Here is a 72,089-nt window from a genome sequence, read left to right as displayed (position 1 = left end):
CTAATACCACTGAAGCATCTCTGTATCCTCCTCACAGTTCACATTCCCACCCAACTTTGTATCATCTGCAAATTTGGAGATAATACATGTTACAGTTACAGTAATTAATTTCTACAACAATGTTGTTGACTGCACGACCTGCTGGCTAAAACTGTTGAATCCAGGTTTCTCTGTCCGCCAACATCTTTAGAGAAAAGATGGGTAATGTGCAGAACCAGAAATTGAGGCAGAAAATAAAGCAGAATCCCGAGGGGGACATTGGTGGCTCCTATGGTGCTCAGAGAGGAGGTCCCCTGCAGACGATAGCCGCTCATGCTTGGCCCGACCCCTGGTGAACGGCTCCACAGTTGGAGTCGAGGAGTGGCTATTGCCTGGGGGGTATCCCTCCAAACACAATAGGGCAGCCTAGGGCTTCTATTTTCATTTCATTTTATTCTGTGTTTCACTTTCACCCCTTTCTGCTTTTGCGTTGCCCTCAGGATTTGAATTTGGTTTATTGAACTTTATTTTAAGTGCAGACTATCTTGCACTTTGGGGCCCTCTATCATTTGGGTGCCCTGTGTCATGGTACAGTGTGTTTCATTGTAAATCTGCGACTGCTGAAAAGTTTGTGAAATAAATATGCCATTTACTTAATCAACATGTACTCCAGAAAGTAACCTGACCCCTTTATTGATTGGCACTGCCATCTAGTGGTTGGAAGTGAAAACGACTGCTAACACGCTTCTCTGTTTTAAAAAATGTTTTAAAAATCTATTTAAAAAATAGCAGGGGATTTTAAATGAAACACAATACTGATATAATGTTTAATTTAATAATTTGCTTTACTTTTCTACATGCATTTCTATTTTGTATACATTACTGTTAAGAGTCCGGCCCTTTAATGTAAGAGGTATCATATATGACAAAGAACATTTTGAAGTGGAATGACAAGAAAATTGATATATTCCAGTTTTGCCTTGTTACCTTTTGAATCAAAGTGCAGAATACCGTTATGGAAATGTTTATAATGTTTTAATTTTCATGTACATATTAAATAAATCAGTTTCATTATTTTGGTCTGTTAGGACTGTTTCTTATTTCCATGATTTCTTGTGTTCGAACAAAAAAAGAGATGTCCATAGTCTTTAATCCACCACAGAATGCTACTGTTGTACTGTAGTTCTTGGCATTAGTTCCCTAGCATTTTTATTGCACCACAGTCTAGCACTGCTAACCTGAGCCAATTTCAGCAGTGTCAGTATAAATGAAAGTACTGTCCTTCCAAGAATTCATACACTGCAGCTTTTCTTTGCAATCTACCGGTCTTTCTGGTTTTTAGCTATACATTGAAAATAAAACAGCAAGTTGCTATTCGGCCTTTTCCACTCCCATTAATATCTTGAACTCCTATAGTAGAAATTGCAGATTGAAGAAAGATAGCAAATATTGCTCTGTGAATCTAGTGTTTTTCTGTCCTTTATAAATGCAAGTATAGGGCGGCAAGGTGACGCAGTGGTTAGCACTGCTTCCCACGTCGCTGAGGACCCGCTTTCGATCCCTGTCCCGGTTCACTGTCTGTGTGGAGTTTGCACATTCTCCCCGTGTCTGCGTGGGTTTCACCCCCATAACCCAAAGATGTGCAGGTTAGGTGGATTGGCCATGCTAAATTGCCCCTTAATTAGAAATAAAAATAACTGGATACTCTAAATTAAAACAAAATAAATGCAAGTATATTCCCTGCTTTCATTTTATGTTTTGCAAATGCTACATCAACACCAACAGTACAGAAGGAGTTAAAAAATAACAATCTACTTGACTCTTCTGAGTTATCCAATATTCTGAACCCCATGTTGTAGCCACCTAAATTAGCCAACTCCCAATTTAAAATGGCAAACGGCAAAGGCTGATGGGAAAGTCAGCCAACATAGACAGAAACCAGCAGCTGCAGGTTTGCTGTGTATTTACCTCTGAGAAGGCCAGACAACATCGATACCAGCGACCATCAGCATAACAAAGTAGCAGTCATCTGCATACTAATGAGCAATCCCCGGGAACAATAAGTAACATTTTGGTCACACAAAGGAAAGCCAGACTCCTCGGCGCCAGCAGGAGCCAACACAAAGGAGGTGAACAAGCACCTCGAGACCGCCCATCGGTCAGGGAACCGCTCCAGTATTGGAGAAAATCGAACCAAGCGATTGGGACAAAGTCCAATCACTTGGGACCAGGTACAGGGTCCGCCCCGAAAGGTGGGAAGCCCCTGGGGACTATAAGAGTTGAGCCCCAAGTTCAAATCGGTCTCTCTTCACCTCTGCGTCCTGCCCGGGTCACCCAGCAACACAAACTAACATTGACCGTGACCGGTGCAGTGACTCCCGAACAACGTAAGTCTTAATTCAACGCTCGCTACGAGATAGGCGCTCCTAGCTACCAATCTGTACCAACTTCGAATCCCGCAGACTCAGAACCCGAACGAAAGGCCATTTGTTCCCCTGACCTGGTGGGCCAGTCCGAAGTTAAATATAAGCCTGTTAGTTGTAGAAGTAGCTTAGACGTAGAATTTGTGCATGAGTAGTGATTACTGTGTATAATAAATGTGCTTTGATTTGAATCTTAATAATCGGTGTATTGGGTTATTGATCATTACTCGAACTTGAACCTCGTGGCGGTATCATAAAGATACCTGGCGACTCGAGAGCAAAGGTAATAAAACAGAGCAATTGAACCAAGGAGAAATCCAGCAACAATGTTAGCTCATATGGTAAGTAGCTTCCTCTCTCATGAAGGCCCACCTTCTCAACTTTGCCCCTCGCCTGAGGTGTGGTGATCCTCAGGTTAAATCAGCACCAGTTAGCACTCCCCCTCAAAGGGTAAAGCAGCCTATGTTCTGGGACTTTGGCAACTTTACTTTACATACCTTCCTGAAAAAAAGAACTTTCTGTTCTTAACTGCAAAGTATTGATTGATCACCACATTTTTTTCTTTTCCAATTCCGTTACGTGTGATGTTGCTTGCCAAATCCATGCTTCTTTTCCACAGTGGAATCTCTTGGAACATCACTGAAATAACTCCAATCAAATTCATATATAGAAACCTGACAGTGCAGAAGGATGTCATTTATCTTAGTCAGTGGGAGTTCACGAGTTGCCTCAGCCAGGCAGGTGTCAGACATTCGCAGTAGATCTCGGAGGAGCCATGCCACGTCCTCACAGCAAGTCAGCATCATTCACATGCATTGTATGAACCATGGGCAAGCGCACCCTTCCCATGGCAGGAGCAATATCAGGACTGTGGTTGTGCTACACCACATTGTGAGGAATGGCCATCCCCCATGATGGGACCTCAGTGCCCACCTTAGTCCTGGTCGTCATTGAAACAAGAACCTGTTGTGGCATCCCAAGCTCTCCTCTCCATTTGGGTCCTCCCCATCGCCCGATCTACCTCTACCTCCTCCAGGGGTTCTCCCTCGGTGCCCTCCTGAACGTCCTCCTCATCAGAAGAGATGTTCTGCTCGTCCATCTCCTCCCCTGCCAGCTCCTTGGCCTGTTGCTGTGCCAGGTTGTGAGGGTGCAGAACACCATAATGATGTGCAAAACTCTCTGGGGGCTACACATGAAGGCTCCACCTGACCGGTCCAGGCACTGGAACCACTTCTTCAGGGTGCTGATAATCTGCTCTACAAATGCACAAGTTGCAACATGAGCCTCATTGTAACATGTCTCTGCCACACTCTGTGGCCTCCGCAGAGGCATCAACTGCCACGGCCTGAGGGGATACCTTTTGTCTCTGAGGAGTCAACCTTGTAACTGCTGAGATCCCTGAAATACCTCCGGTATCTGAAATCAGTCAAGGATGTAGCTGTTGTGATGCTCCCCAGGAACTTGGCAGACACCGGCAGGCATGGTAGCAGACAGCCTCGATATTCAAGGAGTGGAAGACCTTGCTGTTTATGAAAGGATGCTAAGAGGAATGCAGAGCCGCATGCGTGCAATCTATGGCACACTGGACAGCTATGCGGGCAAAACCTAGCTCTGATCCTGGTCAAAATTAATGTAGTTATGCACCCTCACAAAAAGCACATCGGTGACCTCCCTGATGCACTTATGTGCAGAGGTCTGGGAGATGCCACAAACGTCACTGGTGGGGCCTTGAAAAGAGCCACTGGGTTTGAAATTTAGAGCAGTTCTGGGTGACAGGCAGTGGGTGGCCTCAGAGGTCATGTGATGCCAACATGCAGAACCTGGCAAAGGTGAGTGTCAGTGCCCTGGACATCTGGAGTCTCCTCCTGCACTGGTTCTCACTCATCCTCAGGGACGTCATCTGCCGTCAGTAGACTCCGAGCTACCCCTCCCTGGGGTGCAACGTTTAGCAGCTGACCAGGTACTGCCATCCCTTCAGGGATATTCTCCTGCTTCTGTGCGGCCACATGTTGACACTGGCGTTGTTTCTCCTGCCTCATGGTTAGTTGGATAATTGCCAACTTTACAGGCTCCATGATCATATCTGTGCAAGGGCTGAAATGGAAAAAAGAGAATGTGTGACCACTGAGGTTTCCTGCCCATTGCCCATCCAGCCCTTGTAGCCTCCTACTGATGGCCAGTGACTGCTGTGCTTGTCTTCTTACTTACTATCTTCCACACAGGCCAAGACTGCACCCGGACCTCAATCTACTCAGTATGACAGGTGGCCGTCTACCCCTGGTATGCTCTTTAACTCTCAGGTCTCTTGAAAGGTGAATTCATGAAGCCAATGAGTTAACTGCAGAGCCCTGTGTGCAGACCTCGGGGGGGAGGGGGGGGGGGGGCATAGCCTACGAGGGCAACAACACATGTTGGAACTGGGCGGCCTGATGCCTTCTGCAAACATTGGCCATTGTCTTGGTTGCACTACATCTGTGTGTTCTCTCAGCACATGATGAGGACAAGCCTTGGAATTCATGGAATGAGGAGCTCATCCTGGAAAGGGTTAACTCGTGAATGCCAATCAGAGGCACCAGCACACATTAGATCTAAGTAACTGGGCATAATTGGTTTCTCCATCAAGGTTAAGGAATGTTAATAAGCAAGGGAGGTTCCTCCATGGTCGCTGGTAGTCCACTGACCTAGAGCAATGCTCTGGGGCTCTAGGCTTGAAACCCACCATGGTAGATGGTTGAATTTGAATTTGGATTCAATAAGATCCTCCTGTGGCAGGCATACCGTGCCCCCCAATGCCTCTCACTACCCTTGTATTGTGGACACCCACCCAGCGCAGCTCTCCAGGCTTCCCCGCCCAGTGCCAAGGCCCTTGAGATTACACAGGACCTTCAGCTGTGAATTCCAGCCGCAGGTGGATGACGTCTGGCTTTATTGCCTTCTCATTGAAAATGTCCTTGCTCTCTTATGAGGGCCAGACTCCACCCCCTTTTCAAAGTCATGCCAATAGCAGCCCCCAAGACTGCCTTTCACCCCTTCCCTAGATAGGAACATTGTCTTTGCTCCCTGTGCTGCCCCAGTGCCAGCCCTGGTTCCAGCAACTTCCCCACAGGATCAGGATTCCCTCTCAGGTCTCCACTCAACCCTCCACCACACCGCCCGCACAACCTCACCCTCCCCTCCTCGGACCAGTGAATAACCCTCCAGACCAATACTCAACCACCCCACCCCCACCATGCCAGAGCTCTCTGGTGCCCTCTCTCCCATGGGCTCCCTGTTGGGTAGTGGCCAACTGCACGCTCACCTCTAAACTCCCCCTTGGAGGTGAGGTTGCCAAGTTCCTGTTTTTATAAACCTGTTGTAAACCGCGCCAGCATGACGTCACGCCGGTGAGGTTTGATTATGCAATCGGGGGGAGGTTAGGGCGGGACTGCCCGTTGGCATGGTAGCACAGTGGTTAGTACTATTGCTGCACAGCGCCAGGGTCCCAGGTTCGATTCCAGGCTTGGGTCACTAACTGTGCGGAATCTGCACGTTCTCCCTGTGTGTGCGTAGTTTCCTCCGGATGCTCCGGTTTCCTCCCATAAGTCCCGAAAGCCGTGCTTGTTAGATAATTTGGACATTCTGAATTCTCCCTCAGTGTACCTGAACAGGCGCCGGAACGTGGCAACTAGGGCTTTTCACAATAACTTCATTGCAGTGTTAATGTAAGCCTACTTGTGACAATAAAGATTATTATTATAATGATTTGTTAATGTATTGAAATGTTGTTCCGGACCTTCCTGGGTGGTTACCTCGTCACGTCACCGGTGAGGGGCAGGGAAAATACAAAATCATGATCTCAACAGCAAGATTCATGTTTTCTGAATCTCGTAATATTTTTTGCCTGCATCGCCTTTCATGCCCACAGCAGATGTGGGTGCAAAACTACGGCCAGGGTGTTGACTTGCTGTTGCCCGTTTTATTTCTCTTGCAAAGTCTGGGAATGAAATCCCTGTTCATCGCTCAGGGATTGCTTATAGATAGGTTTTAAAAATCTCTATTCCATCCTAGGTTCACTCCAGACAGGCTGTAACTTCAGAGTACAACACAATTTGTCTGGCAGTTTCTGGCAGACGGGGAAACAATCCAACTAGTGAGTTAAGGCTGTACTGAATTTTTGTACCATGTATCATTCTTTGCAAAATTCAGATCAATAATTCAATCTACATTTTTTCTGAGATGCTAACGGATGCCTGATTGACAAATCCTGGGGAGAGTGTCATTAGAATAAAGGGATAGATGCCATTTATGGTGCATTGTGGGGCAGCATAGTCAGAATGGTAATTAGCTACAGCAGGGTTTCTGCAAATGTTTCCAGCCACAGACCCCTAATGGCCTCTCAACAGCAGTGGGGAAACCCAAACATTCCCTTTTTTGCTGCGAGATAGGTGCGAACATAGAAATCAAATGTAAACAAGTCCTTTCTAGCCATATCTGTTCATATATCACCAATAAAACATTATTATTAAGAACTGAAGGCTGACCTGCCTGTCATCTTCAGTGTGAGGAGTGATGCTGCTTCTGTTGCTCACCCTGATGCCAGGGGTGACGTTGGAGAGCTGTATTCTCATTTCAGGTGTCGCCTTCAATCAGCTTCTGTTTTTGATTTGTGGCTGTGTTTTCGGAGAAAACACTTCCAAAATAATATGTTGAGGCAAAAGGAAGGAGTTCACAAACTTCTCTCACTGCCACATTAGAATGCTCGCACATTAAGCTGCTCCAAAAATTCATCAAGGTAGTACAGTGAAGTGTTGATTTAGTGTGGAGTCAGAAGTCATATCAATCAAGCTCTCGTAATCGTGAACTGATAAGTCAGCTGGCCTGGCTCTCAGCGCAAATCGGTTGTGGACCCACATATTGTGCCCATCTGACAGAGGTAAGTATTCCAACAAAGAAGAGATCAAACCTAGCAGGTGCTGTAAAATGTCACTGAAAATGTTCTTGTCAGGGGTGGAACTAACTGCAGTGAGAAAGTCATTCAATGTGGGCAAGCAGCCGAAGATCTTGGGTGGGATTCTCCGTTGGCTGTTGCCAGAATCGGGTAACGCGAGAATAGGTTATAATGTTGAAATCATGGCAGGCACCAGTTTGACGCCAAATCGCAAATCGTCGTTGCCTCAACAGCAGCATCAATGCGTTTCGGAACGCAAGTACAGTAAACAGCGTTTACATATCATTAGCAGGCCTGACCCGGTATGCTCTGGAGCCTCCACGATTCTTCGCCTCTGATGGGCCATATTCCCAAAGGCACGGTTCGCTTGTGCTTTTGTAAAACATGAGACTGGCGTCGTGGCTGATGAGTGATAGAGAGGAGATAAGACAGAGAAGCGCGACTGTGGGCTGCTGGTGTAGGCACTGGCCGGGCTGGCTGGGGTTGGGGGGGGCCTTGCGAGGGCCGAATGGCTGCAGTGACCCTCCATAGGACTGGGTCGATGTCCAGGCATGAACCGCCATTGTCACGGTCTTCAAGGAAGCCAACTTGCTGCGCGCACCACTGACCACCCACCTTATCCCCTGGTTCTGCAGAGTACACCGGTCGCATATGTGCCCCAACCCCCACCCTCCGCCATACTACCCGCCACCCCGGCTGCCACCTGCCGGCAGGGCATCACACAGCCCACACAAGAGCAACACCCTCTGCAGCTCCTATGGGGATGACGGGTGGGGTCCGCAGAGCATACCGCTGGCAAGAGCAGCGCCAGCTGACCATACTCCTGGCTTCAGGGATGGGTGCCTGGGCCAGATGCCCCCACAGTGCTAGGCAGGGGTGCGGGATGCAGGGAGAGATATATGGGGGCAGAGCTTGCAGTCCCAACTGGGGCACTGTAGCCCATTGGACCTGGTTGGGCATGGGGGTATGCACCATGCTAACATGTCAGCCTTTTACCCCCTGCAGACAATGGATATTGGAATTCAATTAACAATGGTAGCCTTCCTCCTAGTCGCTGCAGCCCTGGGGGGTGCCCTGCAGTTGTACAGCAGGCGCGGCTCGAAGAGGAGGTAGCTGCAGCAGCGGATCGTGCAGCAGTGGAGTGTGCCACAGAGGGACAGGAGGCAGTCGCCCAGGATGGAGAGCCAGCCACCCAAGAGGCCGAGGAAGAAGAGGTGCATGAGGCCTCTTGTGTATCGGCAGCGCCTGTCAATCGAGGACATGCCAGACTGTGCCTGCCGTCGAAGATTCCGGCTGAGCAAGGAGACAGTGTGACATATCTGCCAGATCATGGCACACCTGACACCACGGGGGTATGGGGGAGGACACCCACTCCCGGTGACTGTCAAGGTGACGGTCACCCTGAACGTTTACTCCACGGGGTCCTTCCAGTCGCCGAGTGCGGAGAAACAAAGAACAATACAGCACAGGAACAGGCCCTTCGACCCTCCAAGCCTGTACCGATCATGTTACCACCCTTGGCCAAAACCCTCAGCACTTCCTAGTGCCTTATCCCTCTATACCCTTCCTATCCATGTATTTGTCGAGGTGCCTTTTGAACGCCATTAATGTATCTGCTTCCACAACCTCCCCAGGCAGCGCGTTCCAGGCACCCACCACCCTCTGTGTAAAAAACCTGCCTCACACAATTCCTCTAAACTTTGTTCCACAGACCTTAAAACTATGCCCCTTAGTGACTGACCCTTCCACCTTGGGAAAGAGTGCCTGCCCATGCACTCTATCCATGCTCCTCATAACCTTGGAGACCTCTATCAGGTCGCCCCTTAACCTCCGTTGTTCAAATGAAAACAGTCCCAGTCTATTCAGCCTCTCTGCATAGCTAAAACTCTCCAGACCAGACAACATCCTGGTAAACCTCCTCTGCACCCTCTCCAAAGCCTCCCCATCTTTCTGGTAGTGTGGCAACGTGAACTGCGTGCAATATTACAAATGCGGCTTTATCAAGGTTCTATACAACTGTAGCATGACTTGCCAGTTTTTATACTCGATGCCCCGTCCAATGAAGGCAAGCATTCCATATGCTTTCTTGTCTACCTTGTCCACTTGTGTTGTCATTTTCTTTTTAAAAATAAATTTGGAGTACCCAATTATTTTTGTACAATTAAGGGGCAATTTAGTGTGGCCAATCTACCTAGCCTGCACATCTTTGGGTTGTTGGGTGAAACTGTTGCAGTAACGGGGAGAATGTGCAAACTCCACACAGACAGTGACCCGGGTCCAAGATTGAACCTGGATCCTCAGCGGCGTAGGCATCAGTGCTAACCATTGCAATACCCTTGTCGCCCCCGTGTTGCGACTTTCAAAGATCTGTGGACCGCAACGCCCAGATCTCTGACTTTCTATATTCCTGAGAGTTTTGCCATTTACGGTATATTTCCTTTCTGTGTTAGACCTACCAAAATGCATGACCTCACATTTGTCCGGATTAAACTCCATTTGCCATTTCTCTGCCCAAGTCTCCAATCTATCTGTCCTGCTGTATGCTCTGGCAATCCTCAACACTATCTGCCACTCCACCAACCTTGTTGTCATCCGCAAACTTACTAATCTCATCAGTTACATTTTCATCCAAATCGTTTATGTATACTACAAACAACAGAGGCGCTAGCACTGATCCCTGTGCAACACCACTAGTCACAACCTTCCATTCAGAAAAACACCCTTCCACTGCTACCCTATGCCTTTTGTGACCGAGCCAGTTCTGTATCCATCCTGCCATCTCACCTCTGATCCTATGTGGCTTCACATTTTGTACCAGTCTGCCATGAGGCACCTTGTCAAAGGCTTTACTGAAGTCCATGTAAACAACCACTGCCCTCCCCTCATCAATCATCTTTGTCATCCCCTCAAAAAGTGCGGTCAAGTTAGTGAGGAAAAATCTCCCCTTTACAAAACCATGCTGTCTATCACTAATGTCCATTTGTTTCCAAATGGGTATAAATTCTGCCCCTTAGAATTCTCTCCAATAATTTACCTACTACCGATGTGAGGCTCACCGGCTTGCAGTTTCCTGGATTATCCCTGCTACCTTTCTTAAACAACAGTACTACATTTGCTGTTCTTCAGTCCTCTGGGATCTCACCTGTAGCCAATGAGGATACAAAGATGTCAATCAAGGCCCCAGCAGTTGCCACCCTTGCTTCCCTCAATATTCTTGGGTAAATGGGCAGCTTGGTAGCACAAGTGGATAGCACTGTGGCTTCACAGCACCAGGGTCCCAGATTCGATTCCCTGCTGGGTCACTGTCTGCGTGGAGTCTGCACATTCTCCCAGTGTCTGCGTGGGTTTCTCCGGGTGCTCCAGTTTCCTCTCACAGTCCAAAGACGTGCATGTTAGGTGGATTGGCCATGATAAATTGCCCTTAGTGACCAAAAAGGTCAGGAGGGGTTATTGGGTTGCAGGGATAGGGTGGAAGTTGAGGGCTTAAGTGGGTCGGTGCAGACTCGATAGGCCGAATAGCCTCCTTCTGCACTGTATGTTTTATGTTCTATATGTTCTATGTAATTTGGACATTCTGAATTCTCCCTCTGTGTACCCGAACAGGCGCCGGAATGTGGCGACTAGAGGCTTTTCACAGTAACTTAATTGTAGTGTTAATGTAAGCTTACTTGTGACAATAAAGTCTTTAATTAATTATAAATCCCATCCGGCCCAGGAGACATATCTACCTTAATGTCTTTTAAAACATCCAATACCTCCTCCTTTTTGAAGTCAACATGACCCAAACTATCCACACACCCTACCCAAGAATCATCTTCCACAAAGTCCCTTTCTTTGGTGAACACTGATGCAAAGTACTCATTTAGTACCTCGCCCATTTCCTCTGGCTCAACACGTAGATTCCCCCCACTGTCCTTAAATAATCCAGTCATTTCCCTGGCCATCCTCTTGCTTTTTACATATGAATAAAAAGCTTTGGGATTCACCTTAATCCTACTTGCCAAGAACTTTTCATGACCCCTCCTAGCCCTCCTAATTTCCGACTTAAGTACCTTCCTACTGTTTTTATACGCCTTGAGAGTTTCGACAGTCCCCACCCTTCTAGACCGTACAAAAGTCTCCTTTTTCTTTTTGCCGAGGTTCACAATATCCCTCGTTATCCAAGGCTCCCTAAACTTCCCATACTTATCCTTCGTTCTCTCAGGAACGTGACTTCACTGAATCCTAATCAACTGGCGCTTGAAAACTCCCACAGGTCCGATGTTGATTTATACTCCACCAGCCGTACCCAGTCCAAATTCTTCAATTCCTGTATAATGTTATCATAATTTGCCATTCACCAGTTTAGCACCTTAACCCGAGGGTTACCCTCATCACTATCCAAAGTAACGTAAAACTTACGGAATTGTGGTCACAACTCCCAAAATGTTCCCCTACTGAAACCTCAACCACCTGTCCAGGTTCATTCCCCAATACCAGGTCCACTACTACCCCTTCCCTCACTATGCTATCTACATATTGCATCAAGAAGCCTTCCTGGATACATCTTACAAACTCTGCCCCATCAAGCCCCTAGCAATAAGTGAGTCCCAGTCAATATAGAGGAAGTTAAACATTTTTGTACCTATCCAAAATCTCTCCACTTAGCTACTCCTCTATCTATCGCTGGCAGTTGGAAGGCCTGTAATAAACCCCCAACATTGGGATTGCCCCATTCCTGTACCTGATCTCCACCCAGATTGCCTCATTGTATGAGCCCTCCGAGTTGTCCTCCCACAGTACAGCTGTAATATTTTCCTTAACCAGTAATGCTACACCCCCATCCCTTTTACATCCCCCTCTATCTCTCCTGAAGCATCTATATCCTCCAATATTCAGCTGCCAATCCTGCCCTTACTTTAGCCATGTTTCTGTGATAGCCACAACATCATGCTCCAAGTACTAATCAATGCTCTCAGTTCATCTGCCTTACTTGCTTTACTTCTGGCATTGAAACAAATACACATCAGACCATTGCGTTTGGGGAGGCAGGGTGATGTTGTTCTCTTATTTTTGGTCTCCATATCCCCTGTTGTGTTTGGCCCTTTGTACTTCACAAAGGAACTCACCAAACACTTTGACTTGTCCAAACCAGAATCTTTTATTGAGTCTCGTGTGGTAAGATAGCAATCTGATACAGAGCATATTATCATGGAGTCTGCTAACTACTCCTCTGGAACTTGCACCTAGCACTGACCATTCACATGTATGTCTCCTTACCCTCTCAAGATGGCCGGATGTGTCTCCCCTTCTATCGGAGTCACAGGTTACATGACCTTGGTCAAGAGATCACATGGTGTGACTATACCGCCATTTGCTGGTTGGAGGTTGCACACTTTCCCATAGGCATATCACCACATCTCCTTCAGTTATTACACTTTCTAAGCTAACGCTCTGGACCCCCAGGATGTCACAGACCTCGGTGCATAGGTGTATCCGCACCGTCACCAAGAACCTATACACCAAGATGGCACAATACATCGATTTCAATGTGGACCGAGCCCGCCAGGATGCCTGGGCAGCAGGGTTCGCCGACATCACCGACATGCCCCTGGTCCAGAGGTGATCGATGGGATGCATGTCACCCTATGAGCACCTGCAGATGACAGGCGCTCTACACAAACCGAAAGGGGTTTCACTTAGGATCACAGAATACTACAGTGCAGAAGAGGCCCTTTGACCCATCGAGTCTGCACCGACGCATGGAAGGCCCTGACCTGGGTAGCCACCTGGTTTGGCCACTTCCTGACTTAAAATGGAGGTCCGCAAAGACTACAGGGAAATTCAGCCAACACAGGCAAAAACTAGCAAGTGCAAAAATCCTGTGTATTAGAACTTGCAAAAGCCCAGACAGCACTGAAACTCACAGCCATCTGCATACTAATGAACGATCCCTGGGAACAATCAAAACATTTAAGGTGAATAAGGCCAAGTCAGACTCCTCGGCACCAGCAGGAGCCAAGACAAAGGAAGGCCAACGGACACTTAAGGACCGCCCAGCGATCAGGGAACAACTCCAGTATCGGAGAAATCGATCCAAGTGATCGGAACGTAGTCCAATCACTTGGAACCAGATATGGGGTCTGCCCCTGAACGGAGCGAAGCCCCTGGAGACTATAAAGTAAAGCCCCCAAGTTCAAATCGGTCTTCTTGGCAGGGTCACTCAGCAACTCGAATCAACCCTTGAGAGTGAACTGTCGAAACTGCCTCATCAACCAAGTAAGTCTCCAGTCAACGCACGCTACGAGATAGGCGCTCCTAGCTACCAGCCCATACCAGCTTTTGAATCCTGCAGACTCAGATCGAACGAAAGGCCATTTGTTCCCCTGACCTGGTGGGCCAATTCCAAAGCTAAGTATAGGCCTTTTAGTGATAGAGAATAGTCTAGAAAGTAGAGTTTATGCATGAGTAGTGAGTTACTGTGTATAATAAATGTGTTTTGATTTGAATCTTACTAATTGGTGTGTTGAGTCATTGATCAGTACTTGAACTTGAACCTCGTGGCGGTATCATAAAGATACCTGGCGACTCTAGAGCAAAGGTTATAGAAACAGAGCAAATTCAGTAAAGATACAAAGGGCAACATTTAAGAGTCAACCAAAAGTTAGCAACACCTGCCCACCTAATCCCACTTGCCAGCACTTGGCCCATAGCCTTGAATGTTAATGGCATGCCAAGTACTTATCCAGGTACTTTGTAAAGGATGCGAGGCATCCCGCCTCTACTACCCTCCCAGGCAGTGCATGCCAGACCTATCACTCTTGGGTAAAACATTTTTCCTCAAATCCCCCCTCAAACCACCCACCCTTCACTTTGAACTTTTGTCCCCTCGTAACTGACCCTTCAACTAAGGGGAACTGCTCCCTATCCACCATTTGCATGCCCCTCATAATCTTGTACACCTCAATCAGGTCACCCCTCAGTTTTCTCTGCTCCAGAGAAAACAACCCAAGCCTATCCAACCTCTCTTTATAACTTAAGTGGTCCATCCCAGGCAACATTCTGGTGAATTTTCTCTGCACTCCCTCCGTTGCAATTCCATCCTTCCTATAATGTGGTGACCAGAATTGCACACAGTACTCCAGCTATGACACAACAAAGTTCTATACAGCTCCATAATGACCTCCCTGCTTTTGTAACCTATACCCCGATTGATAAAAGTGAGTGTCCCAAATGCCTTTTTCACCACCCTATTAACTTGCTCTTTTGCCTTCAAAGATCTATAGACAAACACGATTAGGTCCCTTTGTTCTTTGAAACTTCCCAGTGTCACACCTTCATTGAATACTTCCTTGTTAAATTACTCCTTCCAAAGTGTATCACCTCACACTTTTCAGGGTCACATTCCATCTGCCACTTATCACCCATTTGACCATTCGTCTATATCTTCCTGTAATCCAACAATGAAGATCTTTTTGGTTCTACGATCTCAAATTTAATCAGAATCTTTTTCTCTTTGACCTCAACTGTTAAGTAGCAGGTACTCATTGTGGTAATCACATTGCCATTATAGTCCTTGCAACTGACAATCATTTTCATCAATTATTGGTTTTGTTTTTAATTTGGCCATGTCTGTCTGGTTAATGAGGTTAGCACGTGCTCCGGTATCCAATTTCACCTCTTTGTTAGTTCCATTTATTATTAAAGGAATCGTCCAATCATCATTATCTTGAATTATGGAAATCTGTGTTGACATTTCTGAATCTAAAGTCTGCTTTGCTTTCTGTTTCACCGTTTCAACAAAGAAATAATCTTCCTGCTCAAATACATCTTTCATGGTGTCAGGTTTGATCGCTTGATTAACATGTTTTTTAATGCTTATTTCTTGCACAGCTCTTCCCTTGTTCACTGTACTAACCTTTTTAAACTGCTGCAAATTTGTTCCCGATCTGCACTGAGATGCATAGTGGTTTAATTTCTGACACTTCACACAGGTTTTTCCAAACTCAGTGCATTTTTTTATCTGGTGGGCGTTGCCATAACATTGACACGTCATGATGCTCATGATGTCATGTGCAAAATGGCTGCCATCTGGAGCACGTTTCTTTTTTGGTGTACCACAACATTAATGGCGTTGGTCACGTTGTTAGTTTTCGCTCCACTTTCATTGACCAATATTTTAGAAAATCGATTTCTGGCAAGTTTGCTTGCTCGACACATACTGATTGGGCCTTTTAACATTAAATCAGACTTTCTCAATAATCTTTCCCGCAGTTTGTTGCTTTTTACTCCGTAGACTATCTGATCCCGCAGAAGTGAGTCTAAGAGAATCGAAAAATTCCGGCCGGTATTCCGGCCGGGTCAGTAAGGCCCTGTTGCAAAGCTGAAGGCAGGAGTGGGGGTGTTGATGCTCCAAAATCTGCTATATTATTACTGGGAGGTGAACGTTGAGAAGGTGAGACGATGGAGTCGCGAAGGGAGGTCGGACTTTGTCCGGTTGGAGGAGGACCCGTGTAAGGGGATGAGTTTGAGAGCCCTGGTGACAACCCTGTTGCCGTTTTCCCCAAGAAGCTACATGAGCAGCCCGGTGGTGGAATCTTGAATTCAGAATTGAAATCTGTTAAGGATGCACTTACTAGGGCACATGTCAGTATTGCCTCCACTATGTGGGAACCATAGGTTTGTACTGGAAGGATGGATGGGGTGTACGGGAGATGTCGAGAGGATGTGATAGTGAGAGGATGCGAGACCTATTTGTGGAAGGTAAGCTTACGGGGCTGGAGGAAGTGAGGGAAAGGTCTGAGTTGCCAAGGGGGAGCGAATTTCTATATTGGCAGGTGCGGGATTTTGCATGGAAGGAACTGCCCTCAGTTGCCAGAATATACGTTGTTGGAGAGGTGGCCAGGTCCGCCTCTGGAGCCTTGTTGAACACCCTCGCCTCCACCACCTTCGCGAACATATAATAATAATCTTTATTACTGTCACAAGTAGGCTTACATTAATACTGCAATTAAGTTACTGTGAAAATTCCCTAGTCAAGGGTATTTACACAGTAACTTTATTGCAGTGTTAACGTAAGCCTACTTGTGACAATAATAAAGATTATTATTGTTATTAGATGTTCGCAAAGTTGGTGGAGGCGAGGGTGTTCGACAAGGCTCCAGAGGTGGACCAGGCCCACAGGTCATTGAGGAAGAAGCTGACAGCTGGGGAGCCGCCACGTGTGGTGATTGTACATATACACAAGTTTGAAGGCAAAAGATTTTGGGATTGACCAGGGCAAGTCGGGACTGCAGCTGAGAAGGAAATCAGGTTCGGATATATCAGGACATTGATACCGACCTGGCCAAGAGATGGGTGGGGTTCAATAGGGCGAAGGCAGTGGGGTATTGGCGCAAGGTTGGAGTGCTGTGCCCGGCCAAACTTTGGGTTACCTTTAAGGACTGGGAATATTAGTTCTTGATGCTGGAGGAGACAAATGACTTTGTCAAGGAGTATGGGTTGGGGAGGGCTGAGTGAGGGATGGTTGTACCATTTGTATTTCTATTTTTCGAGAAATTTGTATTTTGCGCGTTCGCTGCACCCGTTAATATGTTGTGTACCTCGTTGTGCCATTTGTACCTTGTTGTACCTTTTGCACATGGATCTACTTTTCTACCTCCTGTACCCTTTGTACAGGTTATGAGCGGTTATGGTTGCGTTTATGCAGCTTCTTGGGCCTAATTGTTAATTTACTGGACAGACGTTGTTTTGGATGTGTGTTTCTTCTTTCTTTCTTGTGGCTACGGGGCATGGGGGAGGGGTCAGGGGTGGGTTGAGGAGGGGAGGCGGTGGTGCAAGTGGGATGGGGGGATGGGTAGGCTGGAAGGTGTATGTGGGGCCCTTTGGGCATACAGGTGGTAGTCGCCATGCTTGCAGGGAATACTAGTGAATGAAAGCGGGATGGGGGCTGCGATGGTTAGCTTGAATGGGGAGGAGAGGTAGGGGGCAGGAAGGGTTGGAGTGGGAGGATGGGTATGGTGGAGGGGGCTGGCGACACAGTTGGTATGGTGGATGAGTTTGGGAGAGGAGGGAGGGAGGGGGCAGCCAACGTAGATGTTCTGAGCTGTGTGATGATGGTGGATCTTAGTAGAGGGAGGGAGGCAGAAATCCCCGATTGTAACATGGAATGTGTCATGATATGCGGACACACGCATAATGATATACAGACAAGCAGCTCATGGACACAAAGAACAGGACATGACCAATAAGCAGGCAGGACACTCAGGGGTGGGATCTGACTATAAAAGACACGAGGCACTCACACTCCGCCTCTTTCCACTGATGAACATCTAGAGAGTCAGTCAAGGGTGTTGTTGCAATCTCACACCCCCACCACGTGGCTAAGAGCTAGTCTGGTTCAGTCAGACACAGTAACCACACTTAAGTTAGCAGCGAGTCGAACTCACAGAGAACTGTGCTAACTATGCTATTAGTTCAATAAACCTGATTGAACTAACTTCAAGGTCTGGAGTATCTTTCTGATCTAAGCTGCATCCAGTTGCAGCCAGTGTTAGACCAGTGTACCTAACACAACATGATACCAGGAGACTACTAATTTAAGGTGGCTTACCTCAGTCCGTTCCGTGAGGACCAGCAAATGTATCCCGGCATCATGGAGAAGATTCAGGCTCCTCACCAGCTCAGAACCTCCGGCAATCTCAGTGCCAACTGGCGGATATTCAAGCAAACGTTTCTGCTGTACATCGCAGCTTCAGACCTCGAGGGTGCGTCTGATGCAAGAAAGATCGCGCTTCTCCTCTCGACAGCGGGTGATCAAGCCATCAAACTCTTCAACTCGTTTAACTTCACCGAAGGCCAGGGCAAGACAAAGTTTCAGACCATCCTGGACAAGTTCGATAGTCACTGTGAAGTGGACACCAATGAAATCTTCGAGTACCACATATTCAGACAACGTCTTCAAGATAAAGATGAATCTTTCAGTGCCTTCTTAACTAGCCTCCGCCTGCTAGCGCTGTCCGGCAACTTTGGTGATATTGTTGACTCCATGATTAGAGACCAAATCGTGTTGGGAGTTCACTCTGATCCTCTGAGAGAGCAGCTCTTAAAAATCAAGCATATGACCCTGCCAGTCACGATTGAAACATGTACAGTGCATGAGCACGTATTCCCAATACAAATCAGCTGAAAATGAGAAACTTGCCTCCCACGAGGCAGAGTGTGCAGGCCATCTCTCGGATGCAGCGCCTCAGCATTGAAGACAGCGGCCATTTTGCGTGCTTTTCCCAGAGCCCCACGCATGCACGGTGCGAACGGGATAACAAAGTGGCCGACACCCACACTGCGCCGGTGCAAACGTCTGGCGACCGCACTGCGCATGTGCGACAACGTACACCGCGTCACGACGCCGACGTCATGACGTGCCCGAACTGCGGCAACGCCCATTTAAAGGGACACTGCCCTGCAAGAGGCAGGCGATGTTTAAACTGCGGGAAGCCTGGACACTATGCAGCCTTGTGCAGGTCGTCACCACCAGTCAGAGGCCAGCGCTCCCAATTCTGACAACGGCGCGTCCAGAATGTGCAACGGCGATTACAGGATTCTGATCCTGGCAGTACAACATGTTTTTGAAAACCCACCACTATTCTTAGACGTCCCCCTATACCAAAAAGGGCCGACATTCTAAATGGTGATCAGGGATTCTCACTCCCCGACTCCGATCCAAGCTTCAGTGGGTGCTATTCAGGTCAAACTATATTTTCAAGTTATCCCCCGGTATAATCCATACCTTCACCGATGATTTCATCTACTTACCACTTAGTAGCATCGATCCTGGGTCCCGCATTGCTAAGTAAGTAAAGTAGACTTTGGAATAACCACTATTTCAGGTTAAATTAAGTTATTTTATTATTATATTTTTTCTTTTAAAAGCTGCAATTACTGTCTTTACAGGAAGGTAAAAAGATCTTGCTTCTGGATCCTTCTGGTTGGTTGAAGGGGCCTTCAGGCCCAACTTGACAATCAATCTTCTTTAAAGTCTGGTCTTCTTTAGATGTATTCGCTGGTTAACTCGGTTGCTGTGTCCTATCCTTCCCATGTACAGAGCTGTGAGAGCTATCTCTGTGCTGACTCTGAGCTGACTCTGAGCTGACTCTGACTCCTCTTTAAAATTTAGTCTTCCTTAGATGTATTAGCTGTTTTAGCTCGGCTGCTTTGCCCTGTCTCTTTCCCATGGCCGAGCTGCCTGTAATCTGACTCTGCTTCTCCCCTATCTCTCTTTCTCTGAGTTCTGCTTCTGGTTCTGCTTCTGCCTGCTATCCCCTTTCTTCGGGTTTATATTCTCTTTCTAACAGTTAAGTTTTTATGACGTTATTGTAAAGTAACATTTTTCACTTTGATTGTAAAAAGTATCTTTGATCGAAACCTTCTAATCCAACTAAGTATTCTTTTTGACATGACTTCATCTCATAGATCTGATTACATTGTTTCCTTTGTGATGTTCAAAATGCTTTGGCTTCAAGAGGTGTTACTTTTAATTCCTGTCATTTCTATAGTTTTATTTTTCCAATTGTGTCCTCAGCTCAATTTTGACTTTGATTTTGGCTTTGAATTATGTTTCTCATAGTCTGATTGTCTCCAGTTTTCTTTAATTTACCTGGTATTAGCAAATTTTCACACCGAGAACCTCATCCTTTCTTTCCCAGCTCCTTACTAAGATAGTTACTGTCAATGAAGGTGTGAGCCATTGTTTTTGGCTTCATTCAAAATCCTGTTTGGCTTGTTTGCTAAGCCTGTTTGACCAAGGCTATCTGCATTTTACAATCCTGCTCTGGTAGCTGCTGTTAACCCTTTGTGGGATCTTTCCCTGTATCCTCTCATGTTTCTCTCAGATCAGACATTGCCAGACTTCCATGTTTCAAATGACACATCTTTCCATATTTTCAATAACAAACGGATCCAGAGGACGAGTGCCTGGAGTCCGCCTACCGAGTGGGCATCATTACTACACGTGAACATGCCACACCTAGCTCATCTCACATTCAGTCTATCCTCGCTGTGGATTCGGAGGACGAATGGCGTGCAGCAGCAGGGGATCATTTCCAGAGTAACCGAACTGACTGACTGGGTCAGCTCAATGGTGGTGGTTAAAAAACCCTCTGGAGACCTGCGCACCTGCATTGATCCCAAGGATCTCAACCAGAATATAATGTGTGAACACTACCCCATCCCGAAGCGGGATGAACTCACCAGTGAGATGGCACATGCACGGTTTTTCACGAAGTTAGATGTGTCACATGGATTCTGGCAAATCCAGCTGGATGAGTCCAGCAGAAGGCTCTGCCCCTTCGACACACCGTTTGGCAGGTATTGCTATAACCGTATGCCATTCGGCATCGTCTCGGCATCGGAGATATTTCATCGCATCATGGAGCAGCTGATGGAGGGCATGGAAGGGGTTCGTGTGTATGTGGACGACGTCATCATATGGTCCACAACCCCTGAGGAGCATGTTTCCTGTCTCCAGCAGGTATTCCGCCGTGTCTACGCCAATGGCCTGAAGCTGAACAGGGCCAAATGTTGCTTTGGCATGTCGACACTCAAGTTCCTAGGAGACCAGATCTCTCAGCAGGGCGTGTGCCCCGATGACACAGACAAGGTCAAGGCCATCGCAGACATGAAGGTCCCGGAAGACAAGAAGGCGGTATTGCGCTTCCTGGGCATGGTCAATTCTCTGGGCAAATTCATCCCAAACATGGCCTCACACACCACGGCCCTAAGAAACCGAGTGAAGAAGTCCACTGCCTTCGAGTGGAAAGCGGCCCATCAGGCAGAGTGGTTGGAGCTGAAAGCAAAGCTCACCACTGCACCCGTATTAGCATTTTTTGACCCAGACAGGGAAACGAAAATCTCGACAGATGCGAGCCAGGATGGCATCGGTTCGGTCCTGCTGCAACGCGATGACGCTTCATCCTGGGCACTGGTTGCCTACGCATCAAGGGCAATGACGTCCACTGAATAAAGGTATGCACAAATTGAGAAGGAATGCCTGGGCCTTCTCACTGGCATTCTCAAGTTTCACGACTATGTCTATGGCCTGCCGACATTCACAGTCGAGACGGATCACAGGCCCCTGGTCCACATTATCCACAAGGACCTTAATGACATGACGCCTCAGTTGCGGCGCATCCTCCTCAAACTCAGAAGGTACGACTTTGACCTGTTCTACACGCCTGGCAAGGAGCTCATCATTGCCGATACACTGTCCCGCTCCATCACCGTGCTTAGTGAACCACTGAACGTCATCCGGCAAATTGAGTCACAGGTTGAGTCACAGGTGCAGCTGTGTGCTAGCACCCTCCCGGCATCTGATGAGAAGGTGGTTTGTATCCGTGAGGAGACAGCCAAAGACCCCCTCTTGCAGCGTGGTATGCAACACCTCGCCAATGGTTGGCAAAAAGGGCAGTGCCCTCAATTTTTCAATGTAAAGGACGACCTGATGGTGGTTGATGGTATCCTCCTCAAACTGGACCGGATTGTAATTCCACACAGTCTCCAGAGCTTGGTGCTCCGTCAAATCCATGAGGGACACCTGGGTGTGGAAAAGTGCAGACGCAGAGCCAGGCAGGCTGACTACTGGCCCGGGATCAGCCAGGACATCGCGAACATGGTCCTTAACTGTGCGACCTGTCAACGCTTCCAGCCAGCGCAGAGTAAGGAGACACTTCAGCAGCATGAAATCGAAATCTCTCCGTGGTCCAAGGTTGGCACCGACCTCGTTCATGCAAATGGTCCTGATTACGTGTTAATCATTGATTATTTTTTCAATTACCCTGAAGTCGTGAAGCTCTCAGACCTCACATCTCGGACCGTCATCAAGGCCTGTAAGGAGACGTTCTCCAGGCATGGTATCCCACTCACTGTCATGAGTGACAATGGCCCATGCTTCAGCAGCCATGAATGGTCTCTGTTTGCCCAGTCGTATCAGTTCAAACACGTCACTTCCAGCCCACACTATCCGCAGTCAAACGGAAAAGTTGAGAAAGGGGTGCACATAGTGAAGCAGCTCATCTGCAAGGCCGCGGATTCTGCTCCTGATACTCACCTTGCGCTGCTTGCGTACAGGGCGATCCCACTGTCCACTGGCATGTCACTGGCTCAACTCCTGATGAACAGGGACCTGCGAACGACACTTCCAGCCATACACGTGCCCAACCTCCCGGTGCTGCAGAAGGTGCAGCAACTCTGAGACCGGCAAAAACAGGGCTATGATGCTCATGTCACCGATTTGCCCGTGTTATCCCCGCCAGACACTGTTCGGGTCAAGATCCCTGGTGGAGGCTGGTCAGCTCCAGCTGTCGTTGTTCGACAGGCTGCCCCCCCCGCTCGTATGTTGTGCGTCTGGCTGAAGGTTCTGTTATGCGACGAAACAGACGGGCACTGCGCAAAGTTGCCTGCCCGCAACCACATTCTTCTCCGTTTCCTTCTGTTGTTTTGCCACCTCCTGATACCTCGACTCACGAGGCCACCAGTCAGGCTTCAATCCCGCCCATCAAGGCGCTGTCGTCCCCCACCACCACCTCTCCGGCGGTCGACCAGGATCAGACGCAAGCCACAGAGACTGGACTTATGAACATTTGTTCTGTTTACTATGTTCTGTGTTCTCGCATTAGACAGCTTTTTTCACATGTACATATGTTCACATCCACTGCATGTATATATGTTAATATTGGTCTATTCTTGTAAATACGTTCACATATGTCATCCAAACATAAAAAATAGGGGAGATGTCATGATATGCAGACACACACATAATGATATACAGACAAGCAGCTAATCGCCACAGAGAACTGGACATGGCCAGTAAGCAGGCAGGACACTCAGGGGTGGGATCTGACTATAAAAGACACGAGGCACTCACACTCCGCCTCTTTCCACTGATGAACATCTAGAGAGTCAGTCAAGGGTGCTGTTGCAATCTAACACTCTCACCACGTGGCTAAGAGCTAGTCTGGTTCAGTCAGACAGAATAACCACACTTAAGTTAGCAGAGAGTCGAACCCACAGAGAACTGCGCTAACTGCTATTAGTTCAATAAACCTGATTGAACTAACTTCAAGGTCTGGAGTATCTTTTTGATCTATGCTGCATCCAGTTGCAGCCAGTGTTATACCAGTGTACCTAACATGACAGAATGTACATGTATTAAATGGGCCAGTCATTAAATGATTCCAGGCATTTGCATACCTAAAGAGTTTGAAGGTGATTTTCCTGCAGGAGACACATTTATGGGTGAGAGATCAGATGTAGCTAATGAAGGATAGAGTGGTTTGATTCTCAGTCGAGGGGGGTCACGATTCTGTTCAGCAAGAAGGTGTTTGCAGTGGCCAGGGTGGTGCGGGATGCGGGGAGGGGTGGCGGGGGGGGGGGGGGCAAGTTTGTGAGTGGGATATTAGCTGGGGCACCGGTGGCGCTGGTGAATGTGTATGCGCCCAACTGGAATGACGTGGATTTCACAAAGAAGCTGTTAGGGTCGCTCCTGGATTTAGATTCTCATCAATTGATCATGGGTGCGGACTTTAATTGTGTACTGGAGCCCAGGACGGAGAGATCGACTCCTAAATCCATGGGAATGTTGGGGATAGCGAGGGAGTTCAGAGTGATGATGGATCAGATGAGGGTGCTGGACTGGGGAGGTTTTGACACCCGGGGGAGAGGGAATACTCCTCACACGACCACCGGGTGTACTCCCGTCACAATTATTTTGTTGTTGACGGGGGAGGGGGGAGTGGTAGCAGAATATCCGGGAATAGTGTCTTGGATTACGCGCCATTACTCAGATGTTAGGCTTAGACTGGGTGGGGGGGGAGGGTGCAGAGACCAGGGTGGAGGCTAGATTTGGTGCTGTTGGTGGACAAGGAATTCTGTAGTCAGGTGACATTGGCAATTAAGAACTACATTGATCTAAATCAAAATAGGGAGATGTCTACAGCCACATTCTGGGATGCACTGAAGGCGATGGTTCCGGAGGGGGGATTTATTTTGTTTATGGCTCACAGAGATAGGGTTGACAAGGAGGTGAGGCAGAGGCCGTTGGAAGGCATTGTGGAGGTGGATCGAAGGTACTCGGTGGCCCCGACTAGGGAGTTGCTGGTGGAGGGGAAGAAAGAATTGCTTCTATTGCATTTATATCTTTTCTTGAAGAGACCAAAACTGTACACAGTTCACCAGATAAATTACTGCGGGTGCTGGAATCTGAAATCAAAAGAGAAAATGCTGGAAAATCTCAGCAGGTCTGGCAGCACCTGTAAGGAGGGAAAAGGGCTAATGGTTCGAGTCCAGATGACTCTTTGTCAAAGCTGTACTCCAGATGAGGTCTCACCAACACTGTGTACAAATGTAACAAAGCACCCTTAATTTTATATTCCACTCCCCTTGCAATAAATGACAATACTCCATTTTCCTTCCTAATCACTTGTAACTTTTAATGATTCCTGTATAAGGGAATCCAGATCCCTCTCTACCTCCAGAGTTCTACAATCTATGTCCATTTATTTATTTATATAGTGTCATGAGAATGTCACTTTAAGAAATGGTTAGCTGCTCATGTTACTGCAGTGATGTCAGAGTGTGGGTGGAGCTGAGCTCTGGTTCTGCTTTTTAGTTTCACTTTGAGAAAAGCTTGGGTGTGTCTGTCTTTTTGGTTTTGTTTTGCAGTATGTTGCAGCTGGCACTTTCAGATACACAACTGTTGTCACATTCAGATCTAGAACTTCAACAACATCCTTGTCAAATTTATCATTACATACCACCTACTCGGTCGGAACTAGCAATTTAGAAAATATTTGCTGAACAAATAGCAGGACTATCTGGAAGTAAAAAAAGGAGAGAGTGCTGTTTTGTCATAGAGATTGGAGAAATGATCATCCGAATCACGGCATTCAAACACTTCTAAAATTTCTGATTCTCTTTTTTTAATCGGACCAATCCTTTAAAAGTCTTGCATCATTTGGTAGAGCAACAGAAACAGCACGTGTTTCTCCAGAGTTAGTTTGTTCCACAATTCGGACAATAAAGAAAAGGCTGGAATTTTGGATCAATCTTGATGTGGCGCTGAGAGGTGGGACGGCTGGGAAAATGGGACTGGAAAACATTGGGATATGTGCCTAACATCTTTCCATCGATATGCCATTTTGCTATTTGAAGCACCCCAAGAGTGCAACATGATGTATGTAGAAAACCTGAATATTACGGCACTTGTGTGACAGCCATCCAAAATGTTTGTAATGTTCTTTCAGGTATTTTACCAATAAAGTAAATTTTTGCAACAAAAAACAGAATAAATTTGCCAGCAGTGAGAGGTGTGGCAGATCGGCTGCTAGCCTGCAGACCAATTAAGTCACTTAAATTACTAATTCAGGGCCATTTCTTGCCACCACAGACATTTTGCCTGCTTTTAGGGGTTGGGGGGGGGGCTTTTTGCGGAGAGACCTTTTAAAATAATTAATCTACGGTTGTGGACATCGGCGGTTTTGCTAGCATTTATTACCCATCCCTCGTTGCCCTTCAGAAGGCGGTGGTGAGTTGCCTTCTTCCGCTGCAGTCCCTGAGGTGTAAGTACACCCACAGTGTTAGACCACAAGACCATAAGACATAGGAGCGGAAGTAAGGCCATTCGGCCCATCGAGTCCACTCCACCATTCAATCATGGCAGATTCGGAAGGGAATTCCAGGATTTTGACTCAGCCAATGAAGCCGGGATGGTGAGAGAGCCTCCAGGTGGTGGGGTTCCAAGGTATCTGCTGCTCTTTCCTTTCTAGATGGTAGTGGTCATGGATTTGGAAGGTGCTGCCTAAGGAACCTTGGCGAGTTCCTGCAGTGTATCTTGTAGATGTACATATGGCTGCCACTGTTTGTCGGTGGTGGAAGGTTTGAATATTTGTGGAAGGGGTAGCAATCAAGTGGGCTGCTTTGTCCTGGATGGTGTTGAGCTCCTTGAGTATTTTTGAAGCTGCACTCATCCAGGGAAGTAGAGAGTATTCCAATACACTCCTGACCTGTGTCTTGTAGATGGTGGACAGGCGTTGGTGAGTCAGGAGTTACGTTACTCACCATAGGATTCCTAGCCTTTGACCTGTTCTGGTAGCCACAGTATTAATACGGCTAGTCCAGTTCAGTTTCTGATCAATGGTCACCTGCAGGATGTTGTTTGTGGGGGAATTCAGGGATGGTAATGCCACTGAATGTCATGGGGCAATGGCTAGATCCTCTTTTGGAGGAGATTGTCATTGCCTGCCACTTGTGTGGTGGGAATGCAACTTACCGCTTGTCAGCCTAGGTCTGGATATTCTCCAGGTCTTGCTGCATTTGGACATGGACTGCTTCATTATCTGAGGAGTCGCGAATGGTGCTGAACATTGTGCAGTCATCCGCAAACATCCCCATTTCTGACCTTATGATGGAAGTGAGGTCATTGATAAAGCAGCAGAAGATGATTGGGCCGAGGACACTCACTGAGGAACTCCTGCAGAGATGTCCTGGAGCTGAGATGATTGTCCTCCAAACATCACAACCATCTTCCTTTGTGCCAGATATGACTCCAACCAGTGGAGAGTTTTCCCCCTGATTCCCATTAACTCCAGTTTTGCTAGGGCTCGTTGATGCCATACTTGCTCTAATGCTGCCTTGATATTAAGGGCAGTCACTCTCACCTCACGTCTGGCATTCAGTTCTTTTGCCATGTTTGAACCAAGGCTGTAATGAGGTCAGGAGCTGAGTGACCCTGGCAGAACCCAAACTGCGTATCTGTGATCAGGTTATTGCTGAGTAAGTGTTGCTTGATAGCACTGTTGATTACACTTTCCATCACTTTTCTGATCAGTAGACTGATTGGCTGGATTGAATTTGTTCTGTTGTTAGTGTGCAGGACACACCTAGGCAATTTTCCACATTGCCGAGTCGATGCCAGCATTGTAGCTGTCCAGGAACAGCTTGGCTAGGGGTGCACAAGTTCTGGAGCACAAGTCTTCAGTACTACTGCCGGGGTATTGTCAGGGCCCATAGCCTTTGCAGTATCCAGTGCATTCAGCCGTTTCTTTATATCGCGTGGAGTGCATCATATTGGCAGAAGACTAACATCTGTGATGTTGGGGACCTCTGGAGGAGACCGGGATGGATCATCCACTCGGCACTTCCGGCTGAAGATTGTTGCGAATGCTTCAGTCTAGTCTTTTGCATGGATATGCTGGCCTTCTCCACCATTGAGAATGGGAAGAGTTGTGGAGCCCCCTCCTCCATTGAGTTTTTAATTGTCTGCCACCATTCACAGATCGATGTGGCAGGAAGGCAGAGCTTAGATCTGCTGAGTTCATTGTGGAATCACTTAGCTCTGTCTATTGTTGGTGATGCTGTTTGGCACAAGTAGTCTTGTGTTGTAGCATCACCAGGTTGACGCCTCATTTTTAGGTATACCTGGTGTTGCTCCTGGCAAGCCGTCATGTACTCTTCATTGAGCCATCCTTTTATGTGTGCTCCATGACATGGCCGCCCCTGCAGTAATGGTGCTGCCTGTGCCAGATGTTCGCACCCCCAATCCCCAGTGTGGGATAGTGGAGTATGGCGTCCACTATGCAGAGCAGTGAATGACAGACCCCAAATTTAATGATACTCCTGTTAATCTGCACTTGTGTCAAACCCTAAATTTGCAGTCAGACGCCAGCCAGGTCGACGGCAAATGCTGGCAGTTGACCATCAGAAACCCTGCAAACCTTGGGTCAATTGGCCTTTATCTTAAAATATGTGGCCTGTTAATGTGGAGTTTAGAAACCAACGGAGGGCGCAGTTGGTATGCCTCATTTGACCATTAAAAAACATGATTTTATTGTCCGAATAAACCACAGCTCTGAAAAAACGTCTCTTCCAACAAATTAGCCAAAATGTTGAAAGGAGTGGTCTGATAAAAACGGAAGAGAAACCAGAAATCTTGGGGGTGTTCGAACATTTCTCGAACCTGTCGAATGAAACAACACTTTGGCCGCACAGCTGAATAATTGAACTAAGAGTTTCATCACTTTTCATGTGGCACATTATAATCGTGTATTTCAAGAAAAATGTCACGCTTTTCTTCGATCATATGGATCAGGAAGATTACTTTTGGGATGAAGCAGCATTAAAGGGAAGACGCCCCAAATGTAACAGTTAGAGTAGTTTATACCTGAAATGGTTTCTAGTTCCATTCCGTCCGCTTTGTTATTAATTGTTTTTGAAGTGCAGCGCGTTCCATTCAAGTATTCAAATCACAAGCATTAGCTCCGAGGACAAAGGACCTTTGACAGCTCCTGTGGAGAAGCAGCATGGAGCAATCCAGCCAGGCCAAGGGCTGTCACCCTGAGCTTGTCAAGTGGTGAGATGTCAAATAACTGGACCAGGACACACATATTCGGAAATAACTAAGTTACGCCATGTTAACTCAGCAGTTTTGTCTGTTTAAGGGATTCCGGTTCTAAATATACAAAATGAACAAAAAAAAACGTTTTGAGCTGTCGAGATTTATTACAAATTATAGCAAGCCATTCAACTGTAATTTATTGGTGTCTTCAACACCGTAAATATTTTAAAGACGGCTTAAATATTTCGTTATGAATGAGCAGTTGTAGAGGAAGCTGGTGTCAATACCAGAATCTCCCCACCGATTCAAATTCCACCGCTTATAAAGTCAAAAATATTAAAGAACGCCGAACAACGAAGTTAACAAACTATAGACACACTGTGGAAGAATATCTTGGTAAAGAGAGAGGGTGAGACGAGCTGTTATAACCTAACGAAAACAGTCGCATTCCAACAGAGCAAACCTGTCACATACTGATGCATTTAAAATAAAACGTAAAGGTTACATGTTTTATTCGGCGTATTCTGTCTCATTTTAGTTTGGGGCCGACAATTTATCGCTCAAATGCCTGCTGTGAAAGGTAACTGCACAGATAGACGATTTGTGTCCAAATTTAAGGTGTTGAGAACTATTGTTTCAACCCCCCCAGAGGACAGCAGCTGCTGCCATCCCTTGCTCCATCTTTTACCGAGCTGATTCCCTTTCCCAATTTACCAGGATACACATTTCTAAGAAGCTGTATCGGTTTCCGAGTGGGTATTGGTAGACACTAAAACAGTAAATAAAACTTTCATTATTTGCTCTCAGCGTCCCATAACACTTCGCTTGGGGCCCCTGAGTAATGTGATATATTTAATGAATATTTCGTAGAGGGTTGGCGGTGGTAACTTTTATCGATGCAGAATTCAGAAAAACAGTCGAGAGGAAGGTGGCAGGCTCTGACTGCTATTTAATTATTCCAATATCACCTTAAAATAGGCGGAAGCGCCGCTTCTTTCAGCGCCGATCTAAAACCAACATATATATAATCCAGACCCTTTTCACTTCGTTCCCCATTTAAAACAAGGTGCAAATTCTATTAAACCCACTGATTCTTTATGATGATTTTAGATGTTTGACTTTTGCCCCCCCTCTTCTCCCCCACCTCCCCTCCCCCTCTTCCACTCCTCCCCCCTCTTCCCCACCCCCTAACCCCCTTCCTCTCCCCCTCCCCTCTCCCCTTCCCCCTCGCCTCCCTCCTCCTCCTCTCCTCCCCCCTCTTTCAGTCAAGATGTTATCACTGTGCAAAGTGTCATACAACATTGTGGTGCTGTTATCCGTCTAAACGCTATTTAATTATTTTACTTTTACTGCAATTAAAATACCAGAATATCAAACTTCATTTATGTTGTATTCCTTTTTTTTCAGGCTACTTGAACATTTTTATGTTTGCGAAGGCTGGAGCATTCCCCGTGGTCTCATTTACCAGTTTTATCTGGAATATTGTAACCATAATAGATTAAATCCGATAAATGCAGCTACCTTTGGAAAGGTATGATACACACTGTTTGCTAAGGGATGATAAGGGAGGATAGGGGGGCAGCACGGTAGCATGGTGGTTAGCACAATTGCTTCACAGCTCCAGGGTCCCAGGTTCGATTCCCCGTTGGGTCACTGTCTGTGCGGAGTTTGCACGTTCTCCCCGTGTGTGCATGGGATTCCTCCAGGTGCTCTGGTTTCCTCCCACAGTCCAAAGATGTGCAGGTTAGGTGGATTGGCGATGCTAAATTGCCCTTAGTGTCCAAAATTGCCCTTAGTGCTGGGTGGGGTTACTGGGTTATGGGGATGGGGTGGAGGTGTGGACTTGGGTAGGGTGCTCTTTCCAAGAGCCGGTGCAGACTCGATGGGCCGAATGGCCTCCTTCTGCACTGTAAATTCTATGTAAAAAAAAAAACTGATAATTGTATAATAATCTATCTGTAGTGCAAGAAAGCTGGGCTTCAATATCCTGACAAGTAGATGTTGAGAAACTAGGCTATTCTTAAACTCTAGGCATGAACTTTTCTAGGAGTTAATGTTTACTACCAACATAGGTCTCAAAATGGAGTATTCCTAATTGGCTGACCAGAAAAATTAATCAATTCATATTAGCACTGCTGCTTCACAGCACCAGGGTCCCAGGTTCGATTCCCAGCTTGGGTCACTGTCTGTGCGGAGCCTGCACATTCTCCCGTGTCTGCTTGGGTTCCTCCGGGTGCTCAGGTGTCCTCCCACAAGTCCCGAAAGACGTGCTGTTAGGTGAATTGGACATTCTGAATTCTTCCTCTGTGTACCCGAACAGACGCCAGAATGTGGCGACTAGGGGATTTTCACAGTAACTTCATTGCAGTGTTAATGTAAGCCTACTTGCGACAATAAAGATGATTATTATATTATAGAAATAAACCTAATTTACAAGCCCTCAATTAGGTTACCTTCAAATAAAAACTTGAGGCAAAAGCCAGACCATAAGTCAATTATGAAATAATATTTATTGATTAATGAACCACAACTAAAAGTTGAGTATATGGACATATATAAAGTAAATAGGTATCTAATCATCAAGTATCAAATTATTAATGGACAGAGTTACTTCACAAAGTTAGTAGCAAATGTTATACAGACAATTCAGTGTCCACTATAAATTAGATCTAATGGATGCTGAGAATCAGCTATAGCAATGAGCAGAACTTGAGATTATTAATTTTGTTACAACCAGCCGCAGGTGAGGGACCCCAAACGTTGTTGATCCGGGAAAGACCACCTAATTTGTCACCATCTGGCTGGGATCCCCCACCAAATTATTAAATTTTTCAGCTCAGTAGGGTGTAAAATGTTTATGCTGCTGCAAAATTTAGTTCACCCAGCAAAACCAGGAGACAAGTCCTGCATTCAATTAATGAAAATCTTAGAGGGGCTTTTCTCTCCTAGCACGTTATTGATTTCCAAAAAGTTTTGGTTTCACCGCCATAGTCAGGAAGAAAGTGAAAGCATTTTACAGTTGTAGCAACTTTAAGAAGATTGTCAAAATATTACGAATTTGGTGCAGCACTTGATGATACTCTTTGTGATAGGCTGGTTTGTGGACTCTGCAGTGAAGCTATTCAGAGGAAGCTGCTTACTGTAAATGATTTAACTCTAAAGTGAGTGGCCACACAAAGGGTGGCTCCTGCTTGAAGGCATTGGTTTTGGCTCCTTCTACCTGAAGTTTGAAGAAGTTCGGTGGAAAGGTTGCGCGGAGAGTGGAGGGGACTAGATCTCCCCCTGCTGGACGTGTCTGCGGGTTACCAAACTCGAAAGAAGACAGTGAGAGGCCTGGCTAAGGAGTTGGAGAAGACGTATGGCGAAGAATCAAGGCGGTGGGGGAAGGGTAATCGTCAATTGGAAAGCTGCCAATGCAGCAGTTGATGAGCTTCATTAAGGACGAATTTCAGCAGCAGTGTAAATAAATACAAAGTGACTGGTCAAAGGCAATTGAGGGGGCAGTGGCACCTCTTCGTGGGATTTTGGAATGGGTGGAGAAGAGCCTGGAGGTGCAGGAGCGACGGTACAGGAGGTGGAGAAGGTGGTATCTGACCAGAGTGACTGGATTGTGACACTGGAAGTGGACAATGTATACCGGGGTGCGAGAGTGGGTGATCCTGGGAGACATGTTGTAAGAAGCTGCGAGTAATGGTGGAGGATCAGGAAAACAGGTCCCAGGCGGCAAAATCTGTGGATCGTGGGCTTACCAGAAGGAGTGGAGTGTAGCCATCTGGGATGGCCACTTCCCGATTACAAAATGGACACTTTGCAAAGATTGCAGGGAAAATGGACAATGCTGAGAAAACAAACAGGTTCAGAGCTTGTCTGTATATTGGAGCCGCAGTTCCCAGACAAGACCAAAACTGTAGGCCCATTAGCATACTAATGGCCCATCTCCGGGAACAAAGAGTAACATTTGAGTAACCGATACTAAGGCAGACACCCCGGCGCCAGAGGAGACCGAAACAAAGCAGGCCAACGGCCACCTAGGACACACCCAGCCATGAGGACACCCACCACTTTCTTGGATGAAATCAATAGAAATGATCAAGAAATGGCCCAATTAATTGGGGCCAAGTTCAAGGCCCGCCCAAAAGAGCGCGAAGCCCCTTTGGGTATAAGAAGGAGACCCAAGAGAGAATTGCTCTCTTGGACTCGGCTCTCACAGCAGAGAGACCCGTCCACTAGCTGCACCAGAAGCAAGTAAGTCCAAGGTCAACGCACGCTACCAGACGGACGACCTTAGCTGTTCCCCTGTACCAGTTCCACCCCAGCAGCCTCAGAACCAAACAACGGCCATTGTTCCTCTGACTGAGTGGGCACCCGAAGCTAAGTATAGGCTTTAGCAGTAGTGATAGTTTAGTCTGTAGTATTTGTGCATGAGTAGATTTAACTATGTGTATAAATAAATAAGCAGTGACTTTGACCTAACTGGTGTACCGAGACTTTGATCAGTATTCGGTTTTGAATCTTGGGGCGGTATCGAAAGATACCTGGTGACTCTAGAGCAAATGTAATTAGAATTAAGGAAGGTGACCATATTGACCGCCATATTCAGTGCCAACCAAAGAGAGCAACAGGAGGGCACGAGTGCAACAGGCTATGTCACAAGGATGCTGGCCAGGTTGGTGGATGAGAAGGTGCTGGACAAGGCCCCGGAGGTGGATTGGGCCCATAGGTCCCTGAAGCAGAGGCCAAGAGCATATACACAAGTTCCAGGACAAGGAAAAGATTCTGAGGTGGGCCAGGGCGCAGTGGGATTGCGATTGGGAAGGTAACCACATCCAGATTTATCAGGATATTGGTGCGGAGATGGCCAAGAGACGGGTGAGGTTCAACAAGGCCAAGGCAGTGTTTTACCGGTGGCAGATTTGGTTTGGAGTGATGTACCCGGCCAAACTTTGAGTCACTTTCAAGGACCAGAAATATTTCTTTGGGACACCGGCAGAGGCAAATTACTTTATTAAGGAACATAAGCTGGGAGAGGGCTGAAGGGGGAATGTGTGTGGAAGTACTGTCTCTGTTGTATTTAGTCATCTGATTCTGTTAACCAATTGGAAAAGGTTGTTATGGGGGGGGGGGGGGGGGGGTTCGAGTTCCAAAGTGGGATGGTGTGGGAGAGGTTCGAGCTCCCAAGTAGGAGTGAGTTTAGATATTGGCAGCTGAGGGACTTTGTGCACAAGGGGTTGCCTCTGTTCCTTCAGGTGCCAGAGTATGTGCTTTTGGAGAAAATGTAGCTCCTGGATAAGTTGGGGAGGGGAGAGGATGGTAGGATTGGGGATATGTCATGTGAATGTCCCTTTAAGAAAAGTGTACTTTCTCAAATGGCTGCAGTGTTGTCATTGTGTGGGTGGAGCTGGAAGCTCTTTTTGGCTCTGTGTTTTAGTTTTGCTTTCAGTTGGAGTGCTGCATTCAAACCAAGAAGATGTGTATTAATCTCTCTCTTTGCAATCTAAAGAATGTCTCCAGATCACTTGATGATTTCAAAGTGATACCTGTTTCTGTAAGGAATGCAAAGCTACTGTCTTTGTTAAAAAGAGTTTTTTGACTTATGGATGTTGTTAGGAAAGTTATCTATAGAGTATTGTATCTGTGGGGATTATCAGTGTTGGTAGTTGATAAGATGTTTACTGTGTGTTTTTAAAATGTTAACTGGATTCATAGAATAAACATTGTTTTGTTTTAAAAATACTTTAGATCTCTGTTACATCACACCTGTAAAGTGGGCCCTTGTGCTCCCCATAACCAAAATCTATTAAAAGTTGTGGGTCAGGTGAACTCCATGATATACTTTGGTGTTCTCTAAATTCTGGCCCATAACAGGGGAAGCAGGCCACGGCCTTAGTGAAAAAGGTCAAGGGGAAGTGGGAGGAGGAGTTGGGAAGGGAGATAGGATGGGGGCTTTGGTGTGATGTAATGCGCTGAGTGAACTCTACCTCCTCCTGCATAAGGATGAGTCTTATACAATTTAAGGTGGTGCACAGGCTCCACATGACACAGGCCCGGATGAGTGGGTTTTTTCTGGAGGTAGTGGACGGGTGTGAGAGGTATGGGAGGGGGATGGCGAACCATGCCCGTATGTACTAAAGAGTGAGGAATTGGAAAACATTTGGGAGGCGGTGTTCGGGAACTTATCGAGGATTGTAGGGGTTGAGGTGAAGCCGGATCCTATGGTGGCGATCTTTGGGGTGTCGGAGCTGCCGGACTGCTGGAGAGGAAGGGGGCCAATGTTGTGGCCTTCGCCTCTCTGATTGCCCAGCGACGGATACTTTTGAATTGGAGGTCAGCCATGCCGTTGGGGTTGAGGCTTGACTGGGAGACCTGTACGGGTTTCTCGGGCTGGAGAAAATCAAATTTGCCCGAAGGGGATCTGAGGAGGGCTTTGAGGTAAGTTGGAGGCCGTTCATGGCTATATTCGAGGAGATGTTTGTCGTGGGGGAGGTGGAGGGGCAGTTAATGGGGAACAAACGTACAAAGTGTATTCTATGTTGAATGTTACGGTTGTGTTATTATGTTGAATATATTTGGAATAAAATATCTTTAAAAAAAACATAAATTGCTAAGAGGGAGAAAAACGCTAAAAAGCAAATATTCAACCAGGGAGAGAGAAGGTTTGCTAGGAGCTACACCTGCACAGAGAAATGGGTACCTGCTATGATCCTAGCAAAGACAGGTCCAATATCATGTGCCATGCAGACGGATGATGAAAGTGTTTGGCTAAGTCATGCTGATCAGCAACTTGCTTCACAAAGTGACTTCACAGAAACTTCTCAAGAGGTCCTTGCAATATCAAGAGAGCTATACATCGCAACAGATGCCAGGGAGGAGTTCAGATTCTGTTTATGAAGACTTTTGAATGCCTATAGTGTCAGACACTGTAATAACTACCCTGGAAGCATTATCTACAGAAAGGAATAAGGACACTTCCAAGGTCTCAAGCCGCCAAGTTTTCCAGAACGCCAAATTCTATCAAAAATGAATGGCCGTCCACCACAGAGACTGTCTTATTGAATTGTATAATTGCATAGCAATAATGCTTAAGTGGATCTGTTGTATAAATGTTACTCGTTGTTGTTGCGCTAATGAAGTAACGGGGAGGAGTGTTTTGTATCTGGGAATACATCCCTGCTGGTTATGTATCACGTGATGTGTAGTGACATCAGCAAAGTGCGCGGGCTTTGAGCAGATTACCGTTTTCATTGTATGAGCAATACCCTTAAAAAACCTCTCATCATGTTTTACATTAATCCAGAGCTTGGACACTGCCATACCTTTTGTCTTTGCGGCAACAAAGAAATATAACACTACAACACTACACCACATGGACTACATGGTGTTTTCAGTGAAGAAAACACCTCACCACCACCTTCTCAAGGTCAAGTAGGGATAAGCAATAAATACTGGCCTAGCCAGCAATGCCCACATCCCATGAATGAATAACAAAAGAGATGAGTTTAATGTATTAGACATTGGAACTCACAGATAAATAGCACTTAAAAATGAACTGAACAACGAGATGGAAAAAAACACACACACAAAGAAACACAATAAAGAGATATAATGGGCGAGATTGACTGGTCACCTTACACCCATAAAGGACTGGCACTGCAACCTGGCACACCAGGTTTATGAGCAGTTCCACCTGGGTTTCAGCCTGGCATTGCCAAGGTGCCCATGTGGCATTGCCAGCTGACTGGGTGCCAGGCTGCTACTGCCAAAATGCCACGCTGGCATTTTGTGCGCGGTGGGAATTGGGCTCAAGGTGCCCTGAGTGGGTGCGGGATATTGCAGGGAGGCCTGAGGATCCCCTTATAGCGAATTGGGGCTTGGGGGGGGGGGGTTCAGTGGTCGCGTAGGGAGCTCGAGATGGCATCTTGATCTCTCCATACACTGAGGAGTTCCGGTGAGTGGGTCTCCTCAGTGCAGGGAACGGGGCTAAATGCGGCCTCGGTCGTGCGTTCCCCGTTGAGGCCCCCGATCTACCCGGATGCGCATTAGATAACGCGATGTTTCTTGGCGCTCCGAGCGCCACGCAATACCTGGCTAATTGCGCATTGTTGCTAACTTTGGTTGGCTCTTAATTTGTTGCTCGTTGTGTCTTTACTTAATTTGCTCTGTTTCTATAACCTTTGCTCTAGAGTCGCCAGGTATCTTTAGGATACCGCCACGAGGTTCAATTTCAAGTGCTGATCAATAACTCGACACACCAATTCGTAAGATTCAACTCAAAACACATTTATTATACACAGTAAATCACTACTCATGCATAAAACTCTACTTACTAGACTATCTAACACTAAAAGGCCTATACTTAGCTTCGGAACTGGCCCACCAGGTCAGGGGAACAAATGGCCTTTCGTTCGATTCTGAGTCTGCAGGATTCAAAAGTTGGTATGGACTGGTAGCTAGGAGCGCCTATCTCGTAGCGTGCGTTGACTGGAGACTTACTTGGTTGATGCGGCGGCTAGGCAGGTCACTGTCAAGGGTTGTTTCGCGCTGCTGAGTGACCCTGCCAAGAAGGACGAATTGAACTTGGGGATTCTACTTTATAGTCCCCAGGGGATTCGCGCCGTTCGGGGCGGACGCCGTATCTGATTCCAAGTGATTGGACGAGGTTCCGATCACTTGGATCGATTTCTCCAATACTGGAGCTGTTCCCTGATCGCTGGGCGGTCCCTAAGTGTCCGTTGGCTTTCCTTTGTCTTGGCTCCTGCTGGCGCCGAGGAGTCTGGCTTGGCCTTATTTACCTTAAATGTTTCAATTGTTCCCGGGGATCGCTCATTAATATGCAGATGGCTGTTGGTTTCAGTGCTGTCTGGGTTTCTGCAAGTTCTAATACACAGGAAACTTTACACCTGCTAGTTTTTCCTGGCTTGACTGAATTTCCCTGCATTCTTTGCGGATCTCCATTTTAAGTCGGGAAGTGGCCAACCCAGGTGGCTACAGCATGTTACGGGACTCTGTCCCCATTCGGGTAGATCACACCTAATATTAAAAATAAACTTAGAAAGGAGGCACAAGCATCTAATTAAACTTGTTTATTACTGTTTGTTTCTCAATATCTTCAATTATAGAAATTGATCCAAATTATTTAATTGCTATTTATTTGACAGCATATAGAGAATAATTAAATCAAATTCACACATAGTACATTAATGTTCTTTGAATCGTGAGAATTAATTTAGGGTGAGATCTACCGGCTGTGTAACGTTCGACCGGAAGCGCAAGGTGGCCAGTAGATGCCGGGTGAAGCCTCGCGCGGGCTGCCCGGCAAACAGTACACCTCGCAAGATCTACCGAGATCTCGTGAGGTGTCAAGATCAGGATCCTGTTCACAATGGGCGTGACCAAGCCATGCTCACTTAAGTAGGTCTTAAACCTACCAACGCCTACTCACCCGGGATCTACTGGTCTCCAGGTATCTAACGGCCTACCCAGGGAGTCCCCAGCCGGGCGCCGTTCGGTACTGGTCCACACAAACATGGACCAGGCAGAGCAGCACCCGGGGGGTCTCCCAAGCCACAGAAAGCTCCAGAGTGATCAGAGATAGAACAAAGTGCTGCTGGAATGTGGGCACTTGCCACTGCCACCCTGGGACTGCAAAAATACCACTGGCAAGTTGGCAGGAGCACTTCCAGGGTGCCAGGATGGCAGTGCAAGGGTACCCAGGTGCCAGCGTGGTACTGCCAAGAGTCAGGGCCCGAGGGCAGCCGAGACCATGAAATGGGGGTATGAAAGATGGGGGGGGGGTGCAGGGCAGGTAAGAAAGGGCCTCTGGGAGGTTGGGGAGTAAAGCTGGGGGTCCTGGAAGGGGAGGGCCTGTAAGGGGTGTAGGGGGAGCCTGGGGAGGAGGATCCCAGGGACCACATTGCATGGTGCCCTCACTTTGCGGGGGGGGGGGGGTAATCCCCATATGTGTGGGGGGATGACATTGCCAATGAGCGGGGGATGTGGGGGTCCCACAAGCTCACTGAGAGATCGGGGCATCCTTTCAAAATGGTGGCCCGATCTCTAAGGAGCTGGTCTGGCTGAAATAATTCTCAAGTGTGGGCTAAACCTGTTAGAAACTCCCCAGTGCCCAAAAAGGTGACTAGGTGTTGTGGTGATATATCTGTGAATAGTATTGTATGCAGCTATCAATGCGACCTCTAACCAGCTGGCGGTGTCAGACCTTGGTCACGTGACATGGGAGACTCATCAGCGGTAGTAAGGCATACACCAGGACAGTCGCACATCGGCTAGTTCCAGAGCAACCTAGTCTGTGTAGTATTCTGTATATTAACCTTCCAATTCTTCATCAATAAATCATTATTATTAAGTCACTAGCAGTTCTGTGAGCATCATTGCAACGGCAAGACAACAGAACACAACATGGTACCAGGCGCAGTGAATATTTATAAGTAACAGTAGAAAAGACAAAGTAAAACCGTCCGAAGAATGAAAAAAGCGAAGACCCAACGCAATAAATGATGGTGAAGCTCGAGATGGAAGGTTTAAAGTCACCCTGCCAGCTTCGGGTAATGTAGATGAAAATTGGCGCGTTGCTCAAGCAGCATTTTAAGCTCTATGTTTCAGCCCTTGGCCTGCACGCACAGACTGATGAGAAGCGCATTGCATTGCTGTTCACAGTGGCAGGTCCACAAGCAATCAAAATCTACAGTACCTTCGCTTTTGAGAATGAAGAGGAAAGTAAGAGACATGATCAAGTGATAGAGTACTTTGATCAGCATTGCTCTCCGAACAAAAATTAGATATTTGAAAGATACATTTTTTGTACGCGTACCCAGAAACCAGGCAAATCTTTTGATAGTTTTGTCACTGACTTGAGTCTGAAGGCCCAGTCCTGCAATTTCAGTAATCTAAAATCTTCGATGTTCCATGACCAAATAGTATTTGACAAGCTCTGTGAGAGATTGCTGTGGGAAGAAGACCTGAAATTGGAAAGTGCGATTAAGATTTGCCATGCGAGTAAGTTGGCTGCACAGCAAATAAATACACTCAGCTTGAAACATTTTGGTGCCAACATGGAAGAAGATGCCAGTTCCATCAGCATTGTGACGCAGTTCAATAAGAAACGTGGTCTCAGTGTGGGTGGCCATTTTAAGCGACTGGGTCGGCCATCTTATGCCAGAAATGTGGCAACCAACATGGCCCACGGCAATGACCAGCATATGGAAAAGTCTGTTCCAGGTGTGGCTGTACAAATCACTTTGCGAAACAATGTTTTTCGCGTCCTTCAGTGGACCAAATCAGAGCAATTAATGCAGTCGAGGAGATGCCCCTAGAAGAGCAGTTCTTCATTGATCTCATTTCAGATGAAGACCAGAGCAGTCTGACCGAAATAAGTGAAAAAGTCCTTCTGAATAGTCGTGAACGGCTGTATGGTCCAGACAGCGAGTGGCCAGACGGTTACTGCAACTCTCAACGAGATATGAGAAGCAAGTGAAGGTCCAGGCGAAAGATGACAAATCTGATGAGGTGCTGGAAGAGTCAATGGGAATTCCAGATTTCTGGTTATCAGTCTTCAGGAAGGTGTATATATCCAGTGGTATGATACAGGAGCATGATGAACCTATATTAAAGCATCTACAAAATGTGACCGTCAAATGTTCGGAGCGTACACAGCCAATGAGCTTCACACTGGAGATTAAGTTTGAGCCAAATGAATATTTTATAAATGAGGTGATTACGAAAGCATACCAGCTGGACCTGCGGCCTGACGAGCGTGAATTCTCAGTCTGTGATGAACCAGAAATCATGGGATGCACAGAGTGCCAGATCGACTGGAAGAAAGGAGAAAAGGTCACATTGAAAGCCATTAAAATGAAGCCGAAGCATAACGGCCGGAGCACTCGCAAAACGGTTACAAAAACGGTACCAAATGACTCAATCTTTAATTTCTTCAGTCCTCCAGAAGCTCCGCAGCATGGAATGTTAAATAAACTTTCGGCAGCTAGACTCACTGCTGACTTTGAAATTGGTCGCCTCCTGCATGAACACATAATTCCAGGTGCAATGTCATATTTTACAGGAGAAGTGTTTGCTGATGATAGTGACTCCGGGGTGAGTACCTTGATAATATTTACGAAGACTGTGAAGACAATGAAGAAAGCAACGGTTTGGAGGATGAGCCGGAGCAGAACAAATATGGAACGCTATTAAGGTTGTTTCGCGGGAGAGATGGAAAACTCAGTGAGGGAGCTTGTGCAGCGCAACGCCGGTGGTTTGGCGGGAATGACAAGGTGATTACAAGGGACACCCAGCCTGCGCCGGACACCGAGAAGTGAGTACACTCTGAGATGGCGCACGTGGAGGTGGAAAGTAAGATTGCAGTAGCAGATATCTCCGAGAAAAACAATGTAGATCTAAACAAACTAAAAACAGAGGACATAGTACCCATTCTGGAGAAACTAGCACCAGAAGCACATGGGAATCATTACAGCCCTATGAAAAGGTTCCGGTAGTAGGGCAGCACGGTGGTGCAGTGGTTAGCTCTGCTGCCTCACGACGCTGAGGTCCCAATTTCGATCCCAGCTCTGGGTCACTGTCCGTGTGGAGTTTGCACATTCTCCCCGTGTTTGCGTGGGTTTCGCCCCCACAACCCAAAGATGTGCAGGCTCGGTCAATTTGCTAAATTGCCCCTTAATTGGAAAAGAATATACTGGGTATTCTAAATTTATTTAAAAAAAGAAAAGGTTCCGGTAGTGGACTCCCCAATACTCGAGGCCACTCCACCGAAGGATGAGTTAGAGGAGCAAATGACGGCATCAGTATGCAGTTCCACGGCATTGGATGATACATATATACTATCACAAGATGAGGATGAGTCACTACCTGGTCTCTCTTGAAAAGGTGATTTGGGCATATTAATCTCAAGTGACGAGGAGCCATCACTTGGGGCTCAAGCCCAAGATGTAGGGACAGCAGCCAACGCTGGGGATGCCAATTTGACCCAGATACCAGAGTGTGAGGCTCTGAAGCTGGTCGTTGAAGGTGCTGACTTAACCACCTCCGCACAGTCCCTCGGAAGCAAGCCAACACGAGATGCCTCTGCAGACGACCCACAAACTACTGCTTCCATGGTGCAGGTCAGTGGCAAGATGGGTGCTACCTGAGCCAAAAAAAGGAACAGAAGTGGTCACAAAATCGCTCTCAAGAAAGTCGAGGGGAGTGGTCATAGAATCAGTCACAAAATTGCACTCAAAACAAAAAAGAGGAAAAGGGGAGTGGGGGATACCGTGAGTCCCACTGAGGACACCAAGCAAGAAGACATCGGCAATGTGGCTGACAGGCTGGAGACCACACAACAATGCAACAGCAAAGACCATCGCGAGAGCCCACAACAACACAGCAGCAAAAAATATCACGCAAAGAAACGGAAGATGCTGAAGATGCAGGAATGGCCGACAAGGCTACTGGGCTTCAAGGTGCATCGCCTCAAAAGGCTAAGGCACAAAAGACCGGCACGGAAACCAATCTTCCAGAAAGTTGACAAGACCTCAGACGATCAGCCGGGTGATCCATCGGAGATGCACAATGAACTGTACACAAAGGACACATTTAGCAAACATATCATGTAAATTAAAGCTCAGGTAAACCTGTACATACACATGCCACATGTGTTAAAAGATAATACATATAATGTTTCTGTATATGACCAAGAATGTTTCTGTGTATAAATGTTAACATCTCCAAAGGAAGGGGGATGTGGTGATATGTCTGTGAATAGTATAGTATTGTACACAGCTAGCAACGCGACCTCCAACCAACTGGTGGTGTCAGACCTTAGTCACATGATGTGGGAGACTCATCAGTTGGTAGTAAGGCATACGCCAGGACAGTAGCACATCGCGTAGTTCCAGAGCAACCTAGTCTGTATAGTATTCTGTATGTTAATCTTCCACGTGTTCATCAATAAATCATTCTAGTTAAGTCACCAGCAGTTCTGTGAGCATCATTGCAATGGCAAGACAACAGAACACAACAAATGTGGTTAGGTAGTGGTGGGGAACCCGTCGGCAGCAAAACCCGCCACAAATGACACTTAGAAACGTTTCCGTTAGATTGCATCCTTAATCATTAGATGTGATCACCATTCCAATTTATATTCACAAAGACAATATCAGATAATATTATTACAGTCGAGCAGTGATGCAAACTTTTATTTCCACTGGTATAGCTACATAAATGTTCGTAGCTTATTAAAAAAACTAAATGGGATATTGTACTTTGTATGGGTCTTAAAATTTATGTTTAAATTTCATAAGCTACGTACTCTTTTTTGTTTAAACAGTTTAAAAAAAATTTAGAGTACCCAATTTTTTTTTCAATTAAGGGTCAATTTAGCGTGGCCAATTCACCAACCCTGCACATCTTTGGGTTGTGGGGGTGAAACCCACGCAAACAGGGGAGAATGTGCAAACTTCACACGGACAGTGACCCAGAGCCCGGATCAAACCTCGGACCACGGCGCCGTGAGGCAGCAATGCTACCCATTGTGCCACTGTGCTGCTCCGTTTAAATTGTTTTTATGTGGATGTTGGATGTTATAACTGACTTTTGAATGGCAGTATTAATTACTTTATGTTTTCAATGCATATTCCATTCGAGAAAGTTGTTTTATTTAAATCTAATGTGAACTGTTTATTTTCTACTGACTTAGATTAAACATCAAAAAATTAGGAGGTGTGGTTTTGTTATAATTGTTAATTTTCTACTTTCCTTTAAAGCTTGTTCGTTCAGTGTTTAGTGATCTGAGAACGAGGCGACTGGGTACGAGAGGGTGTGGAAGGTAATGTCTTCACTTTCTTGATCATCATCTGGATTTAATACTGTAAATTTTCACTTTTACCGAATCTTGAAATCAATGGGATGAAGTTGTATGGGTTCCACAACATACAGCTGATCTTCTACAACTCATGACTGCCCAGGTAGAGAAGGCGAAAAAATCCCCACAGGCATATTGGGAATGTATGTGTTCAGAGTATGAAATTTTATACTTCAGCTGTGCAACATCCTAAATGTGCTACTGATGAAGGAGTAAAGTAGATCTCAGCTTGGACAAACACTACAACTGTTTTCTTTAGATTAATGCACAATGGAGAAATGGTCAAAAATAGTACAGGAAAGACAAAATCATCTTTATTCATTTTTTTCTCAAACCTGCTATTTGAAAATTCATGTTAAAATTCAGCAGCTTGGGTGCTTAATTAAATCACCATCGCCCCACAAACTGGGAATCAGAGTACACAACTAGCCTGCACCCATTGACTGCAATGCAGGCAGCACACCAACTTTGTGCAGCCCGCCGTTTAAATGATTTCAGTGTTTAGCTAATGCTAATTGCACTGTTGACCAGGTGTTGATTGGCTGGATGACTGAGCAAGGGGCCAATATCATGGCTATCAGCAATTAAAGCCAGCCTTCACCTTTTAAAGGGGAAGTGCATTGTGGCTGGGGCAGGTGTTGTCATTTACACAGGAAGTGAAACATTGGCTGTCAGGGACCAAGCCCAAGGACATGGGCGCGGTGCTGCTAGACATTCAGTAGCATCACAGAAGTGGTCAATGTCACTTGTGAATACATCTTCAAATACCATATCATACCAACTGCACTATGAGCCTCAGCCACTGCTCAACCCATCATTGTCCCATCACTCACCTATCACCAATTTCTCTCAATCAAGAATTATACTCACATGCTCCACTGTACCATCAGGCACTTAACCACTGTTGCCAGACGCATATCTGTAGCTTATAGCTTACAGACACTGCCAGCTACTCATCCATGAGAGCCATATTGGCCAAACAGATTGCACAACAATTATTGGCATAGATTCCTCTATATTGCAGGTCAAGGTAGTGCAACATTGGATGCAGCAAGAACAAACAAGCGTATAGATGTGCTTGCATATCCTGAACTCTTTGGGAGAGATGTTATTGGTCCATTACTGGGGCACTCGCTGCTAACTCCGTTGCTAGAAGAGGGGCTAAAACCAATTATGATGGTATCCTCAAACCTGATCCTCCTCACATCCCACCTCCTCCTCCTCATTCCACACTCTGTTCTAAATTACAAGCTGCAGATGGTGTAAGCATGCACCTTTTTACTTTCACCCTTCCCTCTTACCATTTCACCCTTGTGCTGTTTTCAGATACCCAAGAACTGCAATCTGGCCACAAAGTGGAGCAACAGTCACGAATACACACTGTTACTTTATTTCATGCATGCTGTCATCAGCTCAGATACTAACTTTTTTAAAAAACTCTTTTTATTGGCTTTTCTCATATTTATAAACAGTTGCTGTGTATATACATTACATTTTTCTTGCCCGCACTAATTTACTTTATTTTACAGAGGTTTGTTTTGTCCTTCATTTAACTTACTCTATGTACATTTTGTTGCCCCCTGGATCGGTCTATGATTCCCCCCCCCCCCCCCTACCCCCTCCTTCCTCCCCTTCCTCCCCCCTTCCACCCGCCCCCATTGGCTTCAGCACCCTTCCTCTTCTCTTGTGGTTTCCCCACCTTCCCCCCCCCCCCTCGGGTTGCGCAGTCCTATGGTTCCCCATCTATCTTTTTTTTCCCCCTTAGCTTACTCCTCACTGCTGGCCTCGAACAGGTTTTGCAACAGGCCAATGAACTGCCCCCAGGTGTGCAGGAAGCCTTCCTCTGACCCTCGGATGGCGTACTTAATCTTCTTCGGGTGGAGAAATTCCAAGAGGTCAGCGAGCCAGTCTGCAGCTTTGGGTGGTGCTGCCGATCGCCAGCCGAGCAGGATTCTCCGGCATGTGATTAGGGAAGCGAAAGCAAGGGCGTTGGCCCCCTTCCCCATGTGTAACTCTGACTGCTCCAATACCCTGAAGATTTCCACGATTGGGCATGACTTCACCCTTCCCCGCACAACCTTGGACATTGTCTCAGAGAAGGCTGTCCAGAACCCAGCAAACTTGGGGCAAGCCCAAAACATGTGGGTGTGTTTGGCCGGGCCCCTCTGGCACCACTCACATTTGTCCTCCACCTCCGGGAAGAACCTGCTCATTCGGGTTCTGGTCGGGTGCGCTCTGTGCACCACTTTGAGCTGCATTAGGCTTAGCCTTGCGCAGGAGGAACTGGAGTTCGCCTTGCTCGGTACTTCACTCCAGAGTCCCCATCCCACCTCTGTCCCTAGTTCGTCCTTCCACTTTTGTCTGGTCTCACCCAGAGCTCTGTCCAGTAGCTGTCCGTATATTTTCCCACATGGCCCCCCTTCTCGTTACTTGTGCCTATCAGGTCCTCTAGTGTGTTTTCTGGGGCCCTGGGGTACCTACTGTCTCTTTGCGGAGGAAGTGTTTTATTTGGAGGTGTCTCAATTCCTGTCCTTTTGCTCATTTCCACTTCCTCGTCAGTTCGTCCAGTGTCGCCAGTCTGTGCCCTACGTAGAAGTCCCTGACCATCAATGTGCCCCCGTCCCGCCTCCATCTTTTGAAGGTGGTATCTAGCATGGTTGGGGGAATCTGTGATTGCCGCAGATGGGGGCCATGAGCTCAGATACTAACTTTGAGTGTAATTTAGAGAATAACATAGAGGTAAACCGTCAGGCATGAGTGGCTTCCAGGCAGGGCAGAGGACAAGGTTAGCACAGGTGTGATAAATCAGATGAGGAACATATCAGCCATGATAGAATGGCGGAGCAGGCTCGATGGGCCGAATGGCCTAATTCTGCTCCTATATCTTATGATTATGTTGTGCAAGGTCAGGCTCTTCTCATGCAAGGTCAGCTTGCTGCCATGCAAGGCCAGACTGCATTCCTCATGGCTATGGATTCCAGTGTAAATGGGTTTGCAGAGAATCACAGCAGTCTATAAATCTGACTTCTAACAGACTACTATGATTGCCGAGGCCCTAATCTGAAGGAGTTGCAATGGCTCCATGGAGGTCAAACCTATTCTCCTCTTTCAGGATAACAGCATTCATCCTCCCACCTTTGCTACTGTGCCAGTGACCTTGCTGTCACCCATGCTGAGGTGGTTCAGTCAGCAGCCAGGTTTCTAGAGCTGCAGAAGGCTGTCCTCCAAGGCCACCTTTGCCGCAGAAGGCTGTGGTGGCCAATTCACTGAGTGTTTATAAGACAGAGATAGATAGGCTCTTGATTAATAAGGGGATCAGGGATTATGGAGAGAAGGCAGGAGAATGGGGATTAGAAAACATCAGCCATGATTGAATGGCGGAGCAGACTCAATGGGCCGAGTGGCCTAATTCTGCTCCTATGTCTTGTGTGTTATGTCTCATCTGCAATCTCCTTTACTGAAACTCCACAGCCTTCCACCAGCCATGCTGCAGCCGCTGCAGTAGGGCTATATAATAATAATTGCTTATTGTCACAAGTAGGCTTCAATGAAGTTACTGTGAAAAGCGCCTAGTCGCCACATTCCAGCGCCTGTTCGGGGAGGCCGGTACGGGAATTTAGCCCACGTTGCTGGCATTGTTCTGCATTGCAAGCCAGCTATTTAGCCCACTGTGCTAAACCAGCCCCTGGCAGCACTAGGCCAAGCAAAGGCATACAGAGGACAGCCACTGAGGGAATGCAATGGGTAATTACTTTTGTACGTAGTGTAGTATAATGTCATTTATAAATTTAGTATGGAGAGTTTATTTTGTAGCGGCTTTTATTTTTGCATTGTGATCAAGGGGACTCTGGAACCATAAGTAACAGAGGGAAAGTAATGTGTGGGACTATTGGAAATAGGATACTGAGTTGGAGCTACTGGTGTCGCACCTAGATGAGCACACCAGCGTTCTGCTCTATCACATTTTATGTGGCAGCTCATTATTTCTATGTGAATAGGTAGCACACTAGACTCATGGTGTCATGGTGGCTGAAAAGCAGCTGTCATAAAACTCTGCCACAGAATTATTTACTTATTTTGATTTTGTCTGGCATGGTAGCACAGTGGGGTGGCACGGTAGCACAGTGGTTAGCACTGGTGCTTCACAGCTCCAGGGTCCCAGGTTCGATTCCCGGCTTGGGTCACTGTCTGTGCGGAGTCTGCACGTTCTCCCCGTGTCTGCGTGCGTTTCATCCGGGTGCTCCGGTTTCCTCCCACAGTCCAAAGATGTGAAGGTTAGGTGGATTGGCCATGATAAATTGCCTTTAGTGTCCAAAAAGGTTAGGTGGGGTTACGGGGATGGGGTGAAGGTGTGGGCTTAAGTGGGACGCTCTTTCCAAAGGCTGGTGCAGATTCGATGGGCCGAGTGGCCTCCTTCTGCAATGTAAATTCCATGATTCTATAACTTTAAACTATTTATTTGGAATTTTGAGTAAACACTGTCCTGTATCCTATATACCTTATATAAAACACAACAATATATTTTAAAAGCAGTACAGCATGTTATTTCAAATTTTTTGAGTAAAATGGTGTTGTTTTAAGAAAATTATCGTTTTTATAGATATCACTATGAAGGTATACGTGTGAGACCACATTCTCACCTATATGGTCGATACTCATCTCTCATGACCAATAAACAATTTGAAAGGTAAAATAATGCTCATTTATTAAGTGGATAACTAGATATATGTTTGCATGAATTTAGATATTAAGAAAATCATTTGTGCATTTAATGAGGGCTTCAAATTGGTAAGTTATATTTCTTTCATCTCTGATAAATCCATGTTCTATATCAAAATTTACTTTATCTATTGAGTGGGTTGAAATCTCAGCTAAGTGAAAAGAGAGAACAACGACTTTTGAAATGACAAAATTACAACTTCTAAGATGGGCAAACAATTGTACCTCATAAATGACAGAGTCAGGCTGTCTAGTAGTCCACTAAAGACAACCAACTTTGATTACTGTGAATGACCCATCTCCAAAACATCTAGACATCACCTGTATATTCAACCTGGTGTGAAACAAAACATAGATTCAATCACTTTGGACGATGAACCCTGGCAGAGAAGGGAACTCCTCCAGCCATAATCTAATAATTTCTAAACAATGGACCTGGAATCAACTTGCTCTGACCATGCTTACATAACTGGTCAGCTTGTGAGGGGAGATCCTGTGATGAGCCAACACTCTTCGTGTTGCAAGAAATGCTTTTCACAAAGCCAGTCAGAAGAAGAACAGAGACAGTCTGAGTATGAGACCAGAAAGACACTGAGTGGACAGCCTGTCGCTCCAGCCATCCTGCATGCGAGTGCCCAACTGTTGTTTGGCCAGCCAGATGCCATGGGCAGTGCCTTAAAGAATCTGCTGCTAACTCCAGAAGAAATGATAAAAAAGTGTCTGTTATCATCTTTAAATTGTCTCGACACAGAATCTGTAAAGACCCATTGGGCCCAACCTGAAACCACCCAAGTGATCAACCTATAATATTCAATAACAACTGCCTTTTTTGGACTCAAACAATTCAACTTACTCTTCCACTTTGTAACTTAATTGTGCACATGTGTGTGCACACTTGAATGCATGTGTGAGTGAGAGTTGGAGCGTTTTTTATTACTTCATTTACATTGGGTGTAAGGACAATAAATACTATTTCCTTTTCTTTAAAAAGCTACAAGAAAACCTCTCCAGGTGTATCATTTACACTCATAGCACTTAAACATTTAAACACTCATTGAATTGGCAATAAAATACTTAAAATAGAGACTTCCGGGTGCGGCGATGACCAGCTAAGTCGCACGTTTCGGCAGCTCCCGGTGGAACGGACTTTTGGGCTCTTGATAGGAGCCCCAACGGCAATTTTAACGGCTAAAAACACCGTGCGGTAAACCAGAAGGGAATTCCCCCTGGACACGGATGGAAAAAGGAGAGGAAAGTGGCCGGATTGCAGCGGATCCTTTGGAACAGCGGCAAGGAAGGCAAGCAAAAACCAAGATGGCGTCGGAAGGTGGCAGTTTCACATGGGGCCCTGAACAACAAGAGTTCTTGAAATGCTGCGTGGAAGAGATAAAAAAGGAAATGAAGAAAGAGCTGTTGGCCCCGATACTACAGGCGATCGAAGGGCTAAAGGAGGAACAAAAGACCCAGGAGCAGGAGCTTCGGGTCGTGAAGGCGAAGGCAGCCGAGAATGAGGACGATATACAGGGCCTGGTGGTGAAGACGGAGATACAGGAGGCACATCAGAAACGATGTGTGGAGAGGTTGGAGGCACTGGAAAACAACGCAAGGAGGAACAACCTGAGGATTCTTGGTCTTCCTGAAGGTGTGGAGGGGGCGGACGTCGGGGCATATGTGAGCACGATGCTGCACTCGTTAATGGGAGCGGAGGCCCCGACGGGTCTGTTGGAGGTGGAGGGAGCATACCGAGTTATGGCGCGAGGACCGAGAGCAGGAGAAACTCCCAGAGCCATAGTGGTGAGATTCCTCCGTTTTAAGGATAGAGAAATGGTCCTTAGATGGGCGAAGAAAACTCGGAGCAGTAAATGGGAGAACGCGGTGATCCGCGTTTATCAAGACTGGAGTGCGGAGGTGGCGAGAAGGAGGGCGAGCTTTAATCGGGCCAAGGCGGTGCTTCATAAAAGGAAGATAAAATTTGGAATGCTGCAACCGGCAAGACTGTGGGTCACATATCAAGGGAGGCACCACTACTTTGAGACGGCGGATGAAGCGTGGACTTTTATTGTAGAAGAAAAACTGGAATGAGTGGATTATTAAAAAGAACGTTTGGACAAAGTGGTGGGGCGAATGTGGGGGGCGAAGAGGGGTTTTATGTTCTAATCCTGCGGTGTGGTAACTTTTCTCTCTCCCACAGGTGGTGATGGGGGGAGGTGGGGAGGGAGAGGAGATGGGGCGTTGGCCATGGGGGGCGGGGCCAAGGGAGAAGCGCGGACTTGGCTCCCGCGCTATGATAATTATGGCGGGAATAGAGAAGCAGGAAGGAGGGGGCGTCGCACGGTGCGAGCCGTGGTCACGGGGGGAAGCCGAGGTCAGCCAGAGTTTGCTGACTTCTGGGAGCAACATGGGGGGAGTAATTACGCTAGCGGGGGGTCTAGCGGGGGGGGTGGGAGGGGGGAATTACTGGGTTGCTGCTGCTGGGGAAAGGGGGGAGCGGGTACGGGAGAGGATGGGCGGGGGGGCACCGCCTGGGGGAGATACAGCTGCGTGGGAACTGGGTGAGAAGCTGGAAAAAGATGATGGCTAATCGGCAAGGGGGGGGGGGTGGGAAGGGGGGGGTGGGAAGGGGGGGGTGGGAAGCCCCCCAACTCGGCTGATCACGTGGAACGTGAGAGGGCTCAACGGGCCGATAAAGAGGGCACGGGTTCTCGCACACCTTAAGAAACTTAAAGCAGATGTGGTTATGTTACAGGAAACGCACCTGAAACTGATAGACCAGGTTAGGCTGCGCAAAGGATGGGTGGGGCAGGTGTTCCATTCGGGGCTAGATGCGAAAAACAGGGGGGTGGCTATATTAGTGGGGAAGCGGGTAATGTTCGAGGCAAAGACTATAGTGGCGGATAACGGGGGCAGATACGTGATGGTGAGTGGCAAACTACAGGGAGAGACGGTGGTTTTGGTAAACGTGTATGCCCCGAACTGGGATGATGCCAATTTTATGAGGCGGATGCTAGGACGCATTCCGGACCTAGAGACGGGAAAGCTGATAATGGGGGGAGACTTTAACACGGTGTTGGAACCAGGGCTGGATAGGTCGAAGTCCAGGACTGGAAGGAGGCCGGCAGCAGCCAAGGTGCTTAAAGATTTTATGGAGCAGATGGGAGGTGTGGATCCGTGGAGATTCAGTAGACCTAGGAGTAAGGAGTTCTCGTTTTTCTCCTATGTCCATAAAGTCTATTCGCGCATAGACTTTTTTGTGCTGGGTAGGGCATTGATCCCGAAGGTGAGGGGAACGGAGTATACGGCTATAGCCATTTCGGATCATGCCCCACACTGGGTGGACTTGGAGATAGGGGAGGAAACAGGAGGGCGCCCACCCTGGAGAATGGACATGGGACTAATGGCGGATGAGGGGGTGTGTCTAAGGGTGAGGGGATGTATTGAAAAGTACTTGGAACTCAATGACAATGGGGAGGTCCAGGTGGGAGTGGTCTGGGAGGCGTTGAAGGCGGTGGTTAGGGGGAGCTGATATCAATAAGGGCACATAAAGGGAAGCAGGAGAGTAAGGAACGGGAGCGGTTGCTGCAAGAACTTTTGAGGGTGGACAGACAATATGCGGAAGCACCGGAGGAGGGATTATACAGGGAAAGGCAAAGGCTGCATGTGGAATTTGACTTGCTGACTACAGGCACTGCAGAGGCACAATGGAGGAAGGCGCAGGGTGTACAGTATGAATATGGGGAGAAGGCGAGCAGATTGCTGGCACACCAATTGAGGAAAAGGGGAGCAGCGAGGGAAATAGGGGGAGTGAGGGACGAGGAAGGAGAGATGGAGCGGGGAGCGGAGAGAGTGAATGAAGTGTTCAAGACATTTTATAAAAAATTATATGAAGCTCAACCCCCGGATGGGAGGGAGAGAATGATGGACTTTTTGGATCGGCTGGAAATTCCCAAGGTGAAAGAGCAGGAAAGGGTGGGACTGGGAGCACAGATCGAGGTAGAAGAAGTGGTGAAAGGAATTAGGAGCATGCAGACGGGAAAGGCCCCGGGACCGGACGGATTCCCAGTGGAATTCAATCGAAAATATTTGGACTTGCTCGTCCCGGTACTGACGAGGACCTTTAATGAGGCAAAGGAAAGGGGACAACTGCCCCCGACTATGTCTGAAGCAACGATATCGCTTCTCTTAAAGAAGGAAAAGGACCCGCTACAATGCGGGTCCTACAGACCAATTTCCCTCCTAAATGTGGATGCCAAGGTCCTGGCCAAGGTAATGGCAATGAGAATAGAGGAATGTGTCCCGGGGGTGGTTCACGAGGACCAAACTGGGTTTGTGAAGGGGAGACAGCTGAACACGAATATACGGAGGCTGTTAGGGGTAATGATGATGGCCCCACCAGAGGGTGAAACGGAGATAGTAGTGGCGATGGATGCCGAGAAAGCATTTGATAGAGTGGAATGGGATTATTTGTGGGAGGTGTTGAGGAGATTTGGTTTTGGAGAGGGGTATGTTAGATGGGTTCAGCTATTGTATAGGGCCCCAGTGGCGAGTGTGGTCACGAATGGACGGGGATCGGCATATTTTCGGCTCCATAGAGGGACAAGGCAGGGATGTCCTCTGTCCCCATTACTGTTTGCACTGGCGATTGAGCCCCTGGCGATAGCGCTGAGGGGTTCCAAGAGGTGGAGGGGAGTACTTAGGGGAGGAGAAGAACACCGGGTATCTTTGTATGCGGACGATTTGCTACTATATGTGGCGGATCCGGCGGAGGGGATGCCAGAAATAATGCGGATACTTGGGGAGTTTGGGGATTTTTCAGGGTATAAATTGAACATGGGGAAGAGTGAGCTGTTTGTGGTGCATCCAGGGGAGCAGAGTAGAGAAATAGAGGACCTACCGTTGAGGAAGGTAACAAGAGACTTTCATTACCTGGGTATCCAGATAGCTAAGAATTGGGGCACATTGCACAGGTTAAATTTAACGCGGTTGGTGGAACAGATGGAGGAAGATTTCAAGAGATGGGATATGGTAGCCCTGTCAATGGCAGGGAGGGTGCAGGCGGTTAAGATGGTGGTCCTCCCGAGATTCCTCTTTGTGTTTCAGTGCCTCCCGGTGGTGATCACGAAGGCTTTTTTTAAAAGGATTGAAAAGAGCATCATGGGTTTTGTTTGGGCCGGGAAGACTCCGAGAGTGAGGAAGGGATTCTTACAGCGTAGTAGGGATAGGGGGGGCTGGCACTACCGAGCCTAAGTGAGTACTATTGGGCCGCTAATATTTCAATGGTGAGTAAGTGGATGGGAGAGGAGGAGGGTGCGGCGTGGAAGAGATTAGAGAGGGCGTCCTGTAGGGGGACTAGCCTGCAGGCTATGGTGACAGCCCCATTGCCGTTCTCACCGAGGAACTACACCACAAGCCCGGTGGTGGTAGCTACACTGAAGATTTGGGGACAGTGGAGACGGCATAGGGGAAAAACTGGAGCCTTGGGGGGGTCCCCGATAAGAAACAACCATAGGTTTGCCCCGGGGGGAATGGATGGGGGATATGGAATGTGGCAAAGAGCAGGAATAACGCAACTGAAAGATCTATTTGTGGATGGGAAGTTCGCGAGTCTGGGAGCGCTGACCGAGAAATATGGGTTGCCCCAAGGGAATGCATTCAGGTATATGCAACTGAGGGCTTTTGCGAGGCAACAGGTGAGGGAATTTCCGCAGCTCCCGACACAAGAGGTGCAGGACAGAGTGATCTCAAAGACATGGGTGGGGGATGGTAAGGTGTCAGATATATATAGGGAAATGAGGGACGAAGGGGAGACTATGGTGGATGAACTAAAAGGGAAATGGGAAGAAGAGCTGGGGGAGGAGATCGAGGAGGGGCTGTGGGCGGATGCCCTAAGTAGGGTAAACTCGTCGTCCTCGTGTGCCAGGCTAAGCCTGATCCAGTTTAAGGTATTACACAGGGCGCATATGACTGGAGCGCGGCTCAGTAAATTTTTTGGGGTGGAGGATAGGTGTGCGAGGTGCTCGAGAAGCCCAGAGAATCATACCCATATGTTTTGGGCATGCCCGGCACTACAGGGGTTTTGGATGGGGGTGACAAAGGTGCTTTCAAAAGTAGTGGGGGTCCGGTCGAACCAAGCTGGGGGTTGGCTATATTTGGGGTTGCACAAGAGCCGGGAGTGCAGGAGGCGAGAGAGGCCGATGTTTTGGCCTTTGCGTCCCTAGTAGCCCGGCGCAGGATATTGCTAATGTGGAAAGAAGCCAAGCCCCCGGGGGTGGAGACCTGGATAAATGACATGGCAGGGTTTATAAAGCTAGAGCGGATTAAGTTCGTCCTAAGGGGGTCGGCTCAAGGGTTCACCAGGCGGTGGCAACCGTTCGTCGAATATCTTGCGGATAGATAGATGGGGGGAAAAAGAAGGCAGCAGCAGCAGCCCAGGATTTGGGGGGGGGGGGGGGGGAGGGGCGGGGGGGGTGTAACTTGTGACAAGGCAGTTGCCAATTAGGGCTAGTTTTCATTTTTGTTATTTAATATTTATTCATTTTTTGTTTTTTGTTTATATAGCTCGGGGCAGCACGGTAGCATAGCGGTTAGCGCAATTGCTTCACAGCTCCAGGGTCCCAGGTTCGATTCCCGGCTGGGTCACTGTCTGTGCGGAGTCTGCACGTTCTCCCCGTGTGTGCGTGGGTTTCCTCCGGGTGCTCCGGTTTCCTCCCACAGTCCAAAGATGTGCAGGTTAGGTGGATTGGCCATGCTAAATTGCCCTTAGTGTCCAAAATTGCCCTTAGCGTTGGTTGAGTGGGGTTACTGGGTTATGGGGATAGGGTGGTGTGGGATTGGGTAGGGTGCTCTTTCCAAGAGCCAGTGCAGACTCGATGGGCCGAATGGCCTCCTTCTGCACTGTAAATTCTATGAAATCTATGAAAATAGGTCATTGTTATTTGTGTTGTTATAATATTGTGTAAAGGATGCACAATGTACTGTGTTGGTTGACCAAAAATTTTCAATAAAATATTTATTAAAAAAAAAAATACTTAAAATAAAACCTATTACTGTCAACCAAGCAGTGGAAAAAGAGGGGAACCATTTTATCAGCGGACTATAATAACTTTTAGATCTCTCTATTGGCTTCTTAATGCAGCTCTGTAACCAGCTGTATGAAATGCATTTTTGTTCAGCAAAGCTGCCAGGTTTTCTGCCCTGCTTTGGTGGAAACTTTCAATTCTATACACTCCATTTTTCCTCCTCTTAGCAAAGTTGATATGTAAAGCTTATAACCCTCTGGTTTTGGAATCCAGGACCCCGTTATACAAAAGTGAAATAAAATGTAAAATAAAGGATAGGGAACAAAGGTCCAATGTCCCATCACAGCACTGCATAACCATGCAGCCATAAAATTCCCTTGGAGGAGCATTAAAATAAGAAAATAAACATGACGCCAATTTGGAAAAACACTCTGGGAAATTCCTCTCAAACCCCTAAAGGCAACCAAACAAGTTCATGGAGGGTGGCTGAGGGACGCAACCCCTGAGACATCAGGGGAACTGTATGACAAAATAAATGGTGAATACTTCCCCAATCATCCAAAGGTAGTCTGTTTTATGATTATGCCGTTTATCAATCTGTCAACAGAAGCAAAATCACCAAAAAATGGATTTACATATTTTCCTTTGAATTACATGGACAGAGTTCCTGGAAGGCAGCAACCTATCCTAGCTCTTTGCTGGAGCAGGCCAAAACTAATCCCCTAAATTGCTCTCTTCCTGTAGCTTGTTTCTTCACTCAATCTTCATTTCAAAGGTGGATTTGGTATGATAAAAACAGTTTGGAATTTCAGCCACAAAAATGCTCAATGTCAAAATAACACAATCGCCTCACCAGATTTTATCAGGCTCCTTGGGCAAACTCACATCTATGGCGTGAAATGGCTGAATTAGCAACGAAAGACATTCTATACTATTGCACACCCTGAAAATCCAGTGGTGGATTTGTGCCCAAGTGTGCTTGAAAACTGATTAGGTTAAACCTAAGATAACATAGGAATGAATCACAGTCAATGGCCTAGATCTGCAGAGTGACAACACTACTGGCCCATGGCACATGTAGTTTGGTGTTAGGGGCCTGTTATACTGGTTTCATATCGTCCCTTTTATTGTTTGCTCTTCAACTTCAAGCTGAATTGAATACTTCATATTCAAACTTGAATCTGTACATGCTGGCATTGGAACCATACCCAACATATTCCTATCACCATTAGAAGTATTATTATAACCGCAACAATATTAGTATACATTGTTTCAAAATGAACATTCACTTGAATCTTTGAAATTACAATAGCTAAAGAACCTTTGCAATGAGACTGCAAACATTCATAACTTAACTAAATCTAATCATATTTGCTAATAATAATTACATTACTTACATTTAACATTATCACTGGAAAACATTTATGTTAAGTATATTAGATGACTATTTACCTTTATGCACAAACTAGCTGCCATGCTTGCTTAGATATCAGTAATTAGAATTCAAAAATACTTTATAGGCCGTGCAGCATTTTGGAAAACCCTGCAAGCCTTTCTTGAATTCACAATATTGAGATGCTTTTCTTTCCTGAATAATAGCTTAGATTTTTCCAGCTTGGAAGGAGAAAGTTTCTTCACTGTCAATAACAAGTGCAGAAAGGTTTGTAAGTAAGATTAATTTTAAGTATTCACCTATCTATAGATATATAAGCTCCAGGTTCTGCTTGAACAATGTACATTTCAGACCATTAAATCACGCTATAACAATAATGGAGCGATGACCTAAAGCTGGCCTCTCAAAGTATAATAGTTGCAAATGAATTAAGTTGTGCAAGTCTTAGCACAACTTTCCATAAATAGACCATTTTGACTGTCTATAACATTTATTAAAAACAATATAAATATTGCAGAAATGGACAACGTAGAAATGGTCTGACCTAGCAATGAGTTGAACTATTTCAGATTGATGCTTTCAGAGGGGCAGGAGCCAGTGGTGAGTTGCAGGAAGCAGCTTTCCATGGAGTACAGAAGATAAGTGAACAAGTCTAATTGGAATTGACAAGTTGCAACCTGCTGACTGGCAGACCAACTTAAGATCTCTTCCAGTTGCTGCTCCAGGATCTGCCCTCAACTAAACTTTGATCGTTTCACACCAGCATCAACAGTTCACATAGTCGTCCTAGGTTATGACAAGCAGCCTATGCAGTATGGGATGTCTATGAAGTCCACAAATGTAATTTGTGACTGCCACACCAAATTGCAGAGCATCATAGATTGCCTATTCCACCATTCAATTGCATCATCACTCTACTATATTTTAATTCAATTTATCTGCCTTCCATGTCCCTTAGTGCCTTTGAATTACAAATATCTCCGTTTTAAAATTTTCAATTAACCTCAACAGTTCTGATAAACACCTACTCACTGGTCCAAGAAAACATAAAGACTGTTTTGAAAACTTACCAATTGGCTATTCTGACACACAAACCAGTTCCAGGGTGTTTTGGTATAACGGGGATGCCATTACTGCTACCCTGCGTAGAACTATAATTGAAATAGCAGATGGCAATGTTGGGTGGTCACAACGGGGCAGGAAAGGCGTGCACAAGTTACCCACTAATTTTAATTGTGTTCTGTCAAGCAGGAGAGTTCAAATAAAGCCCATGATTGTCCCAGTGAAATCAAAGGGAAGGTTCTGGCCCACAATTAGAATTCTAAGATTGGGAAAGAATTTTTACTCGGACAAAATAATTGTCACTGGTTTGCTTGACGCTATCTGCAACCAGTGGCCGCTCAAGATAATACCTATTTAGTAAATTACCATAATGAAATCACTATTTAAATTAAAATTTAAAATATTTCCAGCTGATTGGACCTCCTGTTGTGTTTTAGTGGTGCCCCCTTCCCAACAGAATACCCAAAAATATTTATCCAACAATCATTATTTTAACCCTCTTTTGGATCAAACAAAATAGAACCATGGGCGTCATTCTCCGACCCCCCAGAGGGTCGGAGAATGGCCGTTGGCCGCCGTGAATCCCGCCCCCGCCGGTTGCCGAAGTCTCTGAAGGGAGAAAAGTCGGCGGGGCGTTAATGGCGCCGCTGCCGCGGAGAATGTCACGGGTCTGCGCAAGGCAGCCGATTTTCAGCCTGCCGATATTCTCCCTTCCGGATGGGCCGAAGTCCCGTTGACGTGATGACCGTTCACGTCGACGTGAATCAAACCTCCTTTTCATCGGCGTGACCCGGTGCTCCAGGCTCATGCCGACCAGCGTGGAGGTGAGTGACGGCCTGGGGGGTTGGCTCTGGGCAGGCAATGGCGTGGCCGCAGTCTGATTGCGTGAGGAGAGGTGTGTCTCGGGTTGTGTGTGTGTGTGTGCGGCGGGGGGGGGGTTAGAGTAGGCTGGGCTCCGGGGGAGTGCCGGGAGGGGGTCCGTGCCGGGGTGGAGGTTGGGGGGGGTCCATGCTGGGGTGGAGGTTGGGGGGGGTCCGTGCTGGGGTGGAGGTTGGGGGGGGTCCGTGCTGGGGTGGAGGTTGGGGGGGTGGTCCGTGCCGTGCCGGGGTGGAGGTTGGGGGGGGGGGGGTCCGTGCCGTGCTGGGGTGGAGGTTGGGGGGGGTCCGTGCCGAGGAGGGGGATGGGAGGGCAAGTGAGTTGGTCCACCTGGCCAGGTGCCAGCCTCCAACAGTTGGACCCATGCGGTCCATGCCACCTGGCTGGGGGGAGGAGGGGATATGGGCAATGATGACATGTCGTTGTTCCCCTCCCCCCCACCAGGCCGTCATGTTTTCAGATCATCCAGCGATGTTGGCCGCCGTGGTGGCAGCCGCTCATGTCTATGTTGCCCTGGATGAGGAGGAGGAGGAGGAGCGTGCCAGAGAGGCGGCGCAGGCTGCCGCAGAGGGGCAGGCGGCAGCCGCCCAGGCTGGAGGGACACCTGACCGACAGGACGAGGGGGGGGAGGAGGACGTCGCGGCCCCACGGCAACGGAGGCACCCGAGGGCGCCCCGAGTGTACCGGCCCCGGCAGTCATACCAGGACCTCACGGACCGGGAATGCAGGAGGAGACTCCGGATGAGCCGGGAAACCGTGGCACACATCTGCCACCTGCTGGCACACCTGTCACTGCGTGGCACTGGCGGGGGACACCCTCTCCCCGTGTCCGTCAAGGTTACGGTGGCCCTGAACCTTGATGCAACGGGGTCATTCCAGGCACCGAGTGGGGACCTGTCCGGCATATCGCAGACATCGGTGCACTGGTGCATCCGGGCAGTGACAGATGCCCTATATGCCATGGCGCACCGCTACATCCACTTCCCCGTGGACCGGGCCAGCCAAGATGCCCGGGCCGTGGGCTTCTCTGCCGTAGCCGGGTTCCCCATGGTCCAGGGCGCGATCGATGGGATGCACGTCGCCGTGCGGCCACCTGCAGATAACAGGGCCGTGTTCACTAATAGGAAGGGGACCTATTCGATGAACGTACAGGTGGTCTGCGACCACCGCATGATGATCCTGCACGTCTGCGCCCGTCACCCAGGCAGTGTACACGACTCATTCGTGTTGTCGCGGTCATCCATCCCCGGCATGTACGAGGGACGCCATCCCCGGCTGAGGGGCTGGTTGCTGGGCGACAGGGGCTACCCATTGCGATCGTGGCTGATGACGCCTATACGGAGGCCACGCAATGAGGCGGAGAACCGCTACAATGATGCCCATGTAGCGACAAGGGGAGTGATCGAGAGGTGCTTTGGCGTGCTGAAGATGCGTTTCAGGTGCCTGGACCTCTCTGGGGGCGCCCTCCAGTATCGGTCAGATAGGGTCGGCCGCATCATTGTGGTGTGCTGCGTCCTGCACAACATAGCCCAGAAGAGGGGCGATGTGCCGCAGGAAGAGGAGGGTGGAGTGGAGGAGCAGCAGGAAGAGGCGCAGTCCTCCCCAGATGAGGGGGATGGGGGCAATGGTCAGGGCAGACGGGGTAGACACAGGCGGGTGGCTGTCCACCGTTACCGGCAGGCCCAGCGGGCACGGGACAGACTGATAGACGCCCGCTTCACTGACTAGATGGGCGTGGGAATCAGGTAGTATGGCCACAGACCGCACACCATGGCAACAGCCGACCACCCACACCCCCGGGGGATGTTGATGGCGGCCCAGGGGGAAGGGGGCAGACTCACCTGGGGCTGAGGTAAGACCACCCCTCACACACACACTTGCGCTCAACGTACATGACACCCCCGCACACTTTGGACAGAGCACAAAGGCAGCTTCGGTATGTGTAACATTGACTTTAATAACCAAAGGAGTTCATGCACGTGCCCTAGCCCCTAAAACTCATCTGTGCCCTGCACCCGTGCCAACTTACTCAGTGTCTAATTGTTTGGCCTTACGGGCCCTTTGACTACGTCTACGTGGTTCCCCAGACGGTACAGCAGAACTGGAGGTGGACTCCTGTGATTCCTGCCCTCTGACACTGGATCCCTTTGGCGGCCGTTTCCTGGGGCGTCCTGGCCTAGATGGGCCAGGCTGCGGCCCGGGCGACTGGGATGGCAAGCTGCCAGCCTGTCCTGCCCGTTGCCCACCCGATGCACCTGGGACGGAAGGGGGGTGGAGTCTGAGGTGTCACGGTGTACTGGGACCTTCCCTACAGAGGGAGCCGGGACGGACCACACCACCTCCTCCTCCCTCGGGGTGCCCGATGGCCCCCAGGCCTCTACATGGGTGGGGGATGCGAACGGACTGGCCATCCGACGCCCCCCCGACATCTGGCGCTACCAGTCCTGGAGGCCCGTGCTGGTATCGACAGGGGTCTGCAGGTTTGCAGCCATGGAGCCCAGGGGGTTGGCAAACCCTGTCTGTGACAGTGCGACGCCGGCTCGCACATGGCCACTGGCACCGATGCCCTCAGCGCTGGCCTGCAGAGACTGGGCCATGGCCTGCTGAGACTGGGCCATGGCCTGCAGAGACTGGGCTATGGCGTTGAGTGCCTCTGCCATCTGGCGCTGGCACTGGCTCATGGCCTCCTGAGAGAGGGCAGCCATTTCCTGGGCCACAGACGCCGCCTGCATGGAAGGCCCCAGGCCTCGCAAACCGTTCCCCATGTCTGACACCGTCGCACCCATTGCCTCCACCGCGGACGCCACCCGTGTGGTGTCAGCCTGGGTGGCACGCATGACCGGCACCACTCCCAGCTCCTGGACGCGGGTGGACTCCTCCACCTGCGACCGCAGCCGCCGCAAGCCGCCCGTCACCCTCTTCGCTCGTCTCTGGGTCGGTGGTTGCATCGGATCTATGTGTGGGTGTGGTAACTGCAGGAACCCGGGATCCATCTGGGCGGCAGATGTTCGCTTGGGCTGGGCTGCCCTCCGACCGCCCGGTCCCTCTGCTGCTCCTACCTCCACCTGCTGTACCGGGACGGCTGTGTTGTGCGCACCAGTGAGTGTACCAGACGCCTCATCACTAAAGTGCCCAACCGTGGTGAGTGTTTCTGCGATGGTGGAGGGTGTTGGTGACAGCATGGCGTTGTGTCGTGCTCTTCGTCCCACTCTGAGTCCATGGCACTTTGGGGTGGGGGTTCGTCTCCACCCATCCACTCTGAGTCACTGTCCGGTATTTCGTCTTCCTGGGTAGTGCTGTCCCGGGTAGGGGTGTCCTGGGTAGTGCTGTCCCGGGTAGGGGTGTCCTGGGTAGTGGTGTCCTGGGTAGTGGTGTCCTGGGTGGTGGTGTCCTGGGTAGTGGTGTCCTGGCTCGGATGTGACGGGGGCCTGTGGCTGCCCCCCTCGTCGCTGGGTGGTCGCTCCCGCACGTGACGGGGGTGTCGTCTCCCTGTTGCTCCAGGTCTCTCCGTCTCCCGTGGTGTGCGAGGGGCATCCTGCGGGCGTCGCATGCTGGAGGGTGCGGGTCTCTCCGTCTCTTGTGGTCTCCGAGGGGCATCCTTCGGGCGTCGCATGCTGGAGGGTGCGGGTCTCTCCGTCTCCTGTGGTCTCCGAGGGGCATCCTGCGGGCGTCGCATGCTGGAGGGTCCGGGTCTCTCCGTCTCCCGTGGTCTCCGAGGGGCATCCTGCGGGCGTCGCATGCTGGAGGGTGCGGGTCTCTCCGTCTCCTGTGGTCTCCGAGGGGCATCCTGCGGGCGTCGCATGCTGGAGGGTCCGGGTCTCTCCGTCTCCTGTGGTCTCCGAGGGGCATCCTGCGGGCGTCGCATGCTGGAGGGTGCGGGTCTCTCCGTCTCCTGTGGTCTCCGAGGGGCATCCTGCGGGCGGTCTGCATCTGCGGGGATGGGTGCCTGGACGTTTGGTCCTGCGATACACAATGAAGCATGCATGGTTAGACATCAGGCAGTGATCAGGTGATACGGGGGAGGGGGATATAGGGGAGGGGGGATATGGGGACTGGCTGTCGGTGGCTCACTCGCTAGTACGCCCCCGACATCTGCATCAGCAAGCTCCCGGTCCTCAGGTCCGCCAGCCAGTTCCAGGGCCCTTTCCTCGTGTACGGTCAGTGGCCTCTCATCAGCGGGGCCTCCTCCAGTCCTCACATGCTCCCTATTGTTGTGTGCGCGCTTCTCCTGTGGGGGGGGGGGGGGCAGGGGTAAAAGGCAACAGTGTTAGGCAGGTATATGAATGCATACCATCGGTTGCGCATGCATTGCAGAGGTTAAGGTTAGGGCTGGATTCACTTGGGGATATGGGGGATATGGGGTATATGGGGGTGGGGGGGATATGGGGGAGGGGGGATATGGGGGAAGGGGGATATGGGGGAGGGGGGATATGGGGGAGGGGGGATATGGGGGAGGGGGATATGGGGGAGGGGGGATATGGGGGAGGGGGGATATGGGGGAAGGGGGATATGGGGGAGGGGGGATATGGGGGATATGGGGGAGGGGGATATGGGGGATATGGGGGAGGGGGATATGGGGAGGGGGGATATGGGGGAGGGGGGATATGTGGTTGGGGGGATATGGGGGAGGGGGGATATGGGGGAGGTGGGGGTATGGGGGATATGGGGGAGGGGGGATATGGGGGAGGGGGGATATGGGGGATATGGGGTATATGGGGGTGGGGGGATATGGGGGATATGGGGGAGAGGGGGATATGGGGGAGGGGGGATATGGGGAGGGGGGATATGGGGGAGGCTCACCCTGCCTGCTCTGACGAGGTCGTTCACCTTCTTGTGGCATTGGGTGCCTGTCCGTGGTGTCAGGGCCACAGCGGTGACGGCCTCTGCCACTTCCCTCCACAGACGCCGGCTGTGGCGTGGGGCAACTCTGCGGCCGTGCCCGGGATACAGGGCGTCCCTCCTCTGCTCCACCGCGTCCAGGAGCGCCTCCACATCGCGTGACTCGAACCTCGGGGCTGAGCGACGGCCAGCCATCCAGTCGGGTGTTGCGGTCGGGTGTTGCGGTCGGGTGGGAGGGAGCAGCGCGGCCTTATGAGCTGTCACGCCGTGCAGCGCGTATGACGCTGCACAGCGTGAACCACTGCGCAAGCGCGGATCCCGTTACATCGCTGCTAGCCCATTTCGGGCCGGAGACTATCGACCCATTTTTCCGACGTGACGCAAGTCGGATTTGCGCCGTTTTTTGCGCCGATCGGCGGACTTTCCGCCGATAACGGGGAATTTCGCCCCTAGTCTCCAATGTACCTATAATTATCCCATAGCTTCACATGACTAATTCCAACATTTTGGGAGGATTTCTCTTATGCGATCCATCCTGGAATTGGGTGCGATTGTGGAAAAGTGAGACTTATCACTACCTCACTACCACATGCAAATGAGACAGGGTCCTGGTCTCCTGAGAATTTTCCCTCTACCCATCCCGCTAAGCATGTGAAGGATGGCTATGGCACCAGGAATGACCTTAATATGACCCTATAGAGGGAAGGGCTTTGTAGCAATCATACCTTGAATACATGCTGAGGTCTTTAGTGAACAAACTGCTCAGATGCTCAGGCCGTTTCTCTTGAAGATCCCCTCCTCTTGTGCTGCAGTGACATCCCTTCAGCAACACCACTGGGACTTTCCACTTTCACACTCTACCTCTTGGCGGTGAGACTTCTGTAATGTTTAACAAATGACTCATAATCCTTGAAATAAATTGGATTTGGTATAGATTAGAAATGGCGGGCAGATCCCATCCTACCAGGTTTCCACCTCAAAATGAAGAACCTCTGCAATTATTTCTAAGACTTTGTAGGTGCTTTTATCTCTTTTCTTAAGTTCAAGAGCGAGAATTAAGATTGACACAAACCCACAATAAATCCAACTTTACTATGCATTTTAAACAAAGCACTTTTATGTACAACATACAGTTAGCTATCAATTTGAGATGACTGCACGTTGTTTAGGGAGAACTTTGACTGAGATTGCGATCTTCCTGCTTGATTTCCTGGGAATTTTCCTGTCAGTAATGTCTTCTGTCTTCTTCCCTTGAGTGCTCCCCTCGATATGTATTTCCTGTCTTCTTTCCTAAATACTCCTGTGTAGGACTTTTCAGGGGTTTACATAGTGTGATGAACGGTTACTGTAACACTGTACCCTTGTCATTATGTAAGGTGATGTCCCCTTTAAGACCGGGCTTGGAACCCTGGGGAACTCCGCCTCCGGCTCCGCCCATCTGGGAGCCGTATATAAGGGTCCGCCTTGTGGGCGGCGTAGCTGTTAGCACATGTCTCGGCACCAGTCTAGTTCTTAGTTTATTAAAGCCTTCTTTGCCGTTTACACTCTAAGCGTCGTTATTGAGGGTACCACAATTTAACAAACTAAACTACATCAGGGTGGGCGCAGGCCTAAAACCAGAGAAGCTTAACCTGAAAGCACGGACACCGGAGGCAAAGGAAATGTTTAAATACTGGCTCCGATGCTTCGAGGCTTACCTGGACTCCTCAGAGACTCCCATCTTGGGGCCGCGCAAGTTGCGTCTACTCCACGCCCGGGTGAGTCACAGAATCTCCGCCACGCTCGAAAAGGCGACGACTTAAGAAGAGGCAGTCGAGCTACTCCGCAAGCGGTTTGTCAAGCCTATCAACGAGGTGCACACCAGGCATCTGCTCTCTACCTGCCGGCAGCACTCGGGGGAAATCGCTAGACGAATTTGTTGAAAAACTCACCGCACTTGCCAGGGACTGTGACCACCAGGATGTGACAGGGGAAATCCATATGAACCTGCACATCAGAGACGCTTACGTGTCTGGCATCCGCTCGACCTACATCTGGCAGCGGCTGCTCGAAAATGGGGCATAAGACCTCCAGGACACGCTAACGCTCGCCTCCTCGCTGGAGGTGGCCCGACATAACTTGGGTACGTACCCCGCGGACTCTGCGAACCCCCCCCGGACTTCCTCAGACTCAGCCATATTACAGGCCTGCGCCACGCGGTGACCCGCTCATCATGGGGGCACACCGTGCTACGTCTGTGGGCAGGGCCAGCACCCATGCTCACGCTGCCCAGCCCACTCCGCGATCTGCAGCGACTGCAAAAGAAGGAGCATTTTGTGAGGGTCTGCCTGGCCAGACCCAGGGGCCAGAAGAACAAAGAACAGCCGGCCTGAAAATCAGGCTCTCAAGCCCGCAGGCCTCGCAATGCGGCTGCGCACTGACCCGACATGCCCCCTTCTAATGCGTCATCAGCCTTGTGCGAATAATGGGAGCGGACATCTTGTCGGCGGCCACCTTCTCGACCCGACACGTGCAGCCGACGGCGGCAGCCATTTTACGAGTCCGAGTTGGCTGAGGACTCAGACTACCCGCGAGTGGGAGTGATCACCCTCGACCAAACTCGGCCAAAACGCCTGCAGAACTCTATGATGCAGGTCCAGGTCAACGGGCGCGACACTGCATGCCTCTTCGACTCCGGGAGCACGGAGAGCTTTATCCATCCTGAAACGGAAGTCTACCTCTGAGGTCTCGCTTCCACCTTGGCTGACGGCTCCGGGACCTGTTCTTCTCCGGAGGCACACAAGGAGCCATAAAACGGACCCCCTCGTCGAAAAGGTCCGATTATTCCACGCCAACCCCAGTTACGCCTACGTCGAGTACCCCGACGGCAGGCAAGATACGGTTTCCCTCTGGGATCCGGCACCCGCTGGATCCCCAATACAGATGCCCTTTCCCGCGCCGCTCACCTGCAGGACCCGGCACCCCCTACAACACACCACCTCCCGGCCCCACTCCCCGTTGATGAGCACCTACTGCGCGCGCCCCCTAGCGCCCCCACTTTACACACCCGCCGGCGCCGGCATTGCTACCCCCAGCCCCGCCTATTCTCCCGGCACCCCGTTCCCCTGCCCTGACCCGGACTGAAGCTCCGACTGCCGTGCTCCCGGAAGTACCCTCAACCAAGACATCCGTGTCCGCCGCACCACCGCCCAAACTGAGGAGGTCGATGAGGACGATCTGGCCACCGAGACGGATGGACTTATGATGGCACTTCACCCCCGCCGTACTCTTTTTTTAAACAGGGGGTGAATGTGATGAACGGTTACTGTAACACTGTACTCTTGTCATCATGTAAGGTGATGTCCCCTTGAAGACCGGGCTTGGAACCCTGGGGAACTCCGCCTCTGGCTCCGCCCATCTGAGAGCCGTGTATAAGGGGCCGCCTTGTGGGCGGCGTAGCTGTTAGCACACGTCTCGGCACCAGTCTAGTTCTTAGTTTATTAAAGCCTTCCTTACCGTTTACACTCTAAGCGTCGTTATTGAGGGTACCACACATAGAATACAGTTTTTGAAATAATTCTGGCGCCCACCCTCTTCTGCACGCAGATTAGTTAGTTGGGTGAATGGTTACCTGTTGATGGGGTAGCATACTCCTAAATTGTCTTCCATTGTCTTAGCCATGTAAGATTTCTTCCTGCCCCACTGTGATTATCTGTATGGCTTTCAATCATTTTCGAAATTAACTGTTTCTGTTTCAATGTAAATTGTCCTATTCAATTCAGCCCTATCACTGCAATTAACAAGTATCAATGTAATTAGCAAATACCACACCCATCCAGTTTCCACATAACAAACACTGCTGTGAACTTGCAGCCAGTCTCTTAACCCTTTCCTGACAATTGTATTAACTCATTGTTTACGTGACCATGAAATATAATCCAGCACTTTGCATTGGTTCAATCAAATCTTTTGGTGGTCACCAGTTGTGATAAATCAGTTATCTCTGCTATGCATTACATTTGTATAATTGTGTTCCCTCACTGTTGCTGGGCCAAAATCCTGTAACTCCCTCCCTAACAGCACTGTGGGTGTTCCTACACCTTTGGACTGCAGCAGTTCAGGGAGACAGCTGACCACAACCTCCTTCAGGGCAATTAGGGATGGGCAATAAATGCTGGCCGAGTCAGCAACACAACACCCACATCCCTTGAACAAATGTTTAAAATACTTATATATATGAAGGAAGTTCTTCAGCAGTTTTAATTGATTCTAACAATATTTCTCAACATATATGAACTACTAAATGTCACTAATATCATTATTATTAATAATAAAGACAGAAAGTTCTTGTGGCTCTACCTGTGAATTAACACGGTTTACCACCTGGGAGCAAGAATTAGAAAAGAAATATTCTACTCAAATGGCAAGTATACATGTTATTTATACTTATCCATCCAATCAAAATCGTTTCCCTTGTATTTGTGTCAACAAATGTGTCTTGACAATTTATCTGGTATTTTAGTTTTCTGTAGTTGCAGATTCATATTATAACCACTGCCAGGAAATCCTGCAGCATATTAGAAGCAATCAACTTGACAAGGTATGTAATTCTTGCAAAATATCTCAATCCAGCCACAGCATGGACATTTTTTTTAGTTAACAGACAGATCTATAGAGCCTGGTTCTCAAATGCAACCCGCAATGTCATGGGCTCAGGGGAAGCTTACATTTACAATGCGATTTTTGTTTCTACCATGAAAATTCATGTGCAACTTCTACCCAAACTTTAGTGCGATACTGTGAACAACATAGAAATAGTGTAAAGATCAAGGCAGAATTTACATTCATATGACAACATTGCTGACAGAATATTGGCAGAAACAGAGATAGTAGAGATAATGGATGGGGTGAAAATCGATTGGCAGATGTTACTGGAAAGGCTGTCTCTGCTTGGCTCCTAGTTGGTTGGCAGCATCCCAGGTTGATTAGGGAAGTGGAGGTGAAGATGGCAGAAGGGCTTGCCATTATCTTCCAATCTTCCTTAGATAGGGCAAGGTACCAGAAGATTGGAGAATGGAAAATGTGATACCCTTATTCAAGAAGGGATGTAAAGACATTCCTAGTAATTATGGACGGCACGGTGCCACAGTGGTTAGCACTGCTGCCTCACAACTTCAGGGTTCAATTCCGGCCTCGGGTGATTGTCTCTGTGGAGTTTGCACTTTCTCTCCGTGTCTGTGTGGGTTTCCTCCGGGTGCTCCGGTTTCTTCCCATAGTCCAAAGATGAGTACGTCTGTGCAGACTCGATGGCCTCCTTCTGCACTGTAAATTCTATGAAATCTATGGACTAGACAATTTAATACCAGTAGTGGGTAAGGTTTTAGAAACAATAATCAAGGGAAAAGCTAACAAGCACTTTGCAAGGTTTGAGTTAATTAACCAGCACCAGCACAGATTTGTAAAAGGCAGATTATGTTTAACTTAATTGAATTTTTAGATCAATGAACAAAAAAGGTCGATGAGGGAAATGCAGTGGATGTCATCAATATGGATTTTCAAAATATGTTTGAAAAAGTACCAAATTTAAAAGGCTGATTAACAAAATTGAGGTCCATGGAATGTCAGCTTGGATAAAATATTGGTTTGTGGACAAAAAAATAAGGAGCCATGGTAAATAGTTGATTTTTCAGAGTGGTAGATGATGGCCAGCTGTATTCTCCAAGGGTCAGTGCTAGGTTCCAACCTTTACTCAAACAGTGAGAATGGAACAAGCTTTAGGTAGTACAGCAGAATAGGCAGACGTGGCAGGTTGAATTTAATACAGGGAAAATAAGAACATAAGAACTAGGAGCAGGAGTAGGCCTTCTGACCCCTCGAGTCTGTTCTGCCATTCAATGACATCATGGCTGATCATTTGTGGACTCAGTTCCACTTTCCCGCCCAAACACTATAACCCTTTATTCTTTTATTCTTCTAAAAACTATCTATCTTTATCTTAAAAACATTTAATGAAGGAGCCTCTACTGCTTCACTGGGCAGGGAATTCCATAGATTCACAACCCTTTGGGTGAAGAAGTTCCTCCTAAACTCAGTCCTAAATCTACTCCCCTTATTTTGAGGCTATGCTCCCTAGTTCTGCTTTCACCTGCCAGTGGAAACAACCTGCCCGCATCTATCCTATCTATTCCCTTCATAATTTTATATATTTCTATAAGATCCCCCCCGCATCCTTCTAAAATTCCAATGAGTACAATCCCAGTCTACTCAACCTCTCCTTGTAATCCAACCCCCTCAACTCTGGGATTAACCTCGTGAATCTCCTAAATAGGAAGTGTGAGCTGCTACATTTTGGCAGAAGGGATATAGGGAGAGGCAATATAGACTTAACAACAAAGTTCCAAAGAGTGGTGGAGACAGTGAGACTTTGGAGTTCATCTGCTTAGATCTTTAAACTGGCAGGATTTATTGAGATTGTAGTGAGCAAAGCATCTGGCATTTTGGGCTTCATAGGGGTATTGGGCGGAATTTTCCCAAAGAAATGGCAAAGTATTAGGCATCCCACTGCCAGGTTAACGTTTTTCAAAAGGAGTACTAATCGGCGCCAGCGTGACCATTTCCTGGAAGGCCTGTAAGAAACTTGCCGTGTTTGTCCCCAGGCAGGTTTCCCGATGAGGATTTCCCACTCATGACCATTTTTCCTAATGGCCGTGTTTTGCACCATCATTGTAAGGGACGGGACTTAAACACCCCAGCAAGCCCGACTTGGCAGATATCAGGGGACACACCAAACTCAAAATGAAATTAAAGACCTTCCCCCCCCCTCCCCATGACATCGGGACCCCCCCTCCCCTTATTGATGACATGTTCTCCCCACCCCCGAATATAGATTGCCGGCCAGGTTGACACTGCCCTGCCATGGCTTGACCATCGGAGACTACAATCACTCAGATTCCCCCTCCCAGCTTGGTCATCACATCTGGTCGCCGATTGTGGAGACCTGCAGTCACTCCCACCGGTGCCACATCTCCCTGGCAGGTGGCAACATTGCATATTCCCGGAAGATTCAGTATTAAGCCGGTATTGAATATTTAAACCCTTTAAATGAATGATAATTGGATTCACGCCCTCGCTGTTTTTCGCTCGGCCCAAATTCCGTTTCAGGCCTTTCCTGGAATTTTCCACCATCGCAGGATTTGTGCTGGAAATGCGGCTGGAAAATCATCCCCATTGAGTACAAAAGCAGGCAAGTTATACATTTATATATATCTGGTTAGACTACAATGAGGGTATTGTGTCTAATTCTGTTCGCCAAACTCAAGAAAGGATGTAAGGGTCCATGAGAAGGTGCAGATAAGATATACCTGAACGATTCCAGCTACAAGGTTAGGTTGGAAAAGCTGGAGATGTTCTCCTTGGAGGAAAAGAGTTTGAGGAGAAATTTGATAGAGGTGTCTCAATATTATGACAGATTTCGATAAAATAGAGAGAGAAAAGTTGTTCCCATTAGCCGATGTTACTAGGACTAGGGGAAACAGATTTAAAGTTTAATTCAAGAAATACAAACAGGGTGTGAAGAAAGCAATTTTCTGCCGAGTGGTAATGATCTGGAACTCGCTTCCTACAATGGTTTGGGAAGTGGAGTAATCTCAAAAGGAAATTGGACGGGCACATGAGTGAAATCAATTTTCAGGACAATTGGGATAGAATGGGAAATCATGACAGACAGAATTGCTCCACAGAGATCCAACATGGAATTGATGAGCCCAGCAAGCTTGCGGCCTTCCCAGCAAGTGATCACGCTGGTGCCGATTAGTACTCCTTTTGAAAAACGTGAACCTGGCGTTGGGATGTCTGTGGACAGCCAAGTAGGTAAATAGCTATGTGTGCTCACAGGCCAAGCGCCTAGGGTGTGGGCCTTGCCGTATCAGTGCTAGGCGTGGGGTGGGGGACCCACAGCAAGGCGTGGGGGACCCTCTGCATGGGTGGGCCACCATTGGAGGGCGGAGGGGAGCCTCTGGGGTGCAAACACACGCAGGACCACCATGCCAACCCTTGGATCTTGTGTACCTGTTCCAGGATAACTCTTGTCTCTGCCCGTCTGCACCACTGACCACCCTAACCTCCCCCAACTACCGAGGCCTCTGGCCCTCTGGCCGTGCGGCTGAATGCTATTGTCAATTGAGAATTGGCAATTGTGGTTAAGTGAGCCCTTCACACAACCCAAGTGGATTCCCGTGGGTGGGCGGGCCATGTAGCATGTGGGAGTCATGGGGGATGCCTGGAGAGATGGGCCAAGTGTTCAGAAGTCATTGCGGAAGAAAATGACAGAGGCGTCATATGGTTGTGCACAAGGGTGTTTAGTGTGTATTACAATTCTCCACCCTCCCGATGGTGCTGCCCCACTCCCCCTCAGTGATCCTTGATATGCTTGGCCCTCTTGGCTGTACCGCTACATCTAGTTGCATCCCCAGGATGCGTCTCCTCCTCCCACTCGGTGCCTATAGGGCTCTGGGGTTCTTTGGAATGGAGGGGCAGCTGGCTCGAGCACCGGCTGCCCCTGCATCATCTGGCTCTGCCAGCCCTGGCGGCTCACCATGGTCCGCACCATCATGTTGCAGCCCTCGGTGATGCTCCTCAGCAACT

General features: G+C 48.2%; 2 long non-coding RNA genes across 2 annotated transcripts; both read left to right on the top strand.

Annotated features, from left to right (window-relative positions):
- The first annotated feature begins 28,654 nt into the window (after positions 1 to 28,654).
- LOC140391767 (uncharacterized) lies at positions 28,655 to 43,526 on the top strand. The gene is made up of 3 exons (XR_011935170.1): positions 28,655 to 28,708; positions 30,101 to 30,224; positions 43,465 to 43,526. It is a non-coding gene; the product is annotated as an uncharacterized lncRNA (long non-coding RNA).
- Positions 43,527 to 48,175: 4,649 nt separating this feature from the next.
- On the top strand, positions 48,176 to 67,856 carry LOC140391766 (uncharacterized). The gene is made up of 3 exons (XR_011935169.1): positions 48,176 to 48,249; positions 56,897 to 56,957; positions 67,783 to 67,856. It is a non-coding gene; the product is annotated as an uncharacterized lncRNA (long non-coding RNA).
- Positions 67,857 to 72,089: the final 4,233 nt, after the last annotated feature.

The sequence above is a fragment of the Scyliorhinus torazame genome, chromosome 15 (genome assembly GCF_047496885.1).
Source record: "Scyliorhinus torazame isolate Kashiwa2021f chromosome 15, sScyTor2.1, whole genome shotgun sequence".
Lineage (NCBI taxonomy): Eukaryota > Metazoa > Chordata > Chondrichthyes > Carcharhiniformes > Scyliorhinidae > Scyliorhinus > Scyliorhinus torazame.
This window is presented reverse-complemented; position numbering and strand designations above follow the sequence as displayed.